The sequence below is a fragment of the Nesoenas mayeri genome (assembly GCF_963082525.1).
Source record: "Nesoenas mayeri genome assembly, chromosome: 25".
Lineage (NCBI taxonomy): Eukaryota > Metazoa > Chordata > Aves > Columbiformes > Columbidae > Nesoenas > Nesoenas mayeri.
The window spans coordinates 2,558,338-2,619,285 of record NC_137549.1 but is presented as its reverse complement, the minus strand read 5'-3'; the positions used below and the strand labels follow the sequence as shown (position 1 = coordinate 2,619,285).

General features: G+C 49.2%; 4 protein-coding genes across 8 annotated transcripts; 2 read left to right on the top strand and 2 right to left on the bottom strand.

The window, feature by feature from the left end:
* Positions 1 to 1,527: 1,527 nt before the first annotated feature.
* SHD (Src homology 2 domain containing transforming protein D) lies at positions 1,528 to 4,276 on the bottom strand (the record flags this gene model as incomplete). The annotated part of the gene is made up of 6 exons (XM_080359056.1): positions 1,528 to 1,714; positions 1,913 to 2,032; positions 2,765 to 2,903; positions 3,072 to 3,284; positions 3,401 to 3,494; positions 4,046 to 4,276. 6 exons carry the CDS (start codon positions 4,274 to 4,276, stop codon positions 1,528 to 1,530), a joined length of 984 nt encoding a protein of 327 aa, XP_080215182.1.
* Positions 4,277 to 5,467: 1,191 nt separating this feature from the next.
* Positions 5,468 to 12,158, bottom strand: YJU2 (YJU2 splicing factor homolog). The gene is made up of 8 exons (XM_080359524.1): positions 12,072 to 12,158; positions 10,936 to 11,036; positions 10,471 to 10,615; positions 9,976 to 10,110; positions 9,468 to 9,649; positions 8,909 to 9,026; positions 7,801 to 7,966; positions 5,468 to 6,361 (listed from the first exon to the last, which is right to left on the bottom strand). The coding sequence occupies exons 1-8, from the start codon at positions 12,093 to 12,095 to the stop codon at positions 6,276 to 6,278; spliced, it is 957 nt and encodes a 318-aa protein (XP_080215650.1). The 5' UTR covers positions 12,096 to 12,158; the 3' UTR covers positions 5,468 to 6,275.
* Positions 12,159 to 13,653: 1,495 nt separating this feature from the next.
* On the top strand, positions 13,654 to 38,263 carry HNRNPM (heterogeneous nuclear ribonucleoprotein M). 5 transcript variants are annotated; one of them, XM_080359538.1, is made up of 16 exons: positions 13,654 to 13,798; positions 16,981 to 17,150; positions 22,627 to 22,679; positions 23,512 to 23,519; positions 23,603 to 23,696; positions 27,236 to 27,433; positions 27,820 to 27,973; positions 30,379 to 30,428; positions 30,721 to 30,781; positions 32,446 to 32,547; positions 33,138 to 33,182; positions 33,539 to 33,613; positions 34,731 to 34,829; positions 35,305 to 36,086; positions 36,363 to 36,414; positions 37,215 to 38,263. In XM_080359538.1, the coding sequence occupies exons 1-16, from the start codon at positions 13,659 to 13,661 to the stop codon at positions 37,376 to 37,378; spliced, it is 2,247 nt and encodes a 748-aa protein (XP_080215664.1). In that variant the 5' UTR covers positions 13,654 to 13,658; the 3' UTR covers positions 37,379 to 38,263. The 5 variants fall into 5 exon arrangements, with proteins under 5 accessions (XP_080215664.1, XP_080215661.1, XP_080215660.1 ...); XM_080359535.1 differs by lacking the exons at positions 16,981 to 17,150; positions 22,627 to 22,679; positions 23,512 to 23,519; XM_080359534.1 differs by lacking the exons at positions 16,981 to 17,150; positions 22,627 to 22,679; positions 23,512 to 23,519 and having other exon boundaries at positions 23,603 to 23,720.
* A 1,426-nt stretch (positions 38,264 to 39,689) lies between these two features.
* Positions 39,690 to 59,407, top strand: TIMM44 (translocase of inner mitochondrial membrane 44). Its single transcript, XM_080359359.1, has 13 exons — positions 39,690 to 39,725; positions 41,353 to 41,457; positions 41,950 to 42,120; positions 43,165 to 43,245; positions 44,655 to 44,804; positions 45,622 to 45,761; positions 46,014 to 46,099; positions 47,856 to 47,948; positions 48,293 to 48,417; positions 50,357 to 50,407; positions 51,831 to 51,920; positions 53,172 to 53,282; positions 58,251 to 59,407. The coding sequence occupies exons 1-13, from the start codon at positions 39,699 to 39,701 to the stop codon at positions 58,368 to 58,370; spliced, it is 1,350 nt and encodes a 449-aa protein (XP_080215485.1). The 5' UTR covers positions 39,690 to 39,698; the 3' UTR covers positions 58,371 to 59,407.
* The last annotated feature ends 1,541 nt before the right edge of the window (positions 59,408 to 60,948 follow it).

The following is a 60,948-nucleotide window of genomic DNA, read 5'->3' as shown; positions in this document are numbered from 1 at the left end:
TTGTGCCACCCTCAGTGTCCTCCAGGCGCGGGGGGACGACGCCGGGCGCTACCTCTGCCGGGTCACCCTCGAGATTCCCCGTCTCGGCTCGGCCACCGGGAACGGCACCCTGCTCAACGTCACCGCAGGTACACGGGGGGGTCCGTGCTCTTCCCCTGCTCCCTGGGGACTTTCGGGGGGTCCCTGAGACACAGTGTCACCTTGGGGTCCCTGGAGGGAGATGCCTGGTGGGTTTGGGGGGGCCACAGTGCAAGAAGGATGGGGACAGCAATGGGGACAGCAATGGGGACAGGGACATTCCTGACTGCTCTCCCCTCACCGCCAGCGGCTGATGGAAGACATCACACAGGTAAGCGTGTCCCTGCTGTCCCCACTGTCCCCTCCATCCTGGCGCCGAGGGGGTGGCCTCAGCTGCATGTTCTTGCAGGGCTTATATGGGGCCTGGTGGGGGGCCTGGGGGGCACAGCCCTGCTCGTGGGGCTGGTCCTCCTCAGCTACCGGTGCTGGCGCAGGGACCCAGGTAACCTTGTCCCCAAATACCCCATCCCCATTTGCCCCTGTCCCTCCAAATACCCTCAAGCCCCTCTCTCCCCCACCACCCTGATACCCCTGTACCCCCTGCCCCGTGTACCCCCATCTCGGGGGCCAGGACTGGCCATGTCCAGCCCTGTGCCCCCCCCAACACCCACCGCCCCCCCAGAAACAAGCATCTACATGAACACACTGCCCTCCTTGGCTGGGGTCCCCAAGAAGCTGCCGCCACCCCACACAGTGATGGAGAACAACACATACCAGGGGGGGCTGCATGGGGCATGGGGGTCCCCCAGCACCCCCTGGCCCTGAGCTGGTCCCCAGTGTGTCACCAGCCTTGGGGGGAAACACCCCCCTGGTTCTGTCTTTCTGCAGGAAATCCCCCCAAAAAAGCTGTTTTGCAGCATCCTGCTACCCCGCTCTGTGTCTCCTGTGCGGCGCCCACAGCACCCCCCACATCCGGTGCCCCCCCAGTGCACCCAGCCTGTCCCGCTGTGGGTCGGGAGGGGTGGGGCAGAAGGCTCCAGGGCCCCCCCGCCCCGTTTCGGGGAAGTCACTCTGTGGTCTGGTGGCCTCATTTTGTGTCAGCACCCAGCACGCGATGCCTGCGCCCTCCAGTATGGACCCGCCCGGGGGGACAGTGTCACTGTCGTCCCCATGCCGTGTGGGTGAGCTGGTGTGAGGTTGGTGGCGAGTAGTGTCACCTTCACACGTTGTCTGCAAGACCAGGACCTGCAGTGAGGGCGGGGGACGGACATCCAGACACCACCCCCCCCCTTGCCTGGACACCCCAGGGGGTGGTGGGAGGGGGCACAAGGCCAGGAAACCACATGGAGGGACCAGGATGGGACCGGGAGTGCGGCCACCACGCTGTCCCTTGGACGCACCATAGAGCTGAGCCCCAAGACAGACCAGAGCATCGCCATGTCTACGGGCTGCACATCGGCCTTTAATGGGAGGGCTCACGCTGGGGTTGGGGGGGCAACAGCTGGGGGCTCACAGGGGCTGCACAGCCACGGGGTAGAGCAGGGAGAGGTGCCGGGCGCCGCGGATGGGCAGCGCCCGCGCCGTGTAGTGGCGCACGGCCTCGGGCACCGAGGGGAAGGCGGCCCCGGCGCGGCCCAGCACGAAATGCTGCTCCCGGGTCCGTGTCAACTTCACGTGCACGAAGCCGTGGCTGCTCCTGCGGGCAGGGAGGGGAAACTGAGGCACACGGCGCATGACCCGGCCGCACACGCACGCACACATCCATGCGGATGACGGGAACGCATGGATGCAAGCACCGCGCTCATAGTCCAGCCCCTCTGCCAGGGCACCCTTCCCACGGCCCCCCAATGCCTGGGTTGTCACCAGGGCTGTCCCAGTGTCCCCAACCCCTCACCTGAGCGAGAGTGAGTAGTCGTCGGGGCTGGTCTCGCAGTCCCGCACCAGGAAGCTGCCCTCGCGGCACAGTGCCAGCAGGGTCTCGGCGCCCGCCCGCCCGATGGGGCCGTGGTACCACCTGCGTGGTGGCACATGTCACCCCAGCATGTGGCACCCCGGAATGTGGCACCCTGCCACACAGCACTGGGACCTCAGGACACATCTGCATCATGGGGCACCTTCCACCCCATGGGGACCCATCCATGGCATGGGGCACCCAACCCCATCAAAGGGATCAACCATAGATGGAACACCCTCCAATCCATGGGGACCCATCCATGGCATGGGGCACCCAACCATGTCAAAGGGACCAACCATGGATGAGACACCCTCCACCCCATGGGGACCCATCCATGCCATGGGGCACCCAATCATGGATGGGACACCCTCCACCCCATGGGGACCCATCCATGCCATGGGGCACCCAACCATGGATGGGACACCCTCCACCCCATGGGGACCCAGCCATGCCATGGGGCACCCAACCACATCAAAGAGACCAACCATGGATGGGACACCCTCCACCCCATGGGGACCCATCCATGCCGTGGGACACCCAACCACACCAAAGGGATCAACCGTGGATGGGATACCCTCCACCCCAAGGGGACTGGGGCACCCAACCACATCAAAGGGACCAACCATGCCATGGGGCACCCAACCACGTCAGTGACCAACCACGGATGGGACACCCTCCACCCCATGGGGACCCATCTATGGGGGACCCTCCACCCCACAGGGCTGTCCCCATGCAAAGGTGTGTGACCGGGATGTTGATGTCACCCTGCGGAGGAGGGACCCCCAGACTCACGCCTGCTTCTCCAGGGGCAGCGAGGTGTCCACGTGCCTGGGGCTGGGGGGACACCCTGGCCTGGCCCCCGCGGGGGGCCGGGGGGACCGTGGCAGCTGCCGGGACAGGCTGGGGGAGCGTTCGGGGCTCTCAAACTGCACTGCAGGGACCAAGTGTGGGGTGTCACCCCACTGCGGGGTCCCAGCACCCCTGAGGAACATCCCAGATGTCCCCAGCATGGCTCTGCCTTGCTACAGTGTCCCATTGCAGCACCCACGGGCGCTGGGGGATGCTGGGGGACCCCAGGGTGGCCGTGGGACGCTGTCACCTGCGAACGCCCGCGAGATGTGATCCTTCTTCCACTCCCAGGGCTGGTCGTACTCGTCGGCCGGGCGCTCGTCGTCGCGGGGCAGGCGGCTCTCGCGGGTGCTGGGCACCCCCGGGCCCTCCCCCACCGTCTCCCACTCCTCGTACGGGGTGTCGTAGAGCTGGGGTCCCCGCCGCGGCTTCGCCCGCCGGCCCTCGCCCTGCCGCGGGCACCCTGGGGACAGGCAGGGCTGGGACACACCGGGGGGGGACAGGACGGGTGGGAGCACCCAAGTCGCGGGACTCCCTTCCCAGGGCTGGGTGCTGGGGGGTGCGTAGGGTGTCACCCACCTGTGGCCTCGCCGGGCTCCTCGCAGCCACTCTCGGGCGCCGGGTCCTGCTCCTCCTCAAAGGGCTCCGAGTACTCACTCTCACCAGGGCCCTGTAGGTGGGTGCCCTGGGTGGGATGACACCCCCACTGCTCCCCCCAGGTCACCAGTCCCCGGGTCGCCCCCCTGGGACCCTGCAGGCTCCCCCAGGTCCCTGATACGGGTGTCTCCAGCCCTTTCCCTGCTCCCTTCCACCTGATCCCTTTGTCCCCATTCCCCTCTCCCAGTGACCCTGCCACCCCCAGCCCTCCCCCCATTTCCCTCTCTCAGTGACCCCCCAGGTCCTCCCCCAGGTGCTCCACGGCCCCCCCGACCCCTTGGCTCTCCCCGGTCCCCGGTGGTACCCCCGGTCCTCCCCAGTCCCTCTCGGTCACCCCCCGTTGTCCTCCCCATCTCCCCCGGTCATCGCTCTCCATCCCCCCCGCTCCCTCCTGTGTGCCCCACTCATTCCTCCCCGGTGCCCCCCGGTTCCCCTCCGCAGCCCCCACCCCCTCTACCCCACTGCACCCCCGGTCCCTTCGCCGCCCTCCTCGGTGCCCGCGCTTTCCCCGGGTCCTGCCCCGGTGCGCCCGCCCACACGGTGTCCCCCGGTGTCCCCCGCTCCTACCTGCTCCAGCCGCCGCGGGCCGCCCCCCGGCCCCGCGCCCCCCACCCGCACCAGCCGGTGCCGCGGGGACGCAGCGGGGCCGCGCAGGGCAGCGCCGGGGGGCGCTCCGGGGGGGACCCCGCTCCCGGGGCCGGTGGAGCGGCGCTCGCCGCCGCTGTAGTCGGGCTGGGGCGGGCGGGGGGGGGAGCGCCGGGCCCCCCGGCCCAGGTACTCCCGAAGCCACTTGGCCATGGCGGGGCCACCCGGCACCGGGAGCGCGGGCGCGCCGGGACCCCCCCGCGCCGCCAGGAGCCGCTTTGTGTCGCCGCCGCGCGCGGCGCGGACCGGAGCCCCCGGCCGCCCCCCCCAAACCCCGCTCCGCACCCGCCTCACCGGGGGGGGAGACACCCACCGGGGGATGTCGGGAGGATGGAGGGCACTGGGGACAATGCGGGGGACAAGGGACACGCCGGGAGCCCCGCGGGGGGCACCGGGAAGGCTGCTCCAGCCCCACACCCCGCGGTGACCCCCCCGCAAATGACACCGGGACGGTGGCACTGGGAGAAGTGGGGGTCACCGGAACCCCCCCGGCCCCTTCGGGCTCCTGGAGCTGCCCCCGGAGGGGTCGGGACACAGGGAAAGAGCTGGGAGGGGGTTGAACCCGGGGGCTTTGGGGGGAAGATGGAGCCCCCCCAGCTGCAGGGTCACCCAGACCCCCCCAGAAAGCTCGTCAGGGGGGACCCAGCCACCCCTCTGACCTGCGGGAGCAGCAGGGACCACACTGGGGGGGGCGGAGGGCAGGGACCCCCCAGCCGTGCCCTGACTTGGCTCTTTGTATTGTGTTCCCAGAACAAAGGTTCCTCTCTCGGGATCCTGGGCCGGTACCTGGGGGTGCAGGGAGCTGGGGGGGCACATGTGCAGGACACACCTGGGGGGGGGAACACAGGGACCCCCGGATTTGCCATCCCTACAAAGTCCTCCCACCAGACTCCCCCTTCCAACACACCTCCCCAGGGCCAAGCCTGACACCCAGCATTAATATTTGAAGAGGCTAATTATGAAGCATGTGTGAGGAATGCTAATTGGGATGGGATGGGGGGGGGGGCTGCCTTTTCTCCTCAGTGCTCAGAAATACCCCACCAGCCCATACCCTGAGAGCCACTAGTGAGGCTCTGAGAGGGGTTAATTAGCAAGGAGCTAATTAAGAGGTGGGTGCTGCGATAAGGAGAAAGCTAATGGACATAGTGAGGTGAGAAGAGCTCCATGCTGGGCCCTGCTTTGGGCAGGTGGGCACCCCAGTGTGGGTCCATTCTTCTGGGTGGGGGGTACAGGGCTGCCCCTGCCAGCCCCCCACTCGGGACCCGCTGCCCGTGTACAAACTGCTGCTCTAGAAGATGAACACACAACTGGCTCTGACACATCCCATTTATTATTGGTCTGCGGCTGCCGGCGAGCTGAGCGAACCCAAACGGTGAGGAGGGGTCTGTCACCAAACTGCTGGGGACAGCGGGGGCGTGTGGGACGTGGGCAGGGGAGGGAGGCTAGTGGCAGCCCTGTCCCTGCAGCATGGGGACGTGTGAGCCTCCCGAGTCCACGCCTGCAGAATGTGTCACCTCTAACAGCAAAACAACGGGGGATTTGGGCTCATGGGGTGGGATCTGAGCCCCACAGTGGGGTCAGGAGGCACCCAGGACCAGTGGAGTGGTGGTGGGTCCTCCTGTGGCAAAAGAGGGGTGACGACCTCTTGCCTGCCCCTGCGGGGACACAGGGCAGGGGGGCAAGAAGGCTACAAGGTCCCTTTATTGCCATGGGAGGGTGAGGAAGTCACACACCCCAGCCCAGGAGTGACCAGCATGGGGGTGAGTGCAAAATAGAGAAAATACACAGTCCCAACGCTTCCGAACGCCTTATGGGTGCGTGGCTGGGGCACACCGTGCTCTGGGGGTGGCTGGACACTGGGTTTGGGCACAGCCGGCCTGGGACAGCGTCAGGGCTTTCATCTGTAACACAGCAGCGATACCCTTCTCTGAGGAAGCCAACTTCTCGCTCTGCGGGGTCCTCGTCCCTGTTGGAGGATGGGCGCACACCCTGGGCCGGGCAGGTGACAATGTGGGGACTCCAGATGGCCTGGAACCCCCGCTGGGTGCGATGGCCGCGCTGCCAGCTCCGCGCCGGGCTCTGGAGAGCAGCTGCTGCCAGCCGGGAGGGGGAACAGCCCGCGATCTCTGTTCCGGGCCAGCTCGGTCGCTCATCAGTCACTCGCACTGTCCTCGCTGTCCGAATACGCCCCCAACAAGCTCAGAGAGGATGTGGTGCCCGTTGCTGTGGGAAACGAGCCTGGAAGTCAATGAAGAGAGCAGAAACCATCAGGTAGGGCCCTTCCCACCGCTGGCAAATCCCCTCAGCTTGATGCAACCAGCTGCACAGAAACACAAGGCAGCTGGAATCTGAGCAGCGCCTCGTCCTCCAGCCCGAATCTCCATGAGGACAGCGAGGTTAAATAGGGCGGACAAGGAGAACCCTCGGCTGGAATCTCCTGTTTCCACCTCGCAGCAAGGTGGGCACAAGGTTTGCAAAACCCTCTTCTCCCTCCACACCCCCCTGGGAGATTTCAGCCGCTGGAAAGGAGAAGAGGAGCCGGTGCTCAGCTCTGACCACGAGAGACTCGTGTCCTTGGAGAACAGACAGCTCTTCCGGCATAATTTGGCTGAACAGACCCCACCAGGCTGGGGAAAGCACATCAAAAATGGAGCAACTGCAAGAGCTGTGGCTGGGGAAGCCCAGGGATCCCCTGAGGGCAGAGGGACGTGTTAAGCCAAAGGCTTAGGACCAATCAGCCCTGAACCAATCGATTCATCAGCTTTCTCCAAACCCTCTGGCTTCCCAGGGCAGTGAACGATGCGGTGCTGGAAAGCCTTTCTGCTTGTTTTCACCACGTCTTTAAAGCTTCCAAATTCCAACAGTTTGGCAGGTTTTATAATCAGGCTCTAAACCAAAGCAGTTTTCTTGCTTTTCCATTCATATCTCGCTGTTGTGACGGTTCCCAGCATCCTATCTGTGCACTGAGACGCTGTTTTGAAGCTTCTGGCCCTGACAGTCTGTCTCCAAGGCCTTGGCTCATGGCCAAGGGCCAGGAAGGAGCCTCTCTTCTATCAGGACATCTCCTGGAAACCGGGACAAGCACTTGTTCTTATACCATCATGGCCCCATCTGTCCCACTACAAGGACTTGACCTGAGAGCATCTAGGCTCTGAAGACGGAGCTATACGTCACCTGGTACTGCCAGAGCCCTCCCTGATCAAAGAATCATAGAATGGCTTGGGTTGAAGGGACCTCCACAGCTCCACCAGTGCCCCCCCTGCCACGAGCAGGGACATCTTCACCAGCTCAGGTTGCTCAGAGCCCCGTCCAGCCTGGCCTGGGATGTCTCCAGGGATGGTTCATCCACCACCTCTCTGGCCAACCTGGGCCAGGCTCTCACCACCCTCAGGGCAACAATTCCTTCATGTCCAGCCTGAATCTCCCTCCTTTAGTTTAAAAACATCACCCCGTGTCCTATCACAACAGGCCCTGCTCAAAAGTCTGTCCCCATCTTTCTTATCAACCCCTTTTAAGCACTGAAAGGCCACACTAAGGTCTCCTTGGAGCTTCTCTTCTCAGCTGAACACCCCAGCTCTCTCCCCTGTCCCCCAGCAGAGCTGCTCCAGCCTCGGGTCATTTCTGTGGCTCCTCTGGCTCCTCTCCAGCAGGCTCACCATCCCCACATCAGCAGTTACCGGTGTTGGCCGTGGTGCCTTGATTTTCCATCCCATTAGCCAGCGTAGGATCTGGCTTCTGCTTCTTCACCGTGACCAGCCCAGCCAGCTGGGACTTGGTGTTCAATTTGCCCACACTCCGCTCCCAACTCTCGGTCTTCAGCTTCTTAATCTGGGGCTGAGAGTCCTGTGGAGCAGAGCAAAGGGTTCAGGGTGCTCTGGCTTTGGAGGGGAGGCAGATGGAGGGGGGAGAAGTGGTAAAAATGGCAGCAAAAAGCACAAGAGACACAAGAAGAGCTGCTTGGAGTAGCCAAGTGAAGTATTCTCCCCCTGCAGCAATGGGTACAAGCTGGACAAACAACAGGGATATGGATCTAAACCGCTGCAAAACAACCCATGGTGACAAACATCCCACTGCCTGGGACAGTTAAATCCAGCCTCGCACAGCCACACGCTGGTCCTGCGATGACGAGGACCCAGACGTGCCGCAGGGCTGCACAACCTCTGCCAGCCAGGACCGCGTGCCTGCAGGTGGAACAGCCACCAAATCAAACCCCACCGGGCACGAGGATTAGTGCTGGGCCAGGGAACATGGCTCAGATTAACCCCAGCCCGGCTCAGAGACACGGCAGCTTCGATTCATCCAACCGGACAGAGGTCCCCGCAGACACGGATCGACAGCGCAGGGGCCGGTCTGTGGGGATAATCCCTCCCTTGCAAGTCAGGCACTGAAAGCTCTTTTGTTCTGCACATGGACAAAACAGAACCAAAGGAGCAGCTGTCCCAGGCAGCAGTTTCATCACTCTGATTTTCAGAGCGCTGAAATCATGCTTGAAATATGAGCAAGACATAGGCGAGCCCGTACTTTTTGAGCTGAAAGGGAAGGCGCGTCCTGAGCGAGGATGAGGGCAGGTCCTGCGCAGCCTTTGTCAGCAGCCACGGTCTAAAATCACAAACTGATCCCCGTCTCATTCCAGCTCAGTGCACAGGGACATGGGCTTTCTGAGCTGCTCATGCGTGACAGGCGTCAGGACTCCAGCATTGCAGGGACAGAACAGACAGCCCAGGACAGCGTGTTTGGTGTGGGAGAAGAGCTGGGGTGGGTGGAAAAGCCTCAGCCCCCACTCACCTCCTGCAAGATGGTCGTAGGTTTTTCTGCCACAGGTTTTGTGCGTGATTTCGCAGGCTCTTCGTCAGAGTCGGAATCTACCAGCAGCCGCCGGTTCTGCGCCTCCTCCAGCATCGCCCTGCGAGGAGAGAGGCCGCGCGGAGGGTTAGAGCTGGCTCCATGCCTCCACCCTGCAATGTGCCTGCGCTGTTTGCTGGAACTGAGCAGCACCGCAATGGGATCCACCTTCTCAGGTGCTTTTTACGAAGTCATGTTCAAGCAGCACCTGAAGGTTGATAGCATTGAGATCTGCAGCCTCCGCCAGGTGCAGAAACTCTCCAGGTGAGGAGTGAGGCTCCCGCGGCAGCCCTGATTTCCACAGCAGGTTGGCCAGTGACACCGAAACCCCTCCACATCCACCTCTCTAAACACTTTGTAATGACAAACTGTCCCCCGTCTCCTCATGTGCCACCCCCACAACTCCTGCGAACGCAGGGACCTCTTTTAATCGTTCTCGAGGTGCTGAGGAAAGGATGAGGCACTGGTTTCATATGCACGTGAACACTTCCAGCCCACTCACTTCATCTCCTGCTCATCTTCCTCTTCCTCCTTGCGCTTCTGCTCCTCCTCATACTCCTTGTACTGCTTCAGCATGGCCTCAAAGTCCACGTTTGCCTGGCGCTGGTTGAGTTCCTTCAGTTCCTGCAGGTTCTCCAGAACCTCCATTTCCAGCTTGGAGTCCTTGGTTCGGTTCTCCAGGACCTGGGTGACCAGAGGGAAGTTGGCTTTATGTGAGGTAGCAAAACCAACCAGCAATCTATCTCCAACACCAGCTCCCAGTACGGGGCAGGAAACACTAAGAGGATCATCATCTTCATCTTCATTTTGGGGTCTTAATTGGACAGAAAGTCTGTCACAAGCACAAGGGGAAACCTCCCAAGGGAAGAGAGTGGCTCCTGCCTGCCCAGAGCACAGCGATACCGTGGGAGTCCGGAGAATTAAGCTCCAAAGTCACCTGCTTCACCAGGGAAAACCAGCCAGGGCAGGAGAGCTGTTTGCTTTCTGCAGAGAAGGTCACGTTCTCGTACCTTCATGGGATTGTTGAGCTCTTCCTCTTCCCTCTCCTTCTGCATTCTTTTCTCCTCTTCCTCCAAGAGCTTCTCAGCTTGGAAGTTGCGAGTGGCACCGTGTTCCATGGTGTAGTCTGTGTTCTCGGGATCTGTCTAAGGGAGAAACGAGACAGCCACGTCATTGTACCGAGGCAATTCTGCCCCAGCCATCCTGTGGCCACCTCCAGAGCCACATGCAAACGTTTCCCAATTTCATTCACACCACAGGGCAGCCAAACATCCATGGCCTTCTGTTCTGCTGCAGCTGATGTGCTGCTGCAGCCCACCCATGGATGGATGAGACACGTGAGAACTGCAACTGCCACAATCAAGGAAAATACACCAAAAGGCACGTGCCCAGACTCAGTTTTTGCTGGGACACCCCTTCCCTGTGGGGTCAGCACCCAGGAATGTCCACAGACTGCACAACCTCCTCAGAAAGCAGGAGTGTGGAAAATACAGCGTCTATTTCACCTTGAAAGTGATCTCTGCCAGGCAACGTGTGCACTTGATGTAGAAGCGGAAGATGGGAAGTCCCAGGTACACCTCATTCTGAACAGTCTCCTTTCGGGCATTAAACTTCTTCCCTTTATAGATGTATTCGCCACATGTCTTGCACCTGAAAAAGGAGAAATATAAGTCCATAACACATCAAAAATGGTAATGAACAGACCAATAAAAGCCCAAGTGATTTTCGGGCCATGCCAGCCCAGGTTCTGAGCAATGGTTATTTTCTTCTTTGGAAATTCAGTACCTACTCTTCAAAGCCCCGAATCAACCCCAGCATCTCTTCCTTCTCCCTCACCCCTTTCCTTCTGGTCTGTGTCACCTTTAACAGCTGCTGCCAGCAGCTCCCCTACAGCATACAGAGGCTAAACAATTCCCAAGCAAGCTCCTCTCTTTACAGCTGTCCCTTCTGACCCCTACAGCTCTTCTTACCGCATGTTGAACGGGGCCATGAGCCGCACCACATACTGTCGGTCCTTTGGGAGTTTGAGCTTCGGGATCTTAGCAGGATCGAAGTCTGGCGGGTAGTATTTCTACAGAGACAGAACACAGATGTGTGTGCTGGGCGCAGAGTCACCCAGGGCAGGCACTCAGCTGCCATATCAGCTGCACACAGCAGGAGCCAGCGTGTCCCTGCTAACCAGGTGTGGTCTCAAGTGCCAAACACCCTGTCCCTGCCAGAGTCAGGTATTGGCGTGTGCGTCTGTGTCCTCACTCCAGGGAACTCAATTCTTGCAGATATAAGAAAGATGAGGAAAGTTATTAGGTCGAGGGAGGGGATTCTGCCCCTCTGCTCTGGTGAGACCCCCTGCAGTGCTGGTCCAGCTCTGGGTCCTCAGCACAGACACACATGGACCTGCTGGAGCGGGGCCAGAGGAGCCACAGGAATGACCCGAGGCTGGAACAGCTCTGCTGGGGACAGGGGAGAGAGCTGGGGTGTTCAGCTGAGAAGAGAAGCTCCACAGAGACCTTAGTGTGGCCTTTCTGTGCTTAAAAGGGACTGATAAGAAAGATGGGACAGACTTTTGAGCAGGGCCTATTGTGATAGGACAAGGGGTGATGGTTTTAAACTAAATGAGGGAGATTCAGGCTGGACATGAGGAAGGAATTGTTGCCCTGAGGGTGGTGAGAGCCTGGCCCAGGTTGGCCAGAGAGGTGGTGGATGAACCATCCCTGAGACACCCCAGGCCAGGCTGGACGGGGCTCTGAGCACCCTGAGCTGGTGAAGATGTCCCTGTCATGGCAGGGGGGGCACTGGGGGGCTGGGACAACACAACTCCAACACAAACTATTCTATGATTTTAGGGCCTAATCCCCTTGCCCCTTCCAGGCCCCCCGCAAGCTGCCAGGAGCCCCCAGCCTGCAGCCCCCACCCCAACTGCCCCCTCGCAGCCCGACTGTCCCCTCAGGGTCCCCTCTCCGCCTCAGAAGCCCCCAACCGACCAGGGACTCCCCGGTACCCCCGGTCTGACACCAACCGCAGTTCTCAAGGAACCCTCCCCAGGACCAGCCCGGCCTGGGGACCCCTGAACCTTCACCCCGCAGCCGGAGAATCCCCCCAAACTCACATTCAACACCTTCCGCTCCGACATGGCTGCGACCCTCAGCCACCGCTGCCACCCAGCAGCTGCCCCCCGCGCCGCTTGCCACTTCCGGGAAGCAACCCCGCCCCTCTCCGCCGCTCATTGGCGGGACGAGCCGCCGCTCGGCGGGTTCTCGCTTGTTACTGGCTGTCTCTGTTGTCTGTCAGCAAGCCCCGCCCACCGCCGCTGCGCCACTGACAGCAGCCCGCCGTTCCGCCGCGGCGCGGTCAGAGGTTCCGCCGGTTTTGTCCCCAGTGTCCCCAAATCGCCTCCTCCGGGAGCTGCCTGGAGGTGCGAGGTCAATTTCGGGATCGTGCAAGAGGGAACCGTGTTGTGAAGACAGGAAGGGGCCAGCTGGGAACCCTCATCCTCCAAGCTCAGTGCAAGGTGACGCCCAGCAAGGGCTGGAGATCGCTGCTGGAACTCATGGGGAAAGAAACGGGGAATCGGTGAGGGCGAGAAATTGAGTGCAGCAGCGTGTGTGTGAAGCGATCTGTGGGGTCTAATCCTGCCAAAGGTCCCTCAGCAGCAGCGCTGTGTAATTGTGATCACAGAAGCTGTGAAAGAACCTTCCCAGCTCCCCAGTGCCCCCCCTGCCATGACAGGGACATCTTCACCAGCTCAGGGTGCTCAGAGCCCCGTCCAGCCTGGCCTGGGGTGTCTCCAGGGATGGTTCATCCACTACCTCTCTGGCCAACCTGGGCCAGGCTCTCACCACCCTCAGGGCAACAATTTCATTATATCCATCCTGAATCTCCCTCTTTTAGTTTAAAACCATCACCCCTTGTCCTATCACCACAGGTCCTGCTCAAAAGTCTGTCCCCATCTTTCTTATCAACCCCTTTTAAGCACTGAAAGGCCGCACTAAGGTCTCCCTGGAGCTTCTCTTCTCAGCTGAACACCCAAACTCTCTCCCCTGTCCCCAGCAGAGCTGTTCCAGCCTCGGGTCATTCCTGCGGCTCCTCTGGCCCCTCTCCAGCAGCTCCATGTGTGTCTGTGCTGAGCACCCAGAGCTGGACCAGCACCGCAGGGGGGTCTCCATCAGAGCGCCAGAATCCCCTCCCTCGACCTAATATCCCCTGATAATAAGATAACACCCCCTGATAATAAGATCCCCTGAGTTAGCTGAGCGTCTCCCATGCTGCTGGGGCCTCACTGGAACTGCACTTAAGCCCTTACGTTTAAACCTCCCTCCCCCGCGGGGCTCCGCGTTGGGCCCGCCCGCCACGCTGAGCCCGCCCGAGGCAGATCCGGACTGACGGGCCCTGAGGGAGCAGCGCCCGCAGCGTGGCCCGCCCTGCCTCCTCCTCCTCCTCCTCCTCCACCGGGCAGATGCGGCTCCCTCCGCTCCCTCCCAGGCCCCGCCGGCCGGGAACGGCCGCTCCGGCTCCTCCAGCTCCTCCGTTCCCTCCGGGCGCGGCCGCGGCGACCGGGCCCTGCGCGGGAAGCGAGAGGCCGCCGTGCGCATGCGCAGCGCCAGCGGGCGCCATCGCCGGCCGCCACCGTCCCGGCGTGCCCCGCGCGGCGCCGGCGGGGCGGGCTCTCCTCACACAAAGGCGCAGCGCTGGGAAAATGGCGGCGACGGCGGCAGTAGCGGCGGCCACAGAGAGCGCCGGCGGCAAAATGGAGGAACCGGCGGCGGCTGCGGCACCGGCGGCGGCTCCGCCACCACCTAACGGGGCAGGCGGTGCTGGGGATGCGCCCCCCAAGAGGTAGGGTGGCCGCTATGGGGGCGCGCTGCCGCTTGGGCCTGCCGGGCCGCATGCGGCCTCCCCGCGCCGCGGGCCGGGCCCAGGCCGGGGCGGGACGGGGGGGTCGGGGCGGCCGCTGCCGCGCAGGGGAGGCAGTCGGCGGGGCCCGGCGGGGCGGTAGAGCCGCTGCTGGTGTTAGGGCTGCTGTTTGCATCCAGGGAAGCCGGGCGGGGCCCACCCGAGGCGTCGCGGAGCCGGGCGAGCGCGGAGCCGCCCCGGGAAGGCGCGTTCGGGGGATCCCGCCGGCTGAGGGGGGAGCAGGAAGGAGCCGTTCCCGCATCCTGCCGCTTTGTGTACCGCACAGGGGGGATTTTGCGTATCTTTTTCTGAAATACGTTTGTGCTGGGCCTTAGTGGACAACTTAAAGCCTCCTCTAGAGGCTGTGCCAGCGGGGCGGGTTTTGGTGTTCGAAGTTAATGACTTCTGGTTTTATCAACGGCATGGTGTAACAGCTAAGCTCATCTCTCACATTGCTACAGCACTTAATAGAATCGTAGAACAGAAACATTTGGAGCAAAGCGTGCTTTGTTTTGTGGTTGATGATCTGCCTGTGGAGTGGGTTAGGAACACGAGAGACAAATGCCTCGAGAGCAAGTGTTTGCAGGTGATGCCAGACCCTAAGTGAGGGTTGAGTGTGTGATGTTAACAGAATATTACAGAAATATAAAAAAAATCTGCAGGGGTTACAGCTGTAGAACTGTAAATGTGGGGATGATGAGCAGAGAAAGCTCGAAAAGCTTTTTTGATGCTAACCTCATTTTGGAAAGCTTCTCAGTTACCAAAACTCTTTCAACACCAAATTGTGGAATAAAGAACACGTTTTCTTCGCTATTTTTTGGCCCTAGGCCTTAAATGCCGTGAAGATAACAATCAGCATTTTGAACCTGATGGGCTGTGAGTAATGTTGTAGACTTGAGGTCAGGTTGATTTATCTGAGGTGTGTTACATAGTTGTGTCAATCAGGCTGCTGGGCTGGTACGCCCAGGCATGTTGCATATCTGTAGTCTGACCCAGAGCTGACAGATCTCAATAACAGAGGCTAGCTTGATGGACTGTAGTTAATTGGAGATAATATGGGTATGGTGAGGTGTTGGTGGTGTGTCTCAGTTTGAAAAGCCGCTTTCATCTGCCTCTGCTGCCTGAGTTTGTGGATTGAGGTTCACAGGACCAGGAAGGCAGTCAGTGTTTCAAGTGTTACTTTTTGGGAAAAATATCCTTTTTTTAAAAAAATTTTCTCCCCCAACACAAAACAGTTAAACTGTGCTTGTGGCAATAGAAAAAATATTGACATACGCAACTCTTTCTGCCTTCTTCCTGCCAGGCAGAAACAAGCATGCCTGTTCAGGAGCGGAGACGGCTCTGATCCCAGAGCTGGGGATCCCAGTGCCACCATTTCAGGTGGCACGGTGACATGTAATATGTTAGCAGGGCTAGGAAGGATCTTCCCTCCATCTTCTCTCCTCCGCATGTTGGGTTGTTGGTACATGGAGGATGTTCAGGTTTTGTTTTGGATTCTGTTTAAGCTTCAAAACTTGCTCTTGGTGACTGGAGCAGAACCTGTAGCTCTAGGTAATATGTAATCAGTAATTTGTCTTATATGAGGAGATGATTTGTCCCTGGAAGTATAAGTAGAGATGTCTACTTTGATCTGATTCCCTCCACTTCCCCTCTTGGCTCCCCTTTATATTTGGAGTTTCTCCAGAAAGCTTATCTCTTTATCTAAGTTCAATTATATTTGTAATATCAAGCTTCAGGTGGCAAACCTCACATATCTACAGTGATAATGCCAATATTGATGTGAATGTACTTACAGTGTCGTTGGTGCAGGGAAGGGGGATCTGTCTATATACTAGATTTTGATTCTAAGTGATTTCTGGTACGCTTTTTGGGTCTAGGAGGTATTTTTAAGAAATCTTACAGAGGAATGTGCATAATGGTTAATTTATTTGGAGGAAGTAAGAACTTCCTTTTCAGCTCCTCCTTCTATACACACCACAAACAAGAGAAGTTTTCTTCAGTCTTGATGAAGCATTTTGGTTTTGTAACGCAAGGGAAAAAAAATAGGTGAAATAGCTTCTGAAAATAATTATTGAAGTACATTATTTTCTGTAGATCTTGCATTAGCTTTGGTGTAAATGGATCACAGTCACTCTGAGTGATTCTTTATTGGGATGAGCAAAGCTGCTGTGGGAATCTTATTTCCTTCCAACTTGGGGGTTCTCACAGGCAGGTGGGGTCTGTTTCGGGTGGGATGTGGGGTCTGTTTCGGGTGGAATGTGGGGTCTGTTTCGGGTGGGATGTGGGGCTTTTTCCTTCCTGCTGTCTAGACATCCCTTAAAAGAAGCTCGGTTGTCTTCATGCTTGATAAAACACCTTTTTTAAGTGGTTGCTGAGGACTTCTGTCTGCCTGGCCTTGTCTTTTTGGTATGTGAAACCCATGGAGGTGGTGTCTGAAATCCTTGAAAAGAGAAGAAACTTTGCAGCTTGCAGTAGTTTCCTTGACATTTCTTTTGACCTGGCTGGACTTCGTTACACTGAATATGATAAAGAATATGTTCTAGGCTAATGCTTGGCTTTAATGACAGGTAGTGTAGCTTGCATGAATTCTTTACAGATATATGAAAACTTGAGGGTTTTTTTTAAGCTGACTTGGGAGCCTTAAATGCAGGATTGCAAAAAATACCGTTCTCATGTAAGACTACAAATATGGTGGATCAATGTGTTATTTCACTTAAAGGCGTTGAAGTAGTACAGTGTGATAAGGAGAAAATAAATAGATTGAACGTCTGGTCTGGAGCATCGCGAGGAGATGGAGTAAGGCTTGGTTGGCTTTAAAGGCATTCAGCTTATGAAATAAAAGACCTTTGGTTACATGGGATAAATGGGGGAGAAGCGAGTGGGTTTTCATGACCTAAGTTGTTTGCTCTTAGTAAATCTGTGTTACAATACACTATGTAGCGCTGGTACTGTGCAGATCAGCTTCGGTTGAAAGGTTTACAGTTCTGCAAATGACATGAATGGATGAAACTTTGCAAGTTTTGATTTAGTTTTAAGAATGTATCAAGTTATGTTCCAAGAGGTGGTATGACATTGATCACATGCCAGAGTAGTTAACGTGTGCGATTATCTTTGTTTGCTTGCAGTGAAAGTGAACGACCAAGCCAAAATGAAAAAAGAAAAGAGAAAAGTGTCAAAAGAGGAGGAAATCGCTTTGAGCCATATGCTAATCCTGCTAAAAGATACCGAGCTTTTATTACAAATATTCCGTTTGATGTGAAGTGGCAGTCTCTGAAAGACCTGGTCAAAGAGAAAGGTAATGTACACCTCAGGTGGCCAAGTGATGTCTATCATCTTACGTGTGGCTGACTTTGTTTGTAAACTTAAGAGCTGAAGTTCTGGGTGGACTTAGTGACATGAGTTTTGTAAAAGGTCTTCTGGAAGCCTTTTTGGGTGTTGCACAACATCTCGCTGGCAGATGGATAGTTCCTTTATAGGCATGTTGGCATCCAGCTAATAGACCGTCATCGCAGATGTAAAAAACGAGGCTTTAACCAGATTTTAGCCTTGACATGCAACAAAGCTTTCTGAAGCGTTTTAATGTCTTTTGGCTAATCAAGGTAGTTATTTACTGCTCATCTGGTGTGTGTATATATAGCCGTGTCCCTAAACTTTGTAGTGATTTGTGCTTAGATAAAGATCCATACTGCTGTTTGATAGCAGTAAAATGTATTTAAGGGTGACCTGCAAAAAAAGAAAAACCAGGTTTGTGCTTTGGCATGTGCTGCAATGTACTTACGGCTTTGGAAATCATGTTCATGGTGTTTCCCCCTTCCCTACTTCTATTTAACTGTCCCACGTGAATGGGAGCCGCCTTAGTTTGTCGACCTTAGTATCTTCATCTCTTGAGGAAGATGAAGAAATGGAGCTGACTACTCTTAGGTGGTGACAAGTCTTAAAAATAGCGTTATTTCTTTAAGCTTACTAGTTTTCAAGTCACCTTGGAAATGCAGCGGAATGGCAAGAATGTACTTGGCTACTCTATCTTTAAAATGTCTCAAACCAAGTTAAGAGTGACCAATACGACCATTCCTCTTGTGGGTCACTTCTAAAATACATAGCATCAGTCATAAATGTCTCGCAAAATAGTGATCAGCGTTCACTTGTGTGTGACCTAGGTAAGGAATGTTAGTTAATGTGTTCACAAGGTGTGGCCTATGAACAGGAAAACAAATTTCCAAAGGGTTATAAAATGTCTGTCTTTGGAGGCAAAATGGAACTGAGTCTGCGTAATGAACTTCAGGACTATAAGCCCTGGGAAAACTCCATAATTAGAGGGTGTGAGATGTTGATGCTTGAGATTCAGCAGTGGTTTTCTGTAATATGAAGAATTACAGTCTTAAAGACTGCTTTAACAGGCCCTAATTATGAACGGTCCCTTGCCTTAAACTCTGCTTTCACTTTGCTACGCAAGGTACATTAGTTAATAGGAGTATGTGTAGATGTCTAATTTTAAGTACTATGTTGAATTCCGTTCCAAGTGTCTTGTGGTTTCTCTCCAGTTCACGTGGATGGAAAAGTCCGGTGTGAGTTTGTTTCCTGCCTTACTGTTCAGCTGCTCGTTCCAGCAGATACTCCTAGGGGAACGTTGAAACCTCCTCATTCTGTCTGCAGGGCTTGTTACGCTAAACATTGAGAAACCTTGTTCTTGGTTTTTGGGACTGCTTGTTAAAATACAACAGTTTAGATCTGCTGCGTAGTTGCGATTCATTCTAATCAGTTACTGACTTCTACCAAATTGGTGCTCTCGTGCTGTGCTTGAACTTGCTCAATCAGTACTTTTTGATACAAGGCATAGTAGTTCCAAGAACCAGGAATGTGACTGTGGAAAAACCTAAACGTTAGAATTCTTGGTTTGTAAGTGTTAAGAATTACAGGCCAAACGTTCAAGGTTTTGGGAGCATGTGAAACAGATGTGTACACAACCGGTAACCAGAGGCGTTTCATGACTGCTCCATCGCTTGGCAGTCGTGAAGACGTAAGCTGTTAGCAGCAATGGCCTGGCAGGTTGCGGAACGTAGGAGGAGTTCACCTCACTGGGCTGGTTTGCGTCAGTAAGTATGGTTTAGGAGCCACGAGCTTTGAGGTCTGCTCGTATTTCTGCAACCTGGTTTTCTCAGATGCGTGCATCTGAAGTCTTCTAAAGGTGACCTCTCTCTCAAGAGTAATGCCTTGGTTCAGTTATTTCAGTGTATTTGTTGGTGAAACTCAATTACAGGTATGCAGTATGATATACTTATTAATGACATTAAAAAATGTTCTTGTTTGAAACTCCCTTGTATTGGCTGACAAACACAACTGACGTAATCAGCATTGATAACTGGCAATTGGTGAATGGCTTCAGGAGAAGAATGAGGCAGCAGTTCTTCAGCATGTAAGTGGAGTCTAAATGTAAACATGATTGAATCCTAAAGAGCTGTCTTAATCTGTCCCCCAACAAATGGCTCTGGTTATGTAGAAAAATGATAATGCTTCATGGCAGCTTGCTGCATTTCCAGAGATTTTGGGAACCTTTGTGGCCTTCTAAACGTGTAACTTGTGCCCTCTTGGTATTGTACTCGATCCCATATGTTAGTACTGGTGAGCTCTGTAAATGAAAGAGGAGCTGTGATTAATTCTGAATTGACTTATGTTGAAATTATTAGGCTTTTGATTGCAGGGTCCTCCTGAATCAGTCACATTGCTTGTAGTTCTTTACTTCAGAAGATAATGGGACACTCATATCGTTTTGGTAATGTCTTGAGAGGCTTCCTTCTCTATCTAGTATTTACTTTTGACCATGATATAAAGCAGTTACCCCTTTTTCAGTTTCTGTGCTTCTGTTCTTGCTGAGACTTGCCTCTCTGCACCTTTCATGCCTTTCAGAGCTTCTTGGTTTGTCGCTAACTATTAAAATCATATTCCCCAACTTCAAAATCTTCAGAGTTGACATCTGTGTCTGAGCTTGTTATCCTGGTTACTTCCCAGATATGTCTGTAGGGCTGGGTGATTCCATCTGAGCCATGCCTCAGCTCACAATACGGACATACTTGTCTGAGCTTGGAGAATATCTGAACGCTGCAGACCAGCCTGGCTTGAACATCTCCATTTTCCATGCAGATAAACTTCCTTGGGAAGTGGATATAAAGTTTCGAAGGGGAAAAACTCGATGGCTGCAGTGTTGAGTAACACTGGGTATTCCTTTGCAATAACTAGAAATACAAACGAATGATTTCTGCTTTAATGTCTTGTTTTAAGAAACACTGGGTATCTCAAGTGTGAGGTTTAAAATAAATAAATCTGTCTCCTCCAAATTAAGCCCTAAAGACACCATGGGGAACACATTCTGTAATTATACTTGCATTGACTTAGAGCTAGTAATTTTTGCAAGTTTTATCTCCCTTTGGAGGCTGGTCCATTAATAAACTTGGGTTCCTTAAGTAACAATCTCTTGTGCTTGAAAGCAATTTCTTCCCTTGTGGCTATAGGCTACATTTCCTGATGTAAACCACCTGTTCTCTAGCAGAAAGAAAATCTACCTGGATCACTCTGCATTTCTTTTGCCCTCTGAGGTGGATTTAGTATGTGGATATCTGCTGTTATAACTTTTCCATGGCTTAATTGCCTGTGCACTATTGTAGGCCACCCTTGTCCACCCCACTGCTTTATCCCCAAGGCCTGATGTCCTGATATACTGTGGTTTAGGATCTAGAAAAAAGACAAAATGTGACCCAAGTGTTTTTCAAGTGGAAAAAAAAAAAGGCATTTTTATTGCATTTGTTCTGTACTCTGGACTTGGTGTCTTAGATACTGAGCTGTTACACTCTGTGTCATTCTCCTTCCCCCTGCTTGCTTTTTTATTTAATTTGGAGGAAGCTCAAGTGTCCTCTGAAGGAAAACAGCTACTTCAAATCTGTATTTATTTTTTAACATAGGTATCTATAAGGCTACGTGAAGCATTGAGCAAAACTAGCACATCCCATTCCAGGTATTAACAATTGCTGCTGTAATAGTGGGTCAGAGGTCAGATTCATTAAAAAAGTAGATGTTAAATCATATCCAATATGTTATGTTCAAGCTCGGTGAACTTCTGTCGAAGTTTTTGTGTGGATCTGAAGTAAGAACTGTAGCTGAATTTGATTAGTGGTTGGGAAAGGGGAGCCCTCAGTCCAGGGGCTCAGTAGTGTTATTGGGAGCAAAGTCACAGACTTCTGGCCTCTGTGAAACGGAGCAGTTTTGTACTGTAGGTAATCTGGGCATTTGTTGTCTCACTCCGTAAATTGTTGAATCACATTTGCATTCTCGATCCAAGTTTGGTTGGACTCTGGCTGCTGCTGTTGAGATGGTTGGCTTCAGAATGGCTTGGTAATGCTGAATATTTGAATATTCACAGCCACCATGTACCACCAAGGAAGGCTGTGTGCAGTGCAGTCCCTTCAGTACGCACACCCTGGAAACAATTCCATCTGTATTGCATCATCTCATGCTGTTCAGATTATAGAATGGGATGAATTTTGTTAGGCTTTGTTTCAAGAAGTATTGTTTAGATAGTGAAGCTCTGGATAGTAATCGAACACTCTGATCTGCCCTGTCCCTTTCAAAGGGACTCGTTGGCCCCTATGCATCTCAAACACTATCCTCATAAAAACATGAATGATTCAGAGCTTATTTACTCTGTCTAGCTAACTGCTTTTTTGGCTGGAATGCTGATATTGCTAAGTTATTTTTTGACCAAGACATGGAGATTTTAAAAAAGATAGTGATTTCATTAAGCATTCATTTTCATCCAGCTTCGAGAGGGACCCTTCAGGATGTTCGTTTTGCATAACGACACTGTGCTATAAACGACCGATCCTGTGGGAGGTCAAGCTTCTCTCTCCATCCCTTGCTGAGATGTGACTCCGGTTCCTTGCTCAAAATATGCTACCAAGATGGGTCATGGTTTCCCCTGAAGACTGCTTTCCGCCTTTCCGAGAATGCACCTTGGAGTCCTCCTGTCTTAAACCTCCAAATTAGGACTTCTAAAACCAGAAAGAAAAAGTGAAAAAGGGGTTTTCTTGGATGATTCTTCTGTATGCCAGTCACTTCAAAGGCAGCAGCCATTTCGGTAGTTGTATTCTGGAGGCACGTGGTTATGTGGTTATAAAAAGGCAATCCTAATCTTGTGAGGAAAGGTGCAGGTGAAGTTTTCAATGCATTTTGTCTTGAGAGTGAGTATGGCAGACTGTTTAATACCACTTATTGAAGCTAAAGGATGGACTTTATTGTGGCTTAACAAAAGGCTAAAGAAATCTGCTGAAGTAAATAGCAGGCAGTCAATGATCTCTTGGTTCAGTCTGACTCTGGATTTTAAGACAAACTTTGAAAAACTAAGGAAAGCAAATAACTGCTCAAGTTCTGGACTATGGAGACAGGATTGCATACTCTGTAAAGCAAAGAAAACTTGTTCTTGCAGATTTTCCCATGGATTTGGATTGCCTCAAGTAACGAGTGGGTCTTAAAGATCAAGGAAACTGATATTGTGGAAATAGCTGGCTTTTGAAGTGGAGGAAAATCAAGAACATGTTTAACTGCTTTGAAGACTTTACTGCATACCTGTAATTGTCCAGTTTTGTGGTCTAGAGAACATGGAGTGTTTCTGGGCTTGCTTATAAGGCAGAGGCTCCATACACGGTTGTTGATTGTTCTAAATTCCCATTGTTTTCTTGGCTTTTCTCCCTTGGTATATGTGTCGTCTGGAATCTGATTTGTAGTTGGTGAGGTAACATACGTGGAGCTCTTAATGGACGCTGAAGGAAAGTCAAGGGTAAGTGTTTGAGAGATTTCTTCTGTGGATTTTCTACATGACAAATGTAACTGTATGGTGGCGTGGAACGAAAGGAAGTCAGGGAGGTAGAGAGTGTGTATGTTTAGTGGCTATTACATAGGATCGCTTACAGCTTCTTTTGGGGTGGGGAGGAGGTGGGATGGGGCCTCGTAAGCAGCGTTAGGGTGGTTTGTCCACTGTGTTCAGTTGGCGTTGGCTGTTCGAATGACCCAGGGACCCTAGCGGTACGGAATATTAAAGTAATCCTTGCGTTTTGGAAAACGTCAGTGTAGCGGTTTGCTGAATTTGTAAGGCCAGTGCGCAAAAGCAGGTTCTGTAAACTACGCTTCCTGTGCCAGTAAACAGAATTCCATCCTTAAATGTAAATGCATATTACCTTCATAGGTACTTAAGTCCTTTAGTCGAGCAACAGTATCTTATGAGGAAAAAGATAGTAGGAGCACACCTAAGTGTACTGAAGGATATGGATTCAGGGTGAGAGAATATGGCAAAGGTTTCGCTGTATGACAGAGAAGAGCAGGTCACATGTAGCGTGTGGTATTTTTCTTGGAGAATCGGGACTTAGTTCTGTTTGTTACCACTCCAGAAACTACAGTTTAATCCTGTTAACGCATAAGAAATTATATGTTATGGAATTCAAGTATTGAAGGCTTTATTGGGTAAGATTACGTTTATTTTTGCTATCAGGGCTAACTAATGTGATTTGACTTTTTTTTTTTAAAAAAAAGGTTTTTGTGTGTTTTGTGCTTTTACTTACTTTGCTTCTTCTTTCTTCTCTCCCTGTTGTTCGCCTGTGAAATCGCCTCATCAGGGATGCGCGTAAGTTCACTTATGAATTTATAGCAAGAAATGAGGAACCTTAAGAAATAAGCAATGTTCTTAGATGTCTTGTATCCCTACAGCGTTGTTGAATTCAAGATGGAAGAAAGCATGAAAAAGGCTGCAGAGGTTTTGAACAAGCATAGTCTTGGTGGAAGACCATTGAAAGTGAAAGAAGTAAGACGTGCATCTATTCTTTCCGTATGTTGACTTGGAAGGTGAAGGGGTAGTTCTTAGTTGAGATTTATGGCTCAGTAGTTGGCAGATAAAAATAATTGACAAAAGCCAGGACTCAAACAGGATTAAGAACAAAAAAGACATCAGCTTTTTTTTACCAGCAGCATGTACTGCTGAACTTGAGTTTGAACATGATTATCAAGACTAACCTTGATTTAAAGAATAGATGCTGGTGGTAGCTTTGCAGAACTCAGACAAAGCAAGAGTTTGCCTTTAACCACATGTATATTTTCTTATTAAGTGATTTGAAGAAGAAACCTGCCTAAGTACTGTTTGTTCTTGACTGCCTTCGCTTTTAATTCTGCATCTTTATAGTGTATTCCACAAACAATTCCATGAAACAAGCTGGTTTCTGAAATACTTCCAAGATTTACTTCCATTTTAGCGGCTTTGTTATTGTCAGCCAGTGGGAGACGCTCGACTGCAACATGAGTTCTTAAGCATTGACAAGTTTAAAGTTTGATACCAGCAGTTTGGAACCTGTAACTGCATTTAAAGTTCAATTAAGCAGAAATAAGAGAATGACTTCAGTGTTAGCATTGCCCTGGGGTATGTGAGCTGTGTTCTTGGCTAGGTGGACTTCATGTTCTGTTGTGCCCTTCTCCACCCAGTGGGTCAAAGACATCCGCATGAGTCTAAGGTAGGAGACGTGTGGAAGATCTGCCCTTAGCGGCTTCTTGCTGAGATCTGAGGAGAATTTGGGGTGAAGGATGGGGACAACAAGTGGTGGCACTTCTCAGATCTCACAGGTTTTGTAAGTAGAGCGGTGAGTTCTGGGAGCGGTGAGCCTGCGGCTGAGCATGAGCCATCTCCTGGCACTAATGACCTCTCGCTGCCCTTTAAAGGAAGGACAAGGTAGTGGAAGGTTAGAAAAACACAATTGCACCTGGAAGTCAGCAGGCACTGGCCTCTCGAAGGGGACTGTGGAAGAAAAAGCTGTTGCGAGTGGGCCACTGGGTCAGTTTTCTTGTTAATGATACACCATGAGTGCTGGAAGTCATGTTGCCCTTTGGTATCAGTCCTCGAGAAGAGGTGGTTGTAATTTGACCGATTCTTTATGACACTGTTGTTATACTTGAATGCTTCTGCCTTTATGATACAGACAGAACAGAAATAATACTCGAAATCAACGAAGCAGTAGTGTACCAATATTAGAGGCTTTAGCAATATTTATCCCAGCCAAGTGCCCTAATCCGACTCTGTGGAATTAATGAAGTTATTGTGGGAGATTGTTAGCAGCGGTTTTGCCAGCTCTCTGTGTTGGATGTCTCACTGCTCAGGAGCTGGAAGGCCTTCAAGTGACACAATCAAAATGAAGGGCAGAATAGATAAGGTTCTTTGCCTGATCAGAAGGCTTTAGTTTGTATGATAATGCTCCTGGCTTCGCAGAATGTCGAGGATTGGAAGGGACCTCATAAGCCCATCCAGTGCAATCCCCCCATGGAGCAGGAACACCCAGATGAGGTTACACAGGAAGGTGTCCAGGCGGTTTTGAATGTCCGCAGAGAAGGAGACTCCACAACCCTCCTGGGCAGCCTGGGCCACGCTCTGCCACCCTCACTGGGAATAAGTTTCTTCTCAAATTTAAGTGGAACCTTTTGTGTTCCAGTTTGTACCCATTGCCCCTTGTCCTATCACTGGTTGTCACCGAGAAGAGCCTGGCTCCATCCTCCTGACACTCACCTTTTATATATCTATAAACATTAACGAGAATGCAGCGATGAAGGCGGCACACAGCCATGGGAAAGAGGCACCTGAACCCACCCATCAGGACCAGGAGAGATCTGTGCTGGGAGCTCTTCCTGTTGTCCTTGACCCCTTTCGCCAGGTTTAATTCTAAGGAGGCCTCAGCTTTCCTAGTTGCCTCCCTACACCCTCTGACATCAGCCTTGTATTCTCCCCAAGTGGCCAGCCCCTCCTTCCATGATCTAGAAACTCTCCTCTTCCACTTGAGCTTACCCAGTAGTTCTCTGTTTAATCACGCAGGTCTCCTGGCTCCCTTCCTTGACTTCCTACGTGTCGGGATGCTCTGATCTTGTGCCCGGTAGAAACAGTCCCTGAACACCAACCAACTATCTTGGGCCCCTTTACCTTCAAGCAGCCTTGCCCATGAGATTTCCCCCAGCAGTTGCCTGAAAAGGCCAAAGTTTGCCCTGCTGAAATCCAGGGTTGCAATTCTGCTTGCTATCCTGCTCCTGCCACAGGAGATCCTGAACTCCACCATCTCATGGTCGCTGCAACCCAGGCAGCCCTCAACCTTTACTGCTTCAATCAGACCCTCCTTGTTAGTGAGGATGAGGTCCAGCAGGGCACCTCTCCTAGTCGGCTCCTCCACCCTTTGCATCACAAAGTTCTCGTTAGGGCACTGGAGGAACCTCCTGGACTGTGTCTGACTGGCCGAGTCGTCCTTCCAACAAACATCAGGGAAGTTCAAATCCCCCACCACAAGCAGGGCCTGTGACTGCGAGGCTGCTCTCAGCTGTCTGTAGAGGCCTCATCAACTTCCTCACCCTGATCTGGTGGCCTAGAATAGACACATCCTATTGGAACTAATCTAGTTTTAATCAATACCTTATTTTAACAGTGAAATAGGAAATGTAAATTGAGAAGTGACTTGTGTTCACTTTACTGTGTTCTCCACCTGCTATGATTTTCTGTAGCTGAAATAATCGTGTGCAAACCATCCTTTCTCCTGTTTTCAAAATGTGCCATTGTCTAGGCTTAAAATTCAAATCAAAATTCAAATTAACTTGAATATCTTTTATTTTTAAAGCATCTGTATTTGTGACTAATTAATTCTGTTTGACTTTCTTCATCAGTCTCGCAGAGCTGGTGCGTTTTGCTCACTGAATAGTGTGACATTTCCAACCTAAGTAACATACGTTCATCTTGTATTGTGAAGGTGCTTACCTTCATTTTCAGTATAAAGTGACAATAATTCATCTTATTTCCTTCCTTGAATTCATCTCGATCTTCTCTAACATGTCCTAAAATCATGAGATTGTGTAGTAATAGGGGGATAAGTTTTTTTGAGGGGTTAGGAAGGCAGTGTGGGTGGGGAAATAAAGGCATCGCTTAAGCTAATTTTCTTGTAATTTTACACACTGTCTTGTAAAACAGACCAAGTGCAAAGTAAACAAGTTGTTGCGTTGTTTTGTAGATGTCAAGGGTTAGTTGACATTGGTTTTCCAAAACCTTCCCAATACCATTCTGGGTTTATCGGTCTTCAGAACAGATTAACTGTGAGCTTTGGTGTTGGTATGAAATAATAGAGAAAGACTTTCAGAATCAGGGGAAATGCGTGAGTAGGATTAACTTGATAACTTGAAAGGTGCTGGCATATTGGTTAAAAGAAAATAAATTAGTGGATGGCAACATGTGAAGTAGTTGACTGGAGGTTTCGATTGTTAGTAATGCCGCTAAATCCCCACAGATTTAGTGGAGCATGAAGGGAACAGCCTCTGTTTGTGTTTTTGCAGGATCCCGATGGCGAACACGCCAGGAGAGCGATGCAGAAGGTCATGGCCACAGCCGGTGGGATGGGAATTGGTCCAGGCCCGGGCGGCCCCGGCATGATCAATATCCCACCCAGCATCCTCAACAATCCCAACATACCCAACGAGATCATTCACGCCTTGCAGGCAGGGAGGCTCGGGAGCACTGTCTTTGTTGCAAATGTAAGTGCTGAGGAATCAGTGAGCAGAACATCTGGGTTTTAACTGAGTTAAATCTCACTAATTAGAAGAAAAGCTTTAAACTTGCAGCTCTGCTCCAGTAAAATTGAGGAGTAACTGAATCTCTGGCTACTCTTGTTGATTCTCTGTGCTAGCGAAGCTGTAAACTAAGATGTAGCCTATATGGCATTTATTAATTAGTATTTTTGAACAGAGCTAAGAACATTGCATTAAACTCTTTAGTATTCTTTATGCTATTTAAATTTTATCCAATCCTTGAAGGCTCTCCATTCTCAAGATTGTTGGTATCAGAAATGGAAATTTAAGAAAGCTAAAGCTGTTTCTTGATGGAAATCTTTCTCATCCTTCCAATATTGCTTGTGTTTCAGCTGGATTACAAGGTTGGTTGGAAGAAACTGAAAGAAGTATTCAGCATGGCTGGCGTCGTGGTTCGGGCGGACATCCTAGAAGATAAAGATGGCAAAAGTCGTGGGATCGGCACCGTCACTTTTGAGCAAGCTATAGAGGCCGTTCAGGCTATATGTATCCTTGAAGGTTAATGATGGTAAATAGTAGTCAAATAACTTGGGTAAACAGGATGAAAATACAAATTGTAGTATTATGAGTGAGGATATTCCATGTCACAGTAAATCAAGCCATTGCAGTGGACAAAAAATATTAAGAAAACGGAAAAATAAGGAAAAAGTCCATCTTGAAATAATTGATGTTGTTTGAGAATCATCAAAGTGGATTCCCTTTCCCACATGGATTTATACATTTCTAGGTCAAGTAGTGAATGTCTATCTCAAAGTTGTAGCTATTAGTAAAATGCAGTTTCTGAGAAAATTCCCATGAGGGAGGTGAAGGAGAAGTGCAGTGGAGCCATTTGCAGTGTACGATTGCTTGACCTACACACAACACTACACTTGATCTTAGCCAAAAGGCCGAGAAGCGATTTGTGCACTAGGCTGTAGAGCTTGTCACCTCTTGCTAGTTAGACTCTCTCACCTATTGCCACTGTCTCATACTGTTGCCGACCATGGTCTCGACCAGAAAGAGAGCTTGTCTGAAGAAGACCGTAGCAACTCAGACTGTGTGCCCTGAGCTGTGGCTGTTCAGGTTTCTGGCTGCAGGGAGTGCCAGCGCCTGCTGCTGCCGGGTGACGATGGCAGCATCCCAGCTGTGTGAGGGGTGAGCAGGTGCAAGATCTGCTCTACATGGTTGCAAAGCTTAAGGAGGAGATTGAGATGCTGAGGACCATCAGGGAGTGTGACAAGGAAATCGTCTGGTGGAGTAACTCCCTGGCGTGCGGCTCAGAGAGGCTCCAGGGGGATACTCCCCAAAAGGTGATGAACCCCTTGCCCTGTCGGGCAGAGGGAGAAGACCTGAGCCAGCCCCTGCCCTGTCACTGTCGGGCAGAGGTAGGGGACAGAAAAGATGACGAGGGTTGGAAGCAGGTTCCAGTTCGGGGCTGTGGGCAACCCCCCTCCCTACCTGCTTTGCTTCCCAGGGTGCCCCTCTGTAATAGGTTTGAGGTCCTGGATCTTGAAGAGGAGATAGGTGGGTCTGTGGTGCAAGGCCCACCTACGAGGTCACATAGAAAGAGGCAGTTGACCCCTGGTCTCAAGACTGCCTCAGATAAGAAAGAAAGAAGGGTAATTGTAGTAGGCAGTTCCCTTCTGAGAGGGATGGGAGACCCAGTCTGCAGAGCTGACCCTCATTGTAGGGAAATGTGCAGTCTACCTGGAGCCCTGATGAGGGACATCACCAGGATGCTCCCCAACCTGATGCACCCAATGGACTACTACCCACTGCTGATCTTCCAGACAGATGGGGAGGAAGCTGCATCCCGCAGTCTGAGGGGAATGAAAAAAGATTTCAAGGCTTTGGGACGGATGGTAAAAGAGTCTGGGGCTCAAGTGATTTTTCTCTTCCCTCCTTCCAGTTTTGGGTGATGATCTGGGAGGGAATAGAAAAATTCAGTCTGTAAACAATTTGCTACAGGATTGGTGCTACAGGCAGGGCTTTGGGTTCTTTGATAACGGCTTGTTTTACAAGACACCAGTCCAAACAGTGATACGTGGGAAAGGTTTATCTTGCAGGGGCAAAAGGATGCTGGGACAGGAATTAGCAGGGCTCATTTGGAGAGCTTTAAACTACACTCGAAGGGGGATGGGGTTGTAGCTGGGCTTGCATCAGTGGGGCATCACTCTAGAGCTGATGAAGGCTGGGAGGCCTCCCATACCCCTGGGTGAAATGGGTGTGCTCAGCTCGCTCTCTGAAACGCCTGCACACCAATGCGTGCAGCACGGGGAATAAGCAGGAGGAGTTAGAAACCTCTGTTAGGGCAGGAGATGATGATCTGGTGGCAATGACGGAGACACGGTGGGACAGCACACATGGCTGGAATGTGGTCATGGATGGCTGTGTCCTTTTCAGGAAGGACAGGCCAGCCAGGCGTGCTGGTGGAGTTGCTCTTTACGTGAGAGAGCAACTACAATGCATTGAGTATTGTCCAGGCACGGATGAGGAGCGAGTTGAGAGTCTGTGGGTGAAAGTGAAGGGGCAGCTGGCAAGGGTGATACTAGGGCATATTTTGAAATTTGATTTGGAAATGTTGAGAACTTTTGCATGTGTTCTTCTGTTTGAAATGGCTAAATTAACTGATGAAACACTTAAACATCTGGGCTGTTTGGAATCACATTTGAGCGACCTCTTAATGAACTTTTTAACTCGCGTTTTAATTATACAAAGCTATTCTTTGAATGTTTGGCTATTTGGATTTCAAAGCTTTTCAGTTTTGGAGAAAGCAGAAGGATTTTTGATAATCCGTGATCAGACAGATGTAGTTTTCTGACCGAGTTTTTGTATTTTGCATCAGATAGCGCTTAGAGCTTTAAGACTTTGTGGTTCTAGCTCTTGAACAATGATCCTTAATGAAACAATAGCGATGTTCAATGGGCAGCTGCTGTTTGACAGACCGATGCATGTAAAAATGGTGAGTATGTCAAGTTCTTACTGCTTCTTGAACTGCTAATTGTGCTTTTGATTTTTGGACGACGTGAGGTTGCAACGTCGGGTTGAAACACGGTGGGAAAACTTGTGACTTGCCTAATTCGCAGTCACGTCCACTCATACCATCGGGGAAGGTGAATTCTGCTTATTTTGCTAAAAGACAATGATAAGTATAGTGTGGATTGCTTTGACTTGAAGTTTCTATGTTTTAACTAAAAATAAAAGGGGGAAGGAATAATTTTCTTGGAAACTTTAATGTATTGAATTGTGTTTAGGACGAACGAGCCTTTCCCAAAGGAGACTTCTTCCCTCCAGAGCGACCCCAACAACTTCCTCGTAAGTCTCTCCTGCATGACTGAGTGTGTTATATATATTTCTTATGTTGCTGTTCAGCAACTGGGGCCTGATCCCAGCCCCAGTAAAGCTCTGGTTCAAACTTTGGAAAGCTGGGATCCAAATGCTCTCAATAATATCAAAGGGGGAGATAATAGAGAAGAGCTGCTCAGTCTTGTCTTTTTTGGTTTGTTTTTGTTACTTTTTTCAGCTCATAGCTAGAAGCTTGTTTTAAAACAGTATCCCATTCACGTTCTCAAGGCTTCCAAATCTCTCAATTGCAATTCAAAGCCCCCAATGCCTCCTAAAACTACTGTTAATGGTGGGATTTAACAGAAACGTAATTAATCAGTCTATAGAGAAAATTGTGCCTCCTTTTATGTGATGATATTCTGGGTATCTAAAGTCTTTCCTTCAATTGGAAGGGCTGAATTAAAGACCTGAGAATCTTCAAGGTCTTCAGGTTTCTAAAGGAGAAGCAACGAGCTGGGGCTGGACCAGCTCAGCTCCAGAGGTCCCTTCCAACCTCAGCTATGCTGTGATACTGGAAGTATTGAGCAGGGAGGGCCTGGGTTGGAAGGGAAGAGCTGGAGGCAGCAGAACACAGGCGTGAGTTGTCAAAATACAACAAAAATGGCAAGTCTGGCTGTTCACCTAATTCTCTTAATTCAGCCAGTTTCTGTTTTCTTAGGCATGGGAACCAAATCTGTGGCGTTGCACAATTTGAGCCATCGACAATCAATCTGTCCCTTAATTAGTTCAGTTTTCTGTGGATCAGCAACAATATCATTCATGGGTTTTATTGCTGCCTTGGCTTTCTCTGTGGTATATCTCTTTTTCAAGAGAAGGCCCTTGGGTTCCTATTTAATGATCTTTGTATCAAACTCAACACGTACCAATGGAAGCCTGTTTCTTGATCTTTAGCGCGGCGGGGAAGGGATATCTTGTGTTGTTTTAAAACAAGGTTCAATGCTTCCTGTGTTTTTGATGCTGAGCTGCAAATGAGAAACTCCTCTTCCATAGGCAAAAAAATGCCACTAAGCTGTTGTTTGATGCAAGTGCAAGCAGAGAACTCTTTCTTCCTGATAAACTATAAGGAAAATATGGGGGCTTTTTCCTTCTTTCTTTGGACTGGGGAATCCTTAATTAAGATTCAAAGATTCAAAATTCTGCTTGGGAATGATACATTTTGTTTGCTCAGAGAAGAGGCTGGCTGTGTGCTCTGAATTCTATAGGTGGCTATCATAATGACAGGTTGAAATAAGCCATTTGTCGATCAAGGGTAATATCGTGCAAAGATTAGAGGATCTTTATACTAAATTGCCCACTCTATTCTCCTTAGATTGAGGAGTTGCACAAAATAAGCAGTGTTCTAGCCAGTTATTTTTCAGGAGTCAGCTTAAAAAAAACCAACCAAACAAGCAAGTTTTCTCAGTAGTGAGATGGAAAATGGATTGAGGAAAAAAGAAATAAAAATCAAGATAGTTTTTAGTAGATTTCAAGACACATCTACTCTGAATATACACATTCATGCTTTAAGTACACACCCCAAAGTGGGAACACAGCAAGCTTTTTGGAGAATGGAAGTCAATTACTTAAGAATAAAACTTGCTGTTTTGTCAAACTATGGAAAGAAGGCTTTTTTGATATCTGAATATTTCCTTCAGATGGTCTTGGTGGTATTGGCATGGGATTAGGACCTGGAGGTCAACCTATTGATGCAAATCATTTAAACAAAGGCATGGGAATGGGCAACATGGGACCTGGAGGTAAGAAGATTACTCCTATGCTTTTGTTTCATGAGAGCTTTAAGCTGTGTAGAAGGTAGATAGCTGTGTTTTGCCTACACAAAACGTTGAAGTGTATTAGGAGTGTAAAAACCAAACGAGTTTTTGTTGAGCTAAATAATGAGCTTGATGATGGAAACTTGAATTTAACCAGTTGCTCCAGTATTTTTTTCACTATGGCCAAGGCACAGCTCTCATTTTCTGACTCTTGAGCATGAGCAGCAGACACTGCAAATATACATTAAACTTAAAACCATCTGTCACTTTCAACACTTACTAGTGGGCTTGCAAATCTTTGTTTAGGATATGTTGAAATAGCACAAGTTTTAAAGAGCCACCTAAAAAGTAGCACACATTCAGCTTTCAATTTATAAATGCCTATGGGTTTTTTTCCCCTATTTTTGCTTTATTTTCTGAGAAGGAATGTTGCAATCTACTCAGAGTTATCACATGTAAGCTCTTCAGTCCAAACAGTGGACATGTTGTATTGGCTTTTATTTCTCCAGCCAGTCTAATGGCTGAACTTTGCTAGAATTACATCTGCTACATAAAGCTTTCTCTTTTATTTTGAGGAATGGGAATGGAAGGCATGGGCTTTGGAATGAATAAAATGGGAGGTAAGCTGTGTTTTTTGACATGTGTATATATAGCTTGAGCAGATATTTGTGTTCTTTGAAATAGTCACCAATTTAGTAATAACTTGTTATTTTTTGAGTATTAAAAAGGTGTGTGGGGAAGGGTTAATACCTCAGATAAAACATGGCCAACGTTTTTTTGTCGTGTGACTTAAAAGTGCTCCTGGTTTAGGAGATCTGGTGTCACCAAATTCTGACCAAATTTTGTGTTGCGGAGCTGCGATAGAGTTGTCTTGGTGCCCGCGGGAATGTTCCGTGAAGGCAGCTGATGTGGGTGAAGCTATTGTTGAGTTGAAACGCGTTGTGCTAAAGAATCCCTGAAAAATATTGTCTTTTAGGAATGGAAGGTCCTTTTGGTGCCTTGGAAAACCTCGGTCGCTTCCCCGCTGGGATGAACATGGGCAGAATGAGTGGTGAGCGTTTGGGTTTTCTTATATATCCAACTCATGACTTCTGTTTTCTGGATGTGTGACACTGAAGAGACATGATAAAATGATCAGGAGAACATAATAAAAAAGCTTGTCTTGCTTTGAACCAATGGGATTGAGACCATCATCAGCAAGTTTGCTGATGACACCAAGTTGGGAGGGAGTGTCAACCTGCTGGAAGGCAGGAGGCTCTGCAGAGGGATCTGGAGAGACTGGGAAAATGGGCCGATTCCAGTGGGATGAAGTTCAACAAGGCCAAGTGCTGGGTCCTGCGCTTTGGCCACAACAACCCCCTGCAGCTCCAGGCTGGGCACAGAGTGGCTGCAGAGCAGCCAGGCAGAAAGGGACCTGGGGGACTAATGGACAGGAAGCTCAACATGAGCCAACAGTGTGCCCAGGTGGCCAAGAAGGCCAATGGTGTCCTGTCCCGTATCCAAAAGAGCGTGATCAGCAGGACAAGGGCAGTGATCCTTCCCCTGTGCTCTGCATTGGGGAGGCCACACCTGGAGTGTTGTGGTCAGTTCTGGGCCCCTCAGGTCAGGAAAGAGATTGAAGTGCTGGAGCGGGTCCAGAGAAGAGCAACAAGACTGGGGAAGGGACTTGAGCACAAGCCCTATGGGGAGAGGCTGAGGGAGCTGGGCTTGTTTAGTCTGGAGAAGAGGAGGCTCAGAGCTGAGCTCAGCACTCTCTAGAACTACCTGAAGGGCAGTTCTGGCCAGGTGGGGATTGGGCTCTTCTCCCAGGCATCAGCAATAGGACAAGGGGCCATGGGCTTCAACTCTGCCAGGGGAAATTGAGGCTGGAGATGAGAAAGCAATTCTGTGCAGAGAGAGTGGTCAGGCATTGGAATGGCTGCCCAGGGAGGTGCTGGACTCACCGGCCCTAGAGGGTTTGAAACTGAGATTGGCCATGGCACTTAGTGCCATGATCTAGTCAATGGGCTGGAGTTGGACCAAGGCTTGGACTGGATTAGCTCTGAGGGCTTTTCCAACCCAGTCCATTCTGGGATTCTGTGAACCTTTAAAAATCATGCCTGTGTTAAAACATTCTCTCCGGAGTCACTTAGACACCCTGAACAATGTATCAAACTTCATATTTTCAGAGATGGATCGTGCCATGGGTGGAGGATTTGAAAGAGAATTTGGAAGAAATGAAATGGGAATGTCTCGTAGTTTTGGAGAGACCTTGGAGAGAGGAATAGGTAAGTACAGGACGCTGAGTACTTCTACCTGCTTTTCCTACCTGAACTCTAGATAAAAATCACGTGTCTTTGGTTCTAATGATCTGAATGATTCACGATGCAGTCCTGTCACTAAACCCATCTGTAGTCTAGACAGTAGGGAGGAAAAATGTGGTGAAACCTTAATTTCCTTCTTTTCTTCCCAGACATTTTAGGAATCTGGTAGAGATGGGCATCACACATTAGATCATTTAAGAGAACAACCTCTGGATATTTCTTTCCACGTGGAAAGGCCAAACATGCGTTGTGACTTTACAGAGGCCATTCCGCCATGGTTCTTGTGCGGAACTTCGTATTCTGCAGCAACAAAGCACACGGTGTGCAGTCACTTTTCTGAAAGATGACAGAGCTTAAAGTATTTCAGCAGTGTAAATATGTGTTAGGGGTTTTTATTTGTCCTTGTATGATTATTGATGATCTGTGTGTTGTGTTCCAGGTGGTGGAAATGCCAGCATTCCTGGAATTGAGAGGATGGCACCTGGCATTGATCGTATGGGCTCGGGAATAGAAAGAATTCCTTCCGGGATGGGGCACGGGATGGAGAGAGTAGGGTCAGAAATAGATAGGATGGGGCTCGTTTTGGATCGCATGAGCTCCAACGTGGAGCGAATGGGGTCAGGAATTGACCGCATGGCCCCTCTGGGCATAGACCACATCGCTCCTAATATTGAGAGGATGGGCCCAGCTATCGAGAGGATGGGTTCTGGCATAGAACGAATGGGGTCTGGAATAGGATTTGGTATCGAGAGGATGGGCGCTGCCATCGACCGCGTTGGCACCACCATGGACAGAATGGGATCAGGTGTAGAGCGGATGGGCTCTGGCATGGAGAGGATGGGAATAGGCATGGAGAGGATGGTCCCTGCCGGAATGGGCACTGGAATGGGCCAGGTGATAGAGAGAATGCCAGCCGGTTTGGATCGTATAGGTGCCACTCCTATGGAAAGAATAGGAATAGAGCGTATGGGCGCTGCTGGCATGGAGAGGATGGGCTTGGAGCGCATTGGAGCCACTAATATGGAAAGAATGGGTCCTGCTATGGGTCAGGGCATGGGAGCAGGAATAGATCGAATGGGACTTGCGATGGGAAGCAATTTTGAAAGACCCATGGACATGGAACGTGGAAACTTTGCAGGCAATTTTGCAGGCTCCCTTGGAGGAACTGGAGGACCTGCAGCTGGGGTGGCCAGAAAAGCCTGTCAGATATTTGTGAGAAATGTGAGTAGCCTTCTTCCTCCCTCCTGAAGATGTTACTGACGTGATCTCCTTGGTGCTCTGTTGACTGCAGTCAGCATATTAATGTTGGATGCTGCCAAGGGTGGGGTTAGGCAGGCTTTTGAGTTTAAACTATTTCCTTAACTGGAGAAGAGCGTCTATAAAGGAAGATGCTGAACGGGGGCTGTCCTGGGATGGAAAACGTTTTTTGAAGAGCTGGTGGTGCTTGCAAGTTGTTCAGCAGAGCCTCAGTAATGGTCTGTTCTTCTCTTTTCACAGCTGCCTTTTGATTTTACATGGAAAATGCTGAAAGATAAATTTAATGAATGTGGTAAGTTACTTGATCAGCGGGAATGACTTTGAGAATTGAATATGAATTAAGCAGTTAACTCCTGGTTCTGTGTGTCCCTGACATGAGTGTCTTAACTAAAATCTCACTCAGACTTACCGAAACACTACATCTTAAGCTTGACAGGTGTCGTGAGGATGTTTACCATCCCTGCTATACCAGCAAGAGTTCTGCAATGCTGAAATAAATGCCTGGACATGTGATAACCCCATTATCACATGCTCTTTATTTTAAGTGTTTATTCCGTGCTCCATCTCAGGGGCTGGGTTACCCTGTAGCCTCTTTGTAGTTGCACAAAGAGATAGGAATTGAGATAGAAAAGTCCTGACCACTGCTGAAAAGCACCTGCACAGATTCTTTATATCTAAATGAACGTGGTTATCTGGGAAAATTGTCCTTAAAAAAAAAAAATAATTGAAAAAATTGGGAATTCAGTTGCTAACTGAGTTTTGCTATTGGGGGTTTTCTCATGGCAATGGTTCGTGTCCCCCGATTTGCTCCCCAGTTTCTTGTGCTGCTTGTCCGATGGCAAAGCCTCATTGGTTCAGAGCTCATTACCTTGTGCTTTGCTCCATTTATCTGCATCTGAGAATCAAGAACCAGCTTGAATTAATTCACCTTTTAAACCAAGAACACTTCTTTAAAACGACGACTTGCTAACGTTGTCCTGCGGCTTTAGGTTTCAGAGTAACGCTAATTTTTCAAGGTATATTTTCTGATTGAGAACGATGATTTGGTAGAGCGTTCTGAGGTTAAACAAGAGCCTTTCTTTTCTGTTTCAGGTCACGTCCTGTACGCTGATATCAAGATGGAGAATGGGAAGTCTAAAGGCTGTGGCGTGGTTAGATTTGAGTCCCCAGAGGTGGCCGAGCGAGCCTGCCGCATGATGAACGGCATCCAGCTCCGCGGGAGGGAGATCGATGTGCGAATCGATAGAAACGCTTAAGTAGTTGCCTTTTTAACACTGATACCAGATTTTTGAATTTGTATTTTTTCTTGTTAACCATTTTAATTTGACTGGATGTAAAGGTGTTAAGACAATTCAGTTGCTTTCTGGAGTAATTTTAATTACTTTTTTAACAAATGGATTTCCATTTTACTGGTTTTTGCATTGAAACAGCAATGTGCACAATCTTTTTTTGTAGTTGTGGCATCTCGTTGACATTACAGATGTAAACAGTATGACTTTGATAATAAATGCAAGTTAAAGATCTCAGTCACAGCATCCGTTACTGGCAGCACGTCCCACGCTTGCAAAACCCTCTGTAAACCCAGCTCAGTAAACTAGAATTTTGTATTATCTCGTGAAGCGTCGAGAAATGTTCCTCTTTGGTCTTATTTTCTCATTTTAGATGCGTTTGCGTTGGTCTCCGAGTGTCTTCGGGGTGCAGGCGCCGTCCCTTTCCTGTGTTCACACCCAACCCGTGACCACTCGTAGTTTTTCTCCAGTGGCAATGCTGATTTTAAAAACCAAAACAAATAAACCATCCTCCACCTTCAGCTGTGTCGATGCCGTTCTGAAGGCCTGAACCGACAATAGGTTTTAAAACCTTGTGGGTTTTGGGTTTGTGGGGTTTTTTGGAGCATTTTGCTGGGTGTGGGCGGAAAGCAGGAGGTGGGTTATTTCACCTTCTGCAACAAATATCGTTTTAATAATGCAAATTAAAAGTGGAAATTCTTGTGGCGGGAGGGCTGAAGCTTTATGCCAAAGACAGCGTTTCTTGCCCTTAGTTTGAGATGGGTGTAGCCGCCAAAATTAAACTTCTTACAGCAATGGGAAATGAAGAGAATTCTTATCGATTGCCTCTCACTGATCTCTGCTTTATGATACTGCAGGAGAAATTCTAAATGGGGAAAAATAGCTTGAAATAGCCCTAATGATTATTAGAATAGTACAATGGGGAGAGGCTGAGGGAGCTGGGCTTGTTTAGTCTGGAGAAGAGGAGGCTCAGAGCTGAGCTCAGCACTCTCCAGAACTACCTGAAGGGCAGTTCTGGCCAGGTGGGGATTGGGCTCTTCTCCCAGGCATCAGCAATAGGACAAGGGGCCATGGGCTTCAACTCTGCCAGGGGAAATTGAGGCTGGAGATGAGAAAGCAATTCTGTGCAGAGAGAGTGGTCAGGCATTGGAATGGCTGCCCAGGGAGGTGCTGGACTCAGCGGCCCTGGAGGTTTTGAAACTGAGATTGGCCATGGCACTTAGTGCCATGATCTAGTCAATGGGCTGGAGTTGGACCAAGGCTTGGACTGGATGAGCTCTGAGGTCTTTTCCAACCCAGTCCATTCTGTGATTCTGTGAACCTTTAAAAATCATGCCTGTATTAAAACATTCTCTCTGGAGTCACTTAGACACCCTGAACAATGTATCAAACTTCATATTTTCAGAGATGGATCGTGCCATGGGTGGAGGATTTGAAAGAGAATTTGGAAGAAATGAAATGATCTAGTCGATGGGCTGGAGTTGGACTAAGGCTTGGACTGGATGAGCTCTGAGGGCTTTTCCAACCCAGTCCATTCTGGGATTCTGTAATGTAGGAAATAAATATCACAACTTGGGCTCTTACTCTTCCCTGTCAGCATCGATTAGAAACACCTTCTGCATATTTCAGACCATCCATTTTTACTATCGCCTCTTGTTTTTTCAGTCAAGAAAATCGCCTGTAAGAGGTTCCTGCCCCTTCCCTCTTACCCCTCAGTAACAACCCTGGAAACAGTTGTGGGATGAGAACGCGGTTGTAGTTAATAATTGTTTATATTACCTTTTGCAAATAATTAGCTAAACTGAACCTCAAACCAGCCTTGTTACTGCAGAAAACGTACAGAGGAAACACGGGCTGCGGCCGCCGGGGGGAGCACGAGGAGCACATACTGGAGATTTTGTATTTTGGAAGAGAAAAAAAAAGATCTTATTGCATTTTGCTTCACAATAAAAATGTCGTTAAAACGTTGTTGGCGTTTCCTTGTGGGAGGTCGGGCCCCCGCCGGCACGGTGGCTCTTTACCGGGGCCGGCACGGCCATGCTGGGGGGGTGTTTCACCTCCCGGGTCCGGCACCTCGATGCTCTGGGGGGGTTTGACCTCCTGGGTCCGGCACCTCGATACTCTGGGGGGGTTTGACCTCCCGGTGGCGCCTCCGATCCCGGTTCCACCTCCGGTCCCAGTTCCACCTCCCGTCCCCACTCCTTCTGCCGCCACGTGGTCGCGGGCGGCGCGCATGAGTGACGTCACTGCGCTGCGCCGCACGAAGGTGACACGCCGGGCGGGCAAGATGGCGGCGGCGGGCGGCGGCTGCCGGGTGAGTGACGGCTCCACCGGGGCTGTGGCGGTTTAACGGCGCTGTGGCGGTTTAACGGCGCTGTGACGGCTCCACCGGGGCTGTGGCGGCTCCACCGGGCGCGGTGGGGCGGCGGGAGGCAGCTGGGAGTGCAGCGAGGGGGCTGAGCGCCTCCGCGGGGCCGGGCCCGGTGCTGGTTCGCTCCCTTCTCACCGTTTCAGATTCAGTGGTTTTCTGTGGGAAAAAGAAAAAGCACCAAACATGCTGCGTGTAACTGTGAGGACAGAAAATACTCCAGAACAGTTTAGCACGTAGCACAGCCCATTAACGCGGTATTTTAGGGCAAAATCTCCTCTCAGGGAGGTGACTGCAGTAACCAGCCTCAGCATCTCGTTTTTGCAAGTAATGCGGTTTATAGTTCTCCAAACAAAGCGCAAAAAAAAAGTATTTAAATACTGCCAACGTTGAATTTAATGGCTCATTATTTTATCTGTTCATTAACAGGGAAATCAGTGAAGGGTCTGCAGTAAAGATTTTTCACTAAAAATAAAACCACCACCCCTCTAAGGCTTTTAGCAGTCAATATCTGCAGCCAAGCAGAACTTCTCATCAAAACAGACACGCAGAAAGATTCAAATGTACATTCAGAACAGTAACAGCTCGGTGGCTGCTGAGGTACCGGAGCTGCGGGGGACGTGACCCGCGGTCCCGGGGCTGCTCTGCCCCTCAGTGTCCCCAACAAGGGACAGCCCGGAGCGCTGCGGGACCTCCCAGCGCCTTCCCAAAGCAGCTCCCCCTTGGCCTCCTGTGAGCTTTGCATTTAAACGTTAAGTTCTTCCCCTCAATCGAGCAGGTGAACCGATGCAAGAACTGAACGCAAAGCTTCTGACTTTACAGGTCACTTTGTAGCCTGACGTGCTCCGCAGGTGCTTGATCCTTTGTGCCCAAAGCTGAACGTGGCATTAAGCATCTCTGTGTGTTTTGGGCAAGAGCCGCAATCAGTTAAATCCAGCAGACGGCCTGGCCCGAGTTCTAACGCTGTTCTGGGAGTTAATAGAGGTGTTTAAGTTATGCGTTTAACATCTAGGTTGTTCTTGCTTGCTTCAAAGCCTGGCCTAAGCGCTGATTGGGCAGCAAGGTTTAAAGATAGGCTGTGGGTAGTGTTTCCTTTCTTGATAGCAGCTTGATACTTTAATCTAGTGGAATTTAGTGGTAGCTACAGAGGCGATAAATAGGAGGGAGCCAAATTTCAATGATGTGAGTTAATAGAAGTGTAGAAACCAGTGAATTAATGCAACGTGGGCCAGCAGGACATGCGGCACATTTAAGCCATTCCTTCTTCTCAGAAGGCTAGATTTAGCTTGTAGTGTTTGGCGATGCCATCACTGAAGCCCCAGGCCCCAATCCAGCTCTTTACAAAACCCATTAAACACCGAGCAGCTTGATAAAGAGGTAGACACATTGTTAGTTTGGCCATAGAATTAAAGATTCTCAATGTTTCTTCTCAGCCTCCAGCATTTCTTGGCAGCACTTGTGCATTCCCATGAAAACCAGTGAATATTGTCTTATTTGCCGCGTTCTTTCCTCCTTAGCTCTGTAATATCGCTGCCGTGTTTTGCACTAACCTGATCTTGCGTTTTCGTTGCAGAAATGTCTCCTCAGCGGCATATGGCTCATATCCAGCAGATACCCCGTCCCTGCGCTCCATGGGGGCACGTACAGAGTGAGCAGACCCGTTTCAGAGCTCCAGCAGGTTGGTGAACCACTGCATTTTTTTCTATTTCAAACCAAAAGTGATTTCCCGTTAGATCGCTGATCTACTGGATGTCGATGTGTTTCTGAGAAGCACCAGTTCTAGGTCAAAAACTTCCACTTAAGGTATATCTGATGAATTCAAGGATTTTCATAGTAGCTGAGTCCGAGTGACAGAGTTCAGGAGTGATGCTCTGGTAACTTCACCTACCAAATCATTTAAGCCTGAACTAACCTGTGCAGTTAAACTTCCCCTGGAGAAGCATCTTTTTAATGTCTGTATGGATGTACTTCATGGGGCATTAGATATATTTTGGCCATCGGGCTGTTCTGAGGGGAAGCTACTTCATTTTCAAGTGAGCTCTTTGGTTTTTACGACATTTAATTTCATTAGAAGTGACCCAGTGCTTGGCTTAAGTAAATTTACCAGCTTTGCTGCTCGTTTTAAATTAATGTCTCTTTGGCTTCTACAACATGTAATGATTTTCTTTAGTCTAGATGCTACTCTTCTGGAGGAAGAAAGGGGTTTATATCGGGTTTTGTGGAGAATATCAAACAGGAATTAGCAAAAAACAAGGAGATGAAAGAAAGTATTAAAAAATTCCGCGATGAAGCCAGAAAGCTGGAAGAATCCGACGCGCTTCGAGAAGCAAGGAGGAAATACGTGAGTCTTCCTCATGAATCCCTATGATGGTTCTTTTTTCAGCCACCGAGCTGTTATTGCCTCTGTAGCTACCACTAAATTCCACTAGATTAAAGTATCAAGCTGCTATCAAGAAAGGAAACACTACCCACAGCCTATCTTTAAACCTTGCTGCCCAATCAGCGCTTAGGCCAGGCTTTGAAGCAAGCAAGAACAACCTAGATGTTAAACGCATAACTTTAACACCTCTATTAACTCCCAGAACAGCGTTAGAACTCGGGCCAGGCCGTCTGCTGGATTTAACTGATTGCAGCTCTTGCCCAAAACACACAGAGATACTTAATGCCACGTTCAGCTTTGGGCACAGAGGATCAAGCACCTGCGGAGCACGTCAGGCTACAAAGTGACTTGTAAAGCCAGAACCTTTGCGTTCAGTTCTCGCATCGGTTCACCTGCTCGATTGAGGGGAAGAACTTAACGTTTAAATGCAAAGCTCACAGGAGGCCAAGGGGGAGCTGCTTTGGGAAGGTGCTGGGAGGTCCCACAGCGCTCCGGGCTGTCCCTTGTTGGGGACACTGAGGGGCAGAGCAGCCCCAGGACCGCAGGTCACGTCCCCCGCAGCTCCGGTACCTCAGCAGCCACCGAGCTGTTACTGTTCTGAATGTACATTTGAATCTTTCTGCGTGTCTGTTTTGATGAGAAGTTCTGCTTGGCTGCAGATATTGACTGGTAAAAGCCTTAGAGGGGTGGTAGTTTTATTTTTAGTGAAAAATCTTTACAGCAGACCCTTCACTGATTTCCCTGTTAATGAACAGATAAAATAATGAGCCATTAAATTCAACATTGGCAGTATTTAAATACTTTTTTTTCTTTCTTTTAAGAACTATAAACCCTATTACTTGCAAAAACGAGATGCTGAGACTGGTTACTGCAGTCACCTCCCTGAGAGGAGCTTTTTGCCCTCAATTACCGCGCTAATGGGCTGTGCTACGTGCTAAACTGTTCTGGAGTATTTTCTGTCCTCACAGTTACACGCAACATGTTTGGTATTTTTTTTTCCCACAGAAAACCATTGAATCTGAAACGGTGAAGACCTCAGAAGTGATTAAAAAGAAACTTGAAGAAATAACCGGTACAGTGAAAGAGGTAAATCCCAGCCATGGAGGAACCTTCCCCTAAGGCAGTTTTGTGTTTTATCTGCGTTTGAATTATCGCCCCTTTTTCCTTGGTGAACGGTGGTCGCTATTGCATAGGTGATCACAATTTTGATTCTTTAAGGCCAGAGTTATTAACAAAGATGCAGCAATAATGTATGACAAATATCTTACTCAGTGTGTTGGGGAACAACCTGTTAGAGAGCAGCGTAGGTGAAAGGGACCTGGGGGTCCTGGAGACAGCAGGGTGACCATGAGCCAGCACTGGGCCCTTGTGGCCAGGAAGCCAATGGGACCTGGAGTGGGTTAGAAGGGGGTGGTCAGTGGGTCAGAGAGGTTCTCCTGCCCCTCTGCTCTGCCCTGGGGAGACCACACCTGGAATCTTGTGTCCAGTTGTGGCCCCTCAGCTCCAGCAGGACAGGGAACTGCTGGAGAGAGTCCAGCGCAGCCACCAAGATGCTGCAGGGAGTGGAGCATCTCCCGTGTGAGGAAAGGCTGAGGGAGCTGGGGCTCTGGAGCTGGACAAGAGGACACTGAGGGGGGACTCATTCCTGGGGATCAAGATGGAAAGGGGCAGTGTCAGGAGGATGGAGCCAGGCTCTTCTGGTGACAACCAGTGACAGGACAAGGGGCAATGGGTGCAAACGGAAACACAAGAGGTTCCACTTAAATATGAGAAGCAACTTGTTGGGGGTGAGGGTGGCAGAGCCTGGCCCAGGCTGCCCAGGGGGGTTGTGGAGTCTCCTTCTGTGCAGACATTCCAACCCGCCTGGACACCTTCCTGTGTAACCTCATCTGGGTGTTCCTGCTCCATGGGGGGATTGCACTGGATGAGCTTTCCAGGTTCCTTCCAACCCCTGACATTCTGGGATTCTGTGTGCCCTGTGATTCCGCTCAGACTTGGATACTGGAGATGCTCCATTTATCCAGCAGAGTCCTTTTCACCCTTTGTGTAAAGATCCTGGCTCTGTTAACACAACCCAAGTGATGCCAATAAAGAAGGTGGATTGAGAAAAGCGTTTCAAGATTTGTGTAGCAGAGAAATATCTTAACCTCTTCATAGCTTCGCTTAAGAAGCACCTTATGGTTTCAAAGGAAAGGGCTGGAGTATTTTAACTCTGCATCATTGCTCCTTCTCTAAAGGAATACTTTTAGAAATCTATGGGTAGCAGCTCTTAAAAATGCGTGTGGTCCTGTGAGTAGCCAAATCTGTTCTGCACAAAGACGTTGGGTGATGCCGCAGTTTACCGGTAAATCTCCGCTGTGCTTTCACCTTATCTTTGTTTACTCTTGTGTGTGCGTTAGGAGATCTATAGCATTCACAAAAAGGAGTTACTCAAAATAAATTTTCACCCGTTTCACCTGAAATAACGTTTTATTTCCTGTTGTCTTTTGTGGCAGAGTTTGGATGAAGTAAGTAAGAGCGATATTGGCCGGAAGATAAAGGAAGGTGTGGAAGAAGCAGCGAAAACGGCGAAACAGTCTGCAGAGACAGTGACAAAAGGAGGGGAGAAATTAGGCAGGACTGCAGCCTTCAAAGCTCTTTCTCAGGTCTGTATATTCCGTGCGTAGGTAGGACCCAGCACTGCGGGCGCAGCTCTTTAACACAGAAATTATCGGCGACTTTGTGCCGAGTATGAAATTCAATGCAAAAATCTTACAGCGAGACCTTGCGAGCCGTTGGAACAAGCTGAAATGTTCAGATGTGTTTAGCAGGTCTGGCGTTCGCTCGACAACCCCAGAAAAGTGTTAAGTCTCGAGCAGCTAAATTGCGTTCCTGGAAAACTTGGGTGCTGTGTTTGTGGAGCAGGGCAGCACATGTCTTCTGCTAAACCCCTATTTGCTTCCAAGCTATTTTCTCCTTTAGAAGGTATGGATAAGTCCATAAAAAGCGAGGCTCACTCTTGTTTTGGGGAAAGCAATGCTTCTATTTAAGCTTGGGCTTAGAACCTGGATTTTATTGACCTTTTAGATGGCTTTGCAGTTAATTATTGATGTCTTGAAGTTTTTCTTTTCCCTTGTATGAATCATTCTCCCTTTTACCTGGGGCTTGTCATTCTGTCTTGTCGGGGCTGATATTCCTGCCTTCACTGACTCCATTTATTCCAATTTAAACTCTGTGGAGGTTACATTACCCATTATCAGCCGTCAGGTTTGACTGTGCCCATAGTTCTTGCTATATTGGTTCATTTTTTTGGGGTTGATTAATTAATTAAGGTCTTGGTATTGGTGTGTTTGTCAACACACAGCAAAGACACATTTGCTGAGGGAGGGAGAGGAAAACAACTTGTGGTTTCTTTCTGGTTTTCAGTTCCTTGGAAATGAGGGAGAATGGTGAATCAAACTAATAGTGATATTTTCCTTTCAGGGAGTAGAAACCGTTAAGAAGGAAATAGATGAAAGTGTTTTAGGGCAGACTGGTCCTTACAAACGTCCGGAGCGACTCCGGAAAAGAACAGAATTCTCAGGCGAGAGGATTAAAGAGGAGCGAATATTTGAAGCTAACGAGTACGTATTGAATGTAATTTAGGATGAATAATTCTGTATATGATTTATTAAACCTTTAAATCGTAACTATCTATTGGTCAGGGATGGTTAAAACCCAAGTACTGCAGTGAGGGTGTGACCTTGTAGAGCAGGTTGGTCTGAGAGCAAATGTCCAGCATAAGCTGATGATACTGAAGTTTCTCATAGTGAAACCCAGCGCTTATAATTATAATTATAATTATAATTCTATTATACGTCTTCTGCGCTTTCTAGAGAGGCCATGGGAGTGGTGCTGCATAAAGACTCCAAATGGTATCAGCAGTGGAAAGATTTCAAGGACAACAACGTGGTCTTCAATCGTAAGTGTTCCAAAGACAAAGGAGTCGCGCGTTATTTTCCCTCTTCTGATTCTCGCTGTGTTGGATCCGATGCCATCTGTGCAACTAGTCTCAACATAATGCAAATCCCAGCCGGCTTTTTGGTGCTGTCGCTGTTGCTGGGAGGTGGTGTGAACGGGACGTGGGCGGAGGTGACAACACCGCAGCTTTTCCAAGCTCCTCCATCTGTGTTTGGACCCTTTCCCCGGTCAGGCGTAGCTTTTGATCATTCTCTGCTCCCTGTAGGCACCAAAACCTGCTTTTGCCATTGCTTAAAGAGAAATGAACTCTTGTTCTTTTCTTCTATTTATTTTTCTTCTGTTCAGCTCTGCTCTGGCACGGGGCACGTGTGCACACATGCAGATCTCTTCTCCCTGACCTTGAGCTTAGAACAAAGAGAAATGTTGTTTTTAGCGAGCTGGTTTCTGTTTTCATCTGCTTAGAACTCAGGGATGTGTGGGACTTTGTCTCCTCTCTGTTTCTTTTGCAAAACCTAAATAATACTGAATATCTGTACCGTGGTGAGCGGTTACTTTTGATAGTTATTTAGACGCTTAATGTTTCTGAAAGGCATCGAGAAGCCTGAGAGCAGAATCCTTCAACAAATCAAAAGAATTACTGCCCTTGACTGCAGGGTTAAGGTGAGGGAAAAACAGACTATAAAACCACAACATATAATTATTTGGGGTTGTGTTTCTTCCCAACTTCTTATAAAGCGGAGCTCCTTGGGAATTCTCCAAGAGCAGGTTTTTCCATGCCATTTGTTAGCCTTTCCAAGGAGAGATGCTCACAGCAAAAACTCCCCACCTGCTGCCTCCCCTGCTCCTGCACCATCTGCACCAGTTCTCCGCATTCTCCACATTTTACGCCTATTTCCAAGACTCTGCTTTCACATTTCAGGCACCGTTGCAGATGTGGCTGCATCGGGCTCTCCCTTTATGGCACCACCTGCGCCAACAACACCATGTAGTTTCTTTTTTGGAAGGAGCAAAAGCTTCAGGGCAGGATTCCAAACGTTAATTGACGTGTCGGGAAGAATCTTCCCTGCAGGGCCCATTATCCTGCAACCACCTTCTGCAGTTCTGGTCCATCTGATCATGTCCAGAGACAGATAATGAGTTGCTTTAGCCCTTGGTTTGTTGCAACAACGTCTGCTTGCTTAAATTGCTTTATGTTTTAGCTTCACCTCTATTCTTATTTCTACCTTTGAGATTTTGCTTTGCAGGAGTTTTTCTTCCCCATCAGTGACTTCTGTAGTTTGGGGACATGCTTGGCGTGCTGTCTTAGCAAGGTCGAGGAGTACATAGAGCTGCTTCAAACTGCATCTTCACTGATGTCGTCCTATTTTATTAAAAATTGGCAAGGCTGTAGGTCTATTATTGATTTCCTCCCCCCTAGTTAAACTTTCTGGTGTTGGTTTCACATCACGCTCCCCCTTGTAGCAGATCGAATCACGGGGTGTGAGCAAGTGTAGTGTAATTTCTATCCAAAAATCTGCATAGAAGTTCCGGAGATTCTGGCGACTGAAGGCAGAGAAACCATCATCCTTATGACAGTTACTGATAGTTAAGAACTTGGCAGGAAAATGAGGAAAGTAAGTTTTGAAATGGATACTTGTTAATCAACAAAGAGATGTAGAAAAGATCGAGCAGGTTTGATCTGCGACCCGTGGCGTGTTGTTTCCTCGGTCGGGAGCGTCGCCTAAGGACCCTGCTGCTCACGTCTCCTCTCCTTTCAGGGTTCTTTGAAATGAAAATGAAGTACGATGAAAGCGACAACGCGTTCATTCGAGCTTCCCGAGCTGTCACGGACAAAGTCACTGACTTAATAGGTAATGTTTCCTCACTGTTGTGGAAATGCGTCTTTAGCCTGTAGCTCTGTTCTAGTGCCTGTCGGCGCTGCCGCCCTCTGTGTGTTCCCAACCTTTGGGACAGATTCTGGAGCTTTATGGCAATTTGCACGGATCATTATCCAGTATCACGCAGCGTTGCAACCTGCTGCTGGATCCGAAGTGCAGCGCGATGACAAGCGCTTGTGTGGGATAAATCTCAAGCCTAACTTAAAGTCTGCAGTTGTTCCCAGGTCGTCCTTCCCTCCGGTATAAAACCAAAGGGCTTTATCTTGTTTTCTGGCAACAGTTGCTGTACCACCCGTCTCACTGAGTTGTTTTATTAGGTGGATTGTTCTCGAAGACAGAAATGTCCGAGGTTTTAACAGAGATACTCAAAGTGGATCCATCCTTTGATAAAGATCGTTTTTTAAAGCAATGTGAGCGTGATATAATCCCCAATGTCTTGGAGGTAAGCTGGGGGGAGAGTATGGTGCATTTGGTTTATTGTTTTCCTTTACTATAAAGTTTTCTGATGCTACAATTAAAAGGTGGAGCAGTATTTACTTTTCAATCATCCAGCTTTGCACAGAACATGAGATAACCTTGGGAAAAGGAAGTCAGATCCCACGTAACTGTTTAATCTAAAACCATATTTCATCATTTAGTAGACTAGCACATTTTCTTTCTTTCTGACCTGGAAAACAACAAACCATCTTCTCCCATGAGAAATGATCTGGGCATCAGGGAGATCAACCTGAAGGAGGCGAATGAACAGTACCAGGCAAATGCTGATATCGAATATTGATAAGGGAAATAATTTAGTGTGTATGCACTGCTGGATTCTAAATGATCTGAAACTGCTTGGGGAGAAGAGCAGGTCATGACAGATGATTCAGTGACAATATTTCAGGCACTCATCAAGGAACTATGTGGAACTTAATGTTTTAAAGTGTAAAACCACTCAGAGGATAGCACCGATGAAGGATGGGACTTAAGTATAAATGGATATAGTTCTTCTCGCTGTAACTATGTCAGAAAAGACAGACTCAAAGTAGAGGATTTCAAGACGTATGGCAGAAATTGTTTTGAGAGATTAATCTGAGACTGGAAAAACTGAGGCTTGAAGAGAGAAACAGATGCTAATAGAGAGCAAAGTGTTATTTTCTCATCCTACAACACAGTGCATATTTGTATCGCAAATTCATGCATGCTAATACACATGTAGAAATATTTATGATACTCCTAGGCGTGAGGTAGCATTATAGGATGAATAAAAAATTAATTTGATGCTTCCAAGCATCCGAACTGATGCGCAGTTGTTTTTGTCACTGCTGTCTTTGCAGTGAGCGACTGTGTATCAGATATGTGGCTGGAACGGTGGTGTCGGAGGCGAAATAATCCCAGAATGTGAGGGGTTGAAAGGGCCCTGGAAAGCTCATCCAGTGCAATCCCCCCATGGAGCAGGAACACCCAGATGAGGTTACACAGGAAGGTGTCCAGGCGGGTTGGAATGTCTGCACAGAAGGAGACTCTATAACCCCCCTGGGCAGCCTGGGCCAGGCTCTGCCACCCTCACCCCCAACAAGTTCCTTCTCAGATTTAAGTGGAACCTTTTGTGTTCCAGTTTGTACCCATTGCCCCTTGTCCTGTCCCTGGTTGTCACCAGCAGAGCCTGGCTCCATCCTCCTGACACTGCCCCTTTCCATATTGATCCCCAGGAATGAGTCCCCCCTCAGTGTCCTCTTGTCCAGCTCCAGAGCCCCAGCTCCCTCAGCCTTTCCTCACACGGGAGATGCTCCACTCCCTGCAGCATCTTTGTTGCCCTGCGCTGGACTCTCTCCAGAGAGACAGAACCTGCTTTTCTAATGGTGTCGTGTCACAAATCAAGCTACAAAAAAGGGGCTCTTGACTCTCAGGGAACGAATTTTGCACAGGAAAGGGGTTTTCAAGCTGTAGGCAGCTGTCTTACAGATTCCATCACATGTCAAGATTTATAGACATTATATTGAAAAACACCCTATCACATTTAGCTGACTTGATTTGGAACTCCAGGCATCTGGCTTGTCATGAATTCCTGGTGTTTATCACACAGCGGTTTAAAGAGAAACCTTTTCAGGAGTTGCCACGTGATTCTTCTGTTCATTCTGTGCCCTGAACTCTTCAGAGTCTTGAAAACTATGGATATAATTCTGGTTTGTTCTCCTGCTTCTCTTAGATCCAGCATTTCTGCCCACTGTGCATTCTGCTGGGTTTTTTTGGCCAGGAAGGTTTAAGATGTTAATTATTGAGAGGTTTATGTTCATCTGACTCAGACGTAGGATTTCAAGCATGCTGCTGAAAGTGCTGATAATTTCAGCTCTCTGATATACGAGGTGTTTTAAAACGTCCATGTTTTATTTGATTTTTAGGCTCTGATATCTGGAGAGCTTGATATCCTCAAAGACTGGTGCTATGAAGCGGTAAGTACAGCTACTAAACATGCCTGAGAAGGTTGTTTCTCTCTTGTAAGTTGGTGCTTTGTGCTTTATTTGCTGTCCAGCTCTTTTGTTGTACAAAAACTGGGTTTCTTTTTGTACTGGGATAGATTTTCAGAATTGGATCCGCTTCTTGAAACAGCGACTGTGAATTGATTGTGATTCGGTGATTGTATTGGCCACTTAACTTTATGAAAGCCGATCATTTCCTGACGCCATAGGTGGAAATTTGTTGTGCTCTTCGCTTTACTCCAAAATAATTGTGTTGTAGGCAACACACACCCATCCTTGTTCTGCTTGTAAAAAATTTAACTGCTTTAAGTGAATATTCTTACTGATCACCACCAGAGGGCTGGAAATGCTCACATCCGAAGAGGCTTTTTGAAATTCAGTTTGATGTTTATTGTTAATTGCAATTAGCATCTTTATAACAATGTTCCAGTATGTAAGAGTAAGATATTTAAAGCAATATAACAGTAAAGTTCTTTATTGCTTCAAGCAACCTTTGAAATGACACCAGAGAACTCCTCTCAGATTTCTAGAGGGTAGTAGCAGATTTCTTGCAGTTTATAAGGCAAAAAGCGAACCCTTCTAAGCTTGTTGTAGCTGCAAATTAAGCTCATAAATCAAGAATCATCTGTAAAATAAGCCAAGGGAGGAGATGGGAGTCGTATTAGAATTCAGGAGATAAAAGGCTCTTGAGCAGGATCATTCCACACATGTTAAGTTTGTGCTACTGGTCACTAAAGTGTCGGAATAAAACCACTAAGGCAAAAACTTCTTAAAAATGTAAAAAGATGTGGTTCCTCGAGCTGCGTCCTCAGAATCCCTGCTCTGTAACTCCAGCTTCGCTGACTTTGCCAGTGACTTCTGTTGGATATTTGCATTTAAACGCTTGCGTTGAGGGTCAGAACATCCACGTTGGGGAGGCAGGTAGGGGCTCCCTCCTGTTTGTTCGGTACCTGCCAAGAATCCGGTGACGATGCTGGAAGCAAATGGAAATTCCCCATCCCCAGCAACCGCTCTTGGTGCATAAATAACACAAATAATGAAGCGCGTGGCTAAAAGGAGCCAGGAAATGCTGGGCTGCCTCCAGGGGCTGGCTGAATAGTAGGAACATAGCTTGGTTCCCAGACTGTTTCTCCTTGTCTGCTGTCAAATCGCAGTCTTGGCTATCGGATGCACTTGGTGTATGTATTCTGTTGTGAATCATGGATCTCCTGGCCGGGGGCAATGGGATTTTTAGTGAGAATTTGATTCCATGAAGCCTAGAGTGTTTAATACCTCACAAGACATACGTGTTCACCACATGCTTTGCTTTTTGGTGGTTCCCTCTAAGCAGAAAACACCTTTTTCTTAGTGACAGAACAAATTCAAACGTCTAACACAAGTTTGTTGCTTCCTTTAGACTTACAGCCAGCTCGCCCATCCCATCCAGCAAGCCAAGGCCATGGGGCTGCAGTTCCACTCCAGGATCCTCGACATCGACAACATCGACGTGAGTGGCCTTTTCTATATTTTTTACTATGGGGGTGAATCTCTTTGTCTTTCAGTTAATAAGCTCTTTAAATATTTAACAGAGCGACCTTAGAACAGAGAAAAAAAATCCTGTCAAACAAGAGGTTCTCACCTTGAAGTCCTTGTGTTAGTTATTTGTAGATAGTTCAGTACAATTTCATGTCGAAGGTTCGTTTAAAAGCAAGAGGAAAAAGCTTTGGTTGAGGTGCTTTCTTTAGAAAATGATGGTTTTTAAGGGCAGGGTTTCTTCTACTTTTGGTTTCATGGAACAGAGCTTGTTCATATTTCCCAGTTTTTTGGGCTTGGATGAACTGAAAACTTTCAGAACAATTTTGGGAAAGCTCTTAATACAGGGAAAGTTTTTGGGAAAACACTTTGCAGTAATGCCTGCAGCATCTGTGTTAACAGAGCAGGTACAACCTGTTGAAAATAACCAAAGTTAACAAGATTAAAATAACTCCTTGAGGAGAAGGCAGGATGAGCATGAGCCAGCACTGGGCCCTTGTGGCCAGGAAGCCAATGGGACCTGGGGTGGGTTAGAAGGGGGTGGTCAATAGGTCAGAGAGGTTCTCCTGCCCCTCTGTTCTGCCCTGGGGAGACCACACCTGGAATCTTGTGCCCAGTTGTGGCCCCTCAGCTCCAGCAGGACAGGGAACTGCTGGAGAGAGTCCAGCGCAGCCACCAAGATGCTGCAGGGAGTGGAGCATCTCCCGTGTGAGGAAAGGCTGAGGGAGCTGGGGCTCTGGAGCTGGACAAGAGGACACTGAGGGGGGACTCGTTCATGGGGATCAATATGGAAAGGGGCAGTGTCAGGAGGATGGAGCCAGGCTCTTCTGGTGACAACCAGTGACAGGACAAGGGGCAATGGGTTCAAACTGGAACACAAGAGGTTCCACTTGAATATGAGAAGAAACTTGTTTGAGGTGAGGGTGGCAGAGCCTGGCCCAGGCTGCCCAGGGGGGTTGTGGAGTCTCCTTCTGTGCAGACATTCCAACCAGCCTGGACACCTTCCTGTGTAACCTCATCTGGGTGTTCCTGCTCCATGGGGGGATTGCACTGGATGAGCTTTCCAGGGCCCTTCAACCCCTGACATTCTGGGATTGTGTGTGATTCTGTGAGAAGGTGCAATTGTTGGCCCTGTCAGGCCATAGCAGTTGTGTTAAATACTTGATGCTTTTACATTAATCGGCAGAAATCGTCTGTTTTCTGATGGAATTTTCTCCCGTTGCAGCTGGCGATGGGGAAGATGATGGAGCAGGGACCAGTTTTAATCATCACTTTTCAAGCTCAAGTCGTGATGGTCATTAAGAACCAGAGCGGGGAGGTGGTGGAAGGTGATCCGGTGAGTGATGTTCATGGTCTGCACATGGTTTCCCAGTTCTTTTCTTTCTCCCTTTTCCTTTCATAAAGGGCGCTGTAAGAACAGAGCACAAAGGTGGTTGGTAAACAGGGTAGGAGCTGGAGTTATCGATGGAATTTGCAGGAAAATCACTGCGAACAACTGGGAGCAGAAGTTTTTAGCTGCTGTCTCCCTACACTAATACCAAATATCCTACAGCACCACAAACCTTTCCTTATCAACACTGTCCTGTATCCAGCCATGTTAAATTCCGTGATCCAGGGTGATTTGTGGAGCGGATCTCTGTGGATTCTGCGTTGTGGTTTCTCTTTTAACGCTGCGAGTCCAGCCGGTTGTGCTGTGAGCGATGCTGGACCGAGCCTGTCAGATGAACCACAAAACACGCTCGTTACTGGAGTTAATGACACGGCAGACTCGAGGAGCCCGTGTGTTCTCTGAACACCGTTCTCCAGCGGCTCGCTGTCCAGACAGCTCTGCCTCGCAATATTTAAGTAGCTTAACGACATATAATGGGGGATATTGTGAGATGCTTGGAGCTGGCAGTTTCTAGCAGGTTTGGCTTTTTGCAACCGTTCCCTTCAGTCCAGGCTGTAAGTTTCCAAAACGCAAAAAAAAAAGGGACTAATTTTAATGATGGGGCCCATCTGGACTGATTTACAACCTGTCACTTCGACTGCAGGGGAGGAACAGCTGATATAGTAATTTCTTGCATTAAATTACCACATTCCTAGAAGATGGATATTGATGTGATAATTATTGAACAGGATATCAAAGTCTGTTTGCTGCCTGATTTCTCTGGAGCAGCAATAAATCAAGGAGATGCATTAAAATTCTCCACGGGAAACAAAACTTCGGTTTTAATCAAATGTCAGACGCAGGCTGGTGACTGCGATTCGGTGTTAACTGCTGAGCTGCTCCTGCAGAGCGCCGAACAAATGACCTTCTTGGGAAAAGGAGGAGCCTCCAATTGTAAGTTCGCTAAACAGAAATCACATGCTTGGAAGTGCTGGTGTGTTTTACCTCGTTGCAATGGTTGAAATTCCCGCCGCTGTGATGCAAACTTGGCCCTGCTGAGACGTGGAGGGGACACTAATGTTGGGGTTCCCTATGGGGCACCGCAAAATCCATCTGGGCAAATGAGACCTTAGACAATCACAGAATCCCAGAATGTCGGGGGTTGAAGGGACCTGGAAAGCTCATGCAGTGCAATCCCCCCATGGAGCAGGAACACCCAGATGAGGTTACACAGGAAGGTGTCCAGGCGGGTTGGAATGTCTGCACAGAAGGAGACTCCACAACCCCCCTGGGCAGCCTGGGCCAGACTCTGACACCCTCACCCCAAACAAGTTTCTTCTCATATTTCAGTGGAACCTCCTGTGTTTCCGTTTGCACCCATTGCCCCTTGTCCTGTCACTGGTTGTCACCAGAAGAGCCTGGCTCCATCCTCCTGACACTCCCCCTTTCCATCTTGATCCCCATTAATGAGTCCCCCCTCAGTGTCCTCTTGTCCAGCTCCAGAGCCCCAGCTCCCTCAGCCTTTCCTCACACGGGAGATGCTCCACTCCCTGCAGCATCTTGGTGGCTGCGCTGGACTCTCTGCAGCAGTTCCCTGTCCTGCTGGAACTGAGGGGCCACAACTGGACACAAGATTCCAGGTGTGGTCTCCCCAGGGCAGAGCAGAGGGGCAGGAGAACCTCTCTGACCCACTGACCACCCCCTTCTAACCCACCCCAGGTCCCATTGGCTTCCTGGCCACAAGGGCCCAGTGCTGGCTCATGGTCACCCTGCTGTCCCCAGGACCCCCAGCTCCCTTTCCCCTACGCTGCTCTCTAATAGGTCATTCCCCAACTTACACTGAACCTGGGGTTGTTCCTGCCCACATTCAAGACTCTACACTTGCCCTTGTTCTATTTCATTACATTTTCCCTGCCCAGCTCTCCAGCCTGTCCAGGTCTCTGATGGCAGCACAGCTTCCAGTGTCACCACTGCTCCCAGCTCGGTGTCACCAGCAAACTTGTGACAGTCACTCTATTCCCTCGTCCAAATCATTGATGAATATATTGAATAATACCGGCCCCAGCACTGACTGACCCTTGAGGCTCTGCACTGGATACAGGCCTCCATCAAGCAGTGCTGAGGAGTCAAGGGGAGCTTTTTAAAATGAGGTCCTGGAGGACCAGGAGGCAGGATGCTGTTTGTCACAGCACATCAGGGGATTAAAGGACAAATTTTTGCCTTGCGTGCATGGCCAGGGTAGAAATCAGCCTTTGGGAGTCCAAGCGTTTGCTCTCCTGCTGTGAATATATGCAGCAGCACGCACTGTATGTTGAGGATTGAGATGTACCCTATTAATAAAAGCACCAGATCAGAAGCCCAGAAATCTCTCAGCTTTAGAAACGTGGAATTTTGATGTTTCATCACGTCTCATTTCCCTGCTGCAAGATCCCCAGCAACCCCCAGCTTACCCACCATTCGGAAATCCCGTGTTGAAGAACGTGAACTCGTCTGGGTGTAGCAGAGCTTTGATGCAGAAGTGCATGACTAAATTGCATTTCCTACGCAATCCCATGAAACGGACTTTAAAAATCACAAAAATGGTACAAATTAAGGTTCTGATGTTCAACCAGTTGTTACCCATTTCATCTTGACTTTATACTTAGTGTTTTATACTCAGGAAAGGTGCTTTTTGCGTCGCTGTGGATAGTACAACAATGTACGGCCTGTCTTGAGCAGGCAGAAGTTTGGGTTTTGTTCTTTCGTCCCCTACGCCCTTCTGACACATCCCAAACGTCCGCATGACTCAAGGTTTCGGTCACTTTTACCGCTGCTCAGCAGAGCTGAAGCAAGTGAATCTTCTGAAACACTGAGCAAGGAAAAAAAAAGGCTTTATGTGATATTTCTAAAGCGTTAGGTTTGTAATGACTGGTCTGGGACAGAAAGTCTCCCCCCTCACATTTGTGTACCTAAATTATAACTTATAAAGATTCACAGATTCAATCAAAACTGTAGCGGTTAAGTGCACATCTGGGAGCTGAGCCAGCGCACAGTCTGATCCCCCAGCGATACTTGTTATCTGAGGGAGATATTCTCAGCGGTTAATGGTTAAATGATAAAATGGAAATAAGCTTTGATTTGGGTGTGTGACCCCTGGCAGCACAGGCTCTGGGCACTGTCCCCTGTGTCACACGGCGCCGTGGTGACTCTTGGGGGGTTGTTTTCATAAGTGATGGCCCAGGAGGTGCTGAGATGCGGCTTTCATCCTTATTCACTTGGAACTAAACTGTCGGCATTCTCATTACAGCATCACAGAATCCCAGAATGTCAGGGGTTGGAAGGAACCTCAAAGCTCATGCAGTGCAATCCCCCCATGGAGCAGGAACACCCAGATGAGGTTACACAGGAAGGTGTCCAGGCGGGTTGGAATGTCTGCACAGAAGGAGACTCCACAACCCCCCTGGGCAGCCTGGGCCAGGCTCTGACACCCTCACCCCAAACAAGTTTCTTCTCATATTTAAATGGAACCTCCTGTGTTCCAGTTTGCACCCATTGCCCCTTGTCCTGTCCCTGGTTGTCACCAGCAGAGCCTGGCTCCATCCTCCTGACACTGCCCCTTTCCATCTTGATCCCCAGGAATGAGTCCCCCCTCAGTGTCCTCTTGTCCAGCTCCAGAGCCCCAGCTCCCTCAGCCTTTCCTCACACGGGAGATGCTCCACTCCCTGCAGCATCTTGGTGGCTGCGCTGGACTCTCTGCAGCAGTTCCCTGTCCTGCTGGAACTGAGGGGCCACAACTGGACACAAGATTCCAGGTGTGGTCTCCCCAGGGCAGAGCAGAGGGGCAGGAGAACCTCTCTGACCTACTGACCACCCCCTTCTAACCCCACCCCAGGTTCCACCCACCAAGGATGGAAAAGCTTATTGTGTTTTTCAATCTGACACCCTGTTTTCAGTCTGAACACCTTGTTTGCCCACTGAAGGATTGATATCAATTAATTCTGCCCTGCAGAATTAATACCAATCTGTGGCTAACACTGTGACTGGACTTCGTATCATCTGATTTTCATTGATAAATTTGGGTTTTTTTCACTCTCCGTCTCTCCTCAGACCTGATAATGATAATTTGTGGTCAGACTGCAGTGTGAGCTGGGGGGGGACAGGCAGGTTACACCTAAACCTGATTGAAGGTTACAGAGAGCAGCACAACCTGGCGGCTGAACCCATTTGAAACCAGAAATTTATACTTTAAAATAAGGTCAAATATTATCAAACTTGACAGCGGTGCCAGTTAATGAATGTCAGCCAGAGATAACCTGGAAACCCTAATTCTATTTTTCTGAAATCAAAAGTGAAACGAAGGAATAAACTTAACAGCGGAGTCAATGATACTGTTAAGCAGCATTCTTTGTTTTATCAGCACTGGGGATCATCCTCCATCAGTGCTCCAGCGACTGGTTGATGCTCTTGTGTTGCTTATATTCACATGATTATTACATATGCGTTACAATTTTGACATACAATACATCTATACTAAGAAATAATTGATTATGTTAGTTATAATTGTTTAGTTTCTTTCTTACAATGCACCTATTATTAGTTAAATATAAACTAAGCACTCTGCTTCTAAACAATGTGTCACTTCATCTTCTGTCTCTTGTCATGCAGAAGGATCTAAAACTCGTTTTGCAGGTGGTCAGAAAGCATTGATCGTGTTAATTGGTTAATGTTGGGTAGGTCTTTTGTAACTGAATCACAGTGAACATGAATTCGGCAGCTTCTCTTCAATATTTGTTCCTGAGCGGGATAAGGTTCTAACCACAATCTAGTTTATGTTGCTGGAGTTATCCTTAGTTGGGAGCTTTGGGCTTAGAACCAGAGGGCAAAATCATGATACAGGAAGCTCTGAGCTTAGGAGGTCGGTGACCGCATGTTATAACAAGAGGCTTTTCGTTCCAGGACAAGGTTCTGCGGATGCTGTACGTGTGGGCGCTCTGCAGGGACCAGGACGAGCTCAACCCCTACGCTGCCTGGAGGCTGCTGGACGTTTCCTCCTCGAGCACCGAGCAGGTTCTCTGAGCGCAGCCCAGAGCTTTCCCGTTCCTCTCGCCCGGCGCCGCCGCCTCCGGCCGCGCACCGACTGCTGCCAGATCCATTCCTCTGCACAACACCGGGCCGCTCGGCGCGCCCTCGTTAACACCAACCCCCGTAATGAACTGGACGACATGGCTGCCTTACGCTTTGCTGTGTAGTACCGCACTGTAAGGGCGTACGGTGGATCTCAACGTGAATGCTCTCAGACACTAGCAGCTGCTGTTGGCTCCTTTGTTAATTGTGGCCGAAGGAGGCCGGTTGGGGTCCCGTGTGTTTCCCAGTGGTGGACAGAGGTGGGTATTGGAGAGGGAGATGTGCCAGGTCTAGTTCCCATCCGCTGTCATCCTTTGGTGGCCTCACAGCATCTCTTAAAATATCTTAAAGGTGCTTTGAAGGCACGTTGTCTCAGCTAACGTACATCTCGTGTTCACAACTTCACCAGTAAGCCTTCCGGTGCTGCCGTGTCTTGCACTTTACCGAACCAAATACAGTCGGGACTTTGCACATGACTCATTGGGTTGGGGGTGTTGGAATCATCTCCCGGCCCCTTGCAGGGGTGGAGTTTGCTGCCAGTGATAATATTTGTATATCCACAGCTTCCCAGGGGGAATATTATCATTTCTGGTGTTCTGTTCATTGTGTCAAGAGCGCACAACTGCGTTTCTCTGTTGGGTTAATCTGATGGTGGGAAGGCGATGGGCTCTGAGGAAGCAGGCAGAGGGTTAGAGATGGACAGAATAGCAGCAAATTTGTAAATAAAATGCAATAACAGGCAGAACGTCACCTCTTGTAGCTCAGGTATTATGTGACATGAGAAAAGAGGGTGCAGTTCACACACGTACTGCAGAACACGCGTGGTTTCTTCACCAGATGACTTGCGATTTGGGGGGTGGCACCTGGGGAAGAGCTGCTGGCACACACGGACTCTGGGGCTTGGGCTTTGCTGGAGGTTCAGGTTGGGGCTGTGATGTGGGTTGATCCGTCTGCCTCCTCTTAATGGAAAGTCAGGTTTGAGCGGGGGGAAAGAAATGGATCGTGGAATAGGAAATCAAAGCACTGATGTGCTGCCGTGTTCTGCCTGTGCGCAAACCAGGCTGATGCAGGACAGCACTTCCTTGACATTATGATTAAAGAGAATAATTGCCAGTTCTTCCTTCTCTTCTGAGTGTCTGGATCGGTTCCTTTGAATGGAAACAGCATTATCTCACAGCCCTTGGGTGAGACATCCACCTTTCGCAGTTTCTTGCGATGAGTGCAGCAAATTCAATAGCGGAATCCGCCTTTTTCTCTTAGAAGACGCCCGGAGCTGCTGCCACGCCGGGTGTTCCTGCTCCCTCCTCATCACACGGTTTTCTTGCTGCTGCATTTTTGGCTGAAGCGATTTCAGAATGTTTACTCACATATCTTAAGCACTGCTACACAAACCGAAGATCTGAGCAGGATAAATTCCGCACTGCAGGAATCGGCTATGGAATAAGGAACCCTTGGAAGTGACGGGTGGATGTTTGATGCCTCATTTGGTGGGGCTCTTTCTGGGACAGGTCTCATGCAGCATCTGCGCGCGATCTGTGCAGAGACTTGTTTATTTGAACATCTGGACCACCGAGGGCAAATACACTGTTGACACAATGTCTTGGAGATGCTTCTTGAACCTCCTCAGGGATGGGGAAAGTCTCATCGCCAAGATCACGCAGAAATTGGCTGAAAATAAAGCCTGATCCTGTCCTGCCGTGTCCTCGGGAGCAGTCGCCGATCAGACAGGAGTCACACCAGCCTGGGTACGTACGTGCAGCCTGTTAAGGTGCTTCTGTGAAGCATGTGCAAAACTTCTTTTATTTAGTGTGCTTTTAACTTATTTTTAACTGATGTTGGGGGCAAAAATGATCTAAATTATAGAATCATAGAATGGTTTGGGTTGAAGGGACCTTCCCAGCTCCCCAGTGCCCCCCCTGCCATGACAGGGACATCTTCACCAGCTCAGGGTGCTCAGAGCCCCGTCCAGCCTGGCCTGGGGTGTCTCAGGGATGGTTCATCCACCACCTCTCTGGCCAACCTGGGCCAGGCTCTCACCACCCTCAGGGCAACAATTTCATTATATCCATCCTGAATCTCCCCTCTTTTAGTATAAAACCATCACCCCTTGTCCTATCACAACGGGCCCTGCCAGGTCTGTCCCATTAGCAGCTTTTCTCCAGAGACGCGGTGGCACGAAGGTAATTACCGAAACGAGGTTTAAACCATGAGGGTCAACCCACATCACCCTGTACCAGTGGCTGCTGCATCCGCCGGGGCTTCACCATAGTTGGGGTTTGTTGGTCGGCTCAGGATTTGGGGTGACTCAGGATTTGGGGTGACTCAGGATTTGGGGTGACTCAGCTCTAAGTCCAGCTCTTCATTATTCAGCAAAACGGGGATGGGATGGAAACATCTTGCAGGTCATAAGTGTCATCTACAACATGTGGGAAGGTTGGTTTGTATATCGCTTCACTTTTTTTTAGCTCTTAGGCTAATTATCTTGAAATTTGATGAATTTTTTAAGTAATTACAAGCAGCGATCACCGGG

Coding starts and splice junctions, on each gene's coding strand:
- YJU2 (XM_080359524.1), bottom strand. CDS start 12,095: ATGTCGGAGCGGAAGGTGTTGAAT. Junction 11,037..12,071: donor CGGAGCGGAAGGTGTTGAAT/GTGAGTTTGGGG, acceptor CTGTCTCTGTAG/AAATACTACCCGCCAGACTT. Junction 10,616..10,935: donor ATGGCCCCGTTCAACATGCG/GTAAGAAGAGCT, acceptor CTCCTTTTTCAG/GTGCAAGACATGTGGCGAAT.
- HNRNPM (XM_080359538.1), top strand. CDS start 13,659: ATGGCGGCGACGGCGGCAGTAGCGGCGGCCACAGAGAGCGCCGGCGGC. Junction 13,799..16,980: donor GGGGATGCGCCCCCCAAGAG/GTAGGGTGGCCG, acceptor GTTTGCTTGCAG/TGAAAGTGAACGACCAAGCC. Junction 36,415..37,214: donor AGATAAATTTAATGAATGTG/GTAAGTTACTTG, acceptor TTTCTGTTTCAG/GTCACGTCCTGTACGCTGAT.
- TIMM44 (XM_080359359.1), top strand. CDS start 39,699: ATGGCGGCGGCGGGCGGCGGCTGCCGG. Junction 46,100..47,855: donor CAACAACGTGGTCTTCAATC/GTAAGTGTTCCA, acceptor CTCTCCTTTCAG/GGTTCTTTGAAATGAAAATG. Junction 53,283..58,250: donor AGGTGGTGGAAGGTGATCCG/GTGAGTGATGTT, acceptor TTTTCGTTCCAG/GACAAGGTTCTGCGGATGCT.